Below are 72,089 nucleotides of genomic sequence, written 5' to 3'. Positions count from 1 at the left end.
AGCGATGCTCGAGAAACAACCAAGGATCCCCCAAACTATTCACAAATATCTTACCACAGTACTGCTGAGATCTTTCGCAACTTCCTTCATCTTTGCCTTCCAATGATTTCTTTCTTCCCCGACTTTAGCGATTCAACTATAATTCCACATTGAGGTGTCTCTTTACCTGCAAGCTTATTCACACTCTAACCAAAACTCTCGGGTTAAAGTGTTTGCACTCAATGATCAAAGCATGCAAAGTCAGCTCATAGGTTTGTATAACATTTATCTTCATCTCATACGCACACGACACACACTTTTTGAGGTCTTTCAAGGTTGTAACGGGGCTAAGGGAAAAGGTGGGATGAACAAACAAACGGGAGAACTAGTGGTTTTTGGCTTAGAATCAGAGTCATTACTTCGCTCACTGTGTTATTTTACTGTTCACATTCACAAGTGTCGGACACCGTTTCTTAAGATCCTTGAATGACTGCTCGTGTATTTCTTTGAGCATCTCTTTTCTTTCACATCTTTATTTTCAGATCAGATTCTCTTATAGGTAAGTGTTTTTTTACTTATCATTTCTTTTTCTCTTTTTTTTTTCTTTTGGTTCTTCTCTTTTTTTTCTGCACTTACCTACTCTTCTGTTTTCGGTGTACCGACCCCAAACTTAAATTGTTTCACAGATCAAAAAGTAACTACTCTTATCTAAGCAGGATAAGGAAGTGTTTGGTTTATTGTTGAACTCATGTATGTAATCAAACAAACAAAAGGCTGTATGGCTCGAACGGGGTTAACAAGGGATAAGCGTGAAAAGGTTATCTTGAAAGGCTTAGGTGTAAACCAAACAAGTGCCTCAGTGTGTAAACATGTGCATTCGAAATTCCAACAAATACTTACACAAACCAAAAGTGACGATGACATACCTGACAAACTCTCATGATGATTTTGTATTTGGCTTCTTATAATCCTCACCATGTTTGGTCAAGCTCACAGGGTCCAAAAACATTTCTTGTATGGTACAACTTTATCGCCTCATCGGGTCTACAAGTCTATCGTCTGGTCCAAAGCTTGAAAGTGTGTCCGATCATTAAGTTCAACAGTACCAATTCTTTGGGGGTTCCTTTCATCACTGCGAGGTGCAATTTGGTTCACTATCACAGATTCTCATCACTTGCCCTGCTAACAATTTCAGCATCCTGCACTGACATGTCATACCTAACACACAAACTATCATAAAGTACTGGAAAAAAAAGAGATACGAAATCAAAATAAAAAGAAAATACTAAAAGCGACAAATAAAACTCCCCCCACACCTGAACTAAACATTGTCCGCAATGTTTTGGTGCAAGCGTGAGAGGGACATACCGAACCTACTGAGGAGGGGGGTGGAAACTGCAACATCAGACGTTGCATCATCTCGTGCATATCAGTGATCATAATTCCTTGACAGATCTGCTCCTCGCCTTGCCGGGTTTGCTCAGTTCGAAGATGCCCAATTTCAGATTGGACCCATTCCCATTGTTTCGGAGCCATAGAAGATGATGCTGAACCATAGGTGTTAAACTGAGAGGGCGCCTGTGGGAACTGATGCTGAGTCGGGTCTTCGCCGTCTCCTTGATCACCTGCATCAAAATAAGCATCTTGGTCGTCTCCTTCAGGAGCGACATTAGTGTAGAGCCAGTTAGCACGATTAGCAGTGCTGGCATTTGCCGGGCTAGGTAATTCAAACAAGAATCGACTTCTACTTGTCAACCAATAGCCACCATCAGAAATAGTAATCATGTATTGATGGATGAGTGATTCCATATCAATCTTAGTTTTACCTTCAATAGGAGTGTCAGTGTCCAATAATTCTTTATACCCAAAATGAACCGCAATTTGGGTGATAAGACCACCTATAGAAATTCCACCAGACGAAGCACGACCCACTTTGCCCAAAAAATCAGCCACGAATGCGGCAGAATTAAGCACATCATGATGCAACATTGCATAGAGGAAAAAGAGTTCCCTCATGGTCGCAACTCCATGGCTATCACCCTTGCCAAACACAGTATACGCAAGCCCTTTCTGGGCATACCGAATACATGGATTCTGAATCCATGATGACTTAGCGCTTGCGGCGACATAAGCTTCCAAACCTGTGATATCTCCCCAAAATTGTTGTCCCGGGAATTCATCCGGAACGGCCCCAGGTCCATAGATGGGCAAACCGAGGACACCTCCTAACTCCTCTACGGTTAGCTCATGGGCTTTGTTAAACATACGGAACTTAAGAGTACCAAAGTAGTACTTAATAGACCCATTCCACTTTCTTTCTAACTTAAACTCTATGGTGCTTAAAAACTCAAGAGTGTGGCGTTCATAAGATGGTGCCTCCATATACATAAATTCCAACATACCCACAGAATGAAATAGCCTATCAATTTTGGTTTTTATGCCTTGTTGGAATGAGCTTCCGTTTGACATGAGCCATATATATTTGGTGATGCTTAGGGTCCTCTAAAAGAATGTCATGAGGATTGGATTGGCGGACCGGGCGTTTGCGAGTGCCCGCAGTCTCAGCGACTTGCTTACCCGTGTTGGTTCTCTTTTTTGGTGGCATGATTCGTACCTACAAGAAGAAAATCAAAAACGAAAAAATTTGTGAATTAGGAGAAAAAGTTACCGTAGAGTTGGAGAGGGTGAGGAGTAGAACACTTTTTGTGAAGGGTGTGGAAGGGTTTTAATGGAGTTTTAGGTTTTGGAGAGAGATGGAGGTGGAAGAAGGTTTATGAGAAATAAAAAAAAAAAGAAAATATGGAGATATGGAGAGAGAAACGAATTTGATTGGATAGGAGTGAGGTGGGATGGGTGGGGTCCATGGGCCCATTTAAAAAAATTTGAAAATGTTTTCTCGTACCGGCAACACGGACCGTGTTACCCAACATGGCCACCCGTTTTGCCTCACTGCTCGAATGGAAAAAACATGATTGCTCCCAGTGGACGCAACATAGACCGTGTTACGCAACACGGCCACCCGTGTTGCTCCACTGTTTCTTCACCCCCTTTTTTTATCAAATATCTTGCACGGGGAAACACGGCCCGTGTTACACAACACGGCCACCCGTGTTGCACCCCTGGTTCAACTTCACAAAATTGTGTTTTTTTTCCACTTTCCTTGTCTTTCCACACTTCGTATCCACCACTGGAACTAGCTTTACCTGAAAAAAACTGAAACCACACACAAAAGAAAACAAAAAGAATAAATTAGGGAAAATCCGTGGGTTGCCTTCCATGAAGCGCTTCGTTTAACGTCGCCTGGCTCGATGGTCGTTCATCTTATCCTGTAAGACGAACACTATCAATCAGACCACGCTCTTGTCCTTGATAGTACGGCTTCACCCGCTGTCCATTCACTTTAAATGTATCCCCATTGGTTTGATTTTTTAATTCTATTGCTCCATGAGGGAATACTTTGTGAATCAGGAATGGTCTTGACCACCGTGACTTTAACTTTCCAGGGAATAGTTTCAACCTGGAATTAAATAGCAATACCAATTGACCTTCCCGCAGTTCCTTTTTCTGAATCCTCTGATCATGCCATTTTTTTGTTTGTTCCTTATAGATCTTGGCATTCTCGTATGCTTGATTACTCCAACTCATGAAGTTGAGTCGTTCGAGCTTCGCCGGCTTTCAGAAAATCACAGTTTAGGAGTTTGGTGGCCCAAAACGCTTTGTGCTCGAGTTCGAGCGGTAGATGATATGCCTTCCCATACACCAATTGATACGGAGACATACCTATTGGTGTCTTGTACGCTGTTATGTACGCCCATAGAGCATCGTCTAACTTGACCGACCAATCTTTTCGAGAGGCACTAACAGTTTTTTCCAGAATTTGTTTTATTTGCCTGTTAGAAACCTCGACTTTCCCACTTGTTTGAGGGTGATATGGGGTGGCTATCTTGTGTTTCACATTGTATTTTCTCAACAAATTCTCCATTAATTTATTTAAGAAATGAGTACCTTCATCACTGATTAGTGCTCGGGGTACTCCAAACCTAGAGAAAATGTTATGCTTGAGGAAATTTACCACCACTTTCGCATCATTGGTGGGCAAGGCCACAGCTTCTACCCACTATGACACGTAGTCGACTGCCACCAATATATAATTCTTCCCGAAAGACGGTGGAAAAGGTCCCATAAAATCAATCCCCCATAAATCAAACAGTTCCACTTCCAACATAGCATTCTGGGGCAACTGATTTCTCTTTGAGATGTTACCTGTTCTTTGACATCTGTCGCATTCTCGAACGACATGATGAGCATCCTTGAATAAGGTCGGCCAGTATAACCCAGATTGTAAGACTTTTGCAGCAGTTCTATCACCACTAAAGTGTCCCCCATAGTCTGAGTCATGGCAAGCTTTTAGTACACCCCTTTGTTCCTCCTCTAGTACGCATCTTCTGACCAAACCATCTATTCCTTTCTTGTATAGGAATGGGTCATCCCATAAGTAGAACCTGCAATCATGTAAAAACTTTTTCTTGCGGTTAGAATCAAAATCTTCTGGGACTACCCCACCTACCAGATAGTTTGCATAGTCGGCAAACCAAGGTACACCAATAACAGCAAGGATGTGTTCATCTGTGAATTCATCCTTTATTGGACGTTTTTCTTCTGTTTCCTCATTGGGTGACATTCGAGAAAGGTGGTCTGCTACTGTGTTTTCACACCCTTTCTTGTCACGAATCTCCACATCAAACTCCTGAAGGAGTAAGATCCATCGCAGAAGTCTTGGCTTAGAGTCCTGTTTAGCAAAAAGATACTTCAAAGCAGCATGGTCAGTGTAAACAATGACTCTGGACCCCAACAGATATTGACTGAATTTATCAAATGCATAAACAACAGCTAGCAACTCTTTTTCAGTGGTTGCGTAGTTCATCTGTGCAGGGTTCAAAATGTGACTAGCATAGTAAATAACATGTAACAATTTGTCTCTACGCTGTCCTAAAACTGCCCCTACTGCAATATCACTTGCATCACACATGATCTCGAAAGGAAGAGACCAATCCGGGGCCACAACAATTGGTGCTGACACCAGTTTTTTCTTAATTGTTTCAAATGCTACGGCACACTCATTGTCAAAAGTAAAAACTTTATCCTTAACCAAAAGAGTAGTTAAGGGTTTGGCTATCTTAGAAAAGTCTCTTATGAACCTGCGGTAGAAACCCGCATGCCCTAGGAAACTTCTAATACCTTTCTCATTCATTGGTGGAGGTAGCTTTGATATTACTTCGATCTTTGCTTGGTCAACTTCTATTCCTTTGTGGGAAATTTTGTGACCCAAGACTATACCTTCACGCACCATGAAGTGACACTTCTCCCAGTTGAGAATCAAGTTGGTCTGTTTACATCTTTCTAACACAAGAGCAAGATTAGTTAAACAATTATCAAAAGACTTACCAAAAACCGAGAAGTCGTCCATGAATACTTCCATATGCTTTTCAAGCATGTCGTCAAAGATGGCTTGCATGCATCTTTGAAAAGTAGCTGGAGCATTACATAACCCGAATGACATCCTTCTATAAGCAAAAATACCAAACGGGCAAGTGAAGGCCGTCTTCTCTTGATCTTCTGGTGCGACCGCTATCTGATTGTACCCCGAATACCCATCGAGGAAACAATAGTAGTCATGACCCGCTAATCTTTCCAGCATTTGGTCTATGAAAGGTAACAGGAAGTGATCCTTTCTGGTCACCAGATTTAACCTTCTGTAATCAATGCAAACTCTCCACCCTATTACTGTCCTTGTAGGGATTAACTCATTTTTCTCATTTTTTATCACTGTAGTTCCTCCTTTTTTCGCAACTACATGAACAGGACTCACCCAAGCACTATCAGATATAGGGTAGATCATCCCAGCATCTAATAGTTTCACCACTTCTTTTCTGACAACTTCTTTCATTGTCGGATTCAACCTCCATTGAGGTTGGACTACAGGTTTGTGATCATCCTTCATGAGAATTTTGTGCATGCAAACTGTAGGACTAATACCTTTTAAGTCGTCAATCGACCATCCCATGGCACCTTTGTGCTTTTTCAAAACTTCAACAAGTCTGTTCTCTTGGATAACTTCAAGGTGTGAGTTTATGATAGCTGGACATTTGCTTTCTGTGTCTAGGAAGACATATTTGAGGTTTTCCGGTAGTTGTTTCAATTCAGCCCCCTTTTTTGGTTCATCTTTCTTTTCCTCTACTAACGGTTGCCTTAGATCTTCCCACTGATTTTGTCGAGAACTTTTAATGAAAGGTTTTGCTTCCATCATCTTCAACACTTCTATCTCTTTTTCGTCAACCTCTTCAGCTTCGTTAAAAATTGATAAACTCAACACTCTTTCTAAGGGTAATTGTTGTAACTTCAAAGCATTCTCATTGCTAACAATTTGATCAATCACCTCAATATGTTGACTAGTAGCAACATCATCCTTGTATTTCATGGTGTTTCGCACATCAATTTTTAACTCTTCATCGTACACCTTTAAGGTCATCGTGCCTTCTTCTATGTCTATCAAACATCTCCCGGTCTCTAAGAATGGTCTCCCCAAAATGATCGGAATTTCTTCATCCTCTAGCATCTCTAAAATTACAAAATCCACTGGAAACACAAACTTGTCAATTTTGACGAGCACATCTTCTACTATCCCGTAAGGTCTTTTTACGGAATGATCTGCAAATAGGAGTGTCATTCTTGTATCTTGAACTTTACCAATTCCCAATCTCTTGTAGATGGACAGCGGCATAAGGCTTACACTTTCTCCTAAATCAATAAGAGCCTTTTTAAATGATCTATCCCCAATGGTACAAGGAATAGTTACAGAGCCTCGGTCCTTCTTTTTCACCGGAATCTTCATACCCTGCAAAATAGCACTACAAGTTTCAGTTAGAATAATTGGGTCATGATCGGTGGTCCTTTTCTTGGAGATGATGTCTTTCATGAACTTGGCATATGTAGGCATTTGTTCTAATGCCTCCAGGAATGGAATGTTTAACTCAAGTTTCTTAAACATCTCCAGGAATTTTTCAAAATTTTTCTCATGCTCCCCCTTCTTCTTATTTCTTGTTGGAAAAGGTAATTTAATTGCCGGTTTTTGTTCACTAGTCTTCCCTTTAGTTGTTGGTTCCAACACACCTAAGTCTTCCGCTTCTACCTCATTCTCTTTTATTTCTACATCCACTTCAAGCAATGGCTCTTCTTCTTCAGCACTCTCCTCCACAACTTCTTTCGCTTTACCACTTCTAGTTACTATAGCGCTCACATTATTATGGTCTTTGGGATTCGTAACCGTGGCACTAGGTAGAGCACCAGGTTGCTGAGGACTTGCCAATTGTTGTGCTATTTGACTCATCTGAATTTCAAGATTTTTAATTGATGCTCCCGTATTCCGAAAATTACTTCTTGTTTCTTCTTGAAATTGGGAGCATTGAGCAGCCATTTTTTCAATGGCGATCTCCCAATCTACTTTTCTTGGCCCTTGTTACTGGAATTATTGTTGAGGTTGCTGATAAGGTTGTTGATACGGTTGTTGTTGTGGTGGCCGATATTGCTGTTGTTGTTGTGGAAGACTTTGATAAGGAACAACCCCTTGTTTTGGAACATTCCCTTGTTGATCTTTCCAGGAGAAATTCGGATGATTCTTCCACCCTGGATTGTAAGTATTGGAGTAAGGGTTGTTCTGTTTCAAAAAGTTGATTTCTTCCACCTGCTGAGCTGTTACCACACAATGCACGGCAAAGTGAGGTCCTCCACATATTTCACAATTCACTGCTTGAATCGGTTGAGCCGGCTGAACTTGAGCCACCTTTTGTTTCTCAAGAGCCATTTGTTTTAATCTACGCTCAACTTCAGCTGCGATCTGATCTTCCATCTTAACAACTTGATTTGACAACTTCAAATCAACTAGCCCTTCTGGTTGATTTACACTACGGTCATACAACTCTAAGTGTTCATTTGCTGCAATAGCATCAATGATCTTCTTTATCTCAGTGGCTGTTTTAAAATTCGTTGAACCACCAGCAGCTGTGTCAATTAGTTGTTTAGTCTTAAGCTTAAGACCATTCACAAAATTCTGCATTTGTTCGATTGCATCCATGTTATGAGTAGGACATGCAACCAACAACCGCTTGAGCCTTTTATATGCATCTCCAAATGATTCTCCTTCCTTCTGTTTGAAATTGACTATATCATATCTTTTGCGGATATACACAGAAGCTGGAAAATATTCATTCAGAAATGTTGTCTCCATTTGTTGCCAAGTTGTGATACTTCCAGCAGGTAAAGAGTAAAACCACTCTTCAGCATCGTCTGACAATGTAAATGGAAACATCACCAATTTCTTGGCTTCTTCAGAATGCCCCTCTATCTTTAGTGACGTTGTCATAGTAAGAAACCTTTGTAAATGCTTATTTGCATCTTCATTGATTCTTCCAGAGAATGGTTCCTTTTCTAGTTGTGGTATTGTTGCCGGGTGTAACTGAAAGTGGGCAACATTGACCGGTTGGTTAACAATTGTCATCCGGCCAAGAGGTGCATTTTCTCTCCCATAATCACCTAAAAGCCTTTCCACAGGAGGTGGGTCTTCGGCCATAGTTTCAAGTTCAGAATCTGAATGCTCAGAATGGATTGAATTAGTCTCCTCTGTTTCAGGATCCGAAACTATCAGCGTTTCTTCTTTTGCTTCCAGTTCTTTTTGTTTAGCTTCTCGACGTCTTGCTCGGAATAATCTTTCTGGTTCTGCGTCAAAAAGAAGTTCAGCTGAGGCCTTACCTCGCATACAAAGATTAGATGAATATTAGTACGAGCAGTTCAAATAACAGAAAATAAAATTTTGGTTGCAGAGCAACAAAAATTCAATTGAATTATTATTTAACTTATACTTGGCAGTCCCCGGCAATGGCGCCAAAAACTTGATCGGAAAAATAGCAAGTGTACTATTTTTACGAAGTAGTAATAAAAGGGTAAAAACCAAGTATCGATCTCGAGGACTGCGTTGGAATATAAGTTTTATAATTATTCAATTAAACAAAAAGACAACTGGGGTTTTTGATTTAGTTATAATTTCTAAACGTAGAATAAAAATAGCAGAATGTAAATTTAAGCTTTTTCACTAATATGAGTAAATGCCAAGGCAAGGTGTGTGATTTGCTCTGTAACAACCCTGAATCCTTATTTAAGATCTCTTCAACAAGTTCATGATATTCAATTACTAAATCTTTAAAGTGTTTGCCCCTAAATCCTTATTGGGCAAACCTTTGGTTTTTCATCTATAAATCCTAAGTCCTTAGAGAAATCAGATAAAACCAAGCTTTTTCTATCAAGAGTTCTTAGTGACCATAGGGTATCCCTAGTCCTAGGTGATATCTACTATGGTTCAATTGAATACAAACCTTAACAATTGCGTTCCGGAAAATTGTTAATCATATAATAATCTTTATTGGTCAGATAAAGAAAGCATTAAACGCGGTATAAAATTGAATTGAATAACATAAACATGAAATCGATCAAATTAAAGTATCAAAATCACTACAAACCAAATCAGGGACACCCCTAGCATTGGGGGGGTTTAGCTACTCATATTGTTCAAAAGAAATTCAAAAGTACCAAAGTTAAACATTACAGATAATTGAGGAATTTTTGATCTTCAATTGCTCTTGCTCATGAATGATCTCCGTTCTTCAATAATCTCATATGTTGCTCTGACTCAGATTCAATTTCTCCCTTCTGTAAAAGATGCCTCTTCTCTTCTTAATCATTCACTATATATTGCAAACCCTTATTTTTAAGTCGGAAAGTACCAAAACGCCCTCCGGGCTCACTTTTTGAGTAAAAATCATAAAATCATGAAAATCAGCGTAACACGCCAACACGGGTACCCGTGTTGGTCCTCTGGATCCTTTTAAAAATGATTGTGCACTCAGTAGCAGCAACACGGGTCGTGTTAGGCAACACGGGTGCCCGTGTTGCACCACTGCTTCTTCACTTTTGTTTCTTGCTTGCCTGCCTAGCAACACGGGTCGTGTTACTCAACACGGGCGCCCGTGTTGCACCACTGATTCTCTCCTTTCTTCTTTGTCTTGCTCCTTACTTCCGACATTTCTTGCACTGGGTAGAGTGAACAATCTCCTAGATCTGAAGCATCATTAAACAACCAAACCAAAGCATAAAATGGGAAAATAAACTCGAAAACAAATGAAAGGATAAAACATGCCAACACACTCATACATACTTAAACCAATTTAAAAAGACTAAAATATGACACTGAGCAGTGCGAAATACCTGGATTATCATCAGGAAAGTGACAAAAACATCATGAGATTCATGACCGATCAGTTACAGATTGATTGCGATTTACCGGATGATTGATGAACTTTTAGTGAGAGGATGAAATACGCAACCCATACTTGCTCCACAAGCGCCCTTGAAAGTTAATCTAACCAAAGAGAATTGTTGGACGCAACTTGATAATACTAGACCGAGAATAGAATTATGGAGACCCGGACCAAAGAAGAAGCAACATTACAAGATAAGTACTGTGGATCCTGTAAATTTTTCCCAACATGGTGAGCATACAAAAATCCAGAAATATATTATCATGAAAGTTCAGTCAGGTATGACTTTATCACTCTGAATTTGTGTACGTTCTGCTCACATGGCACTACATGATGACACACTAAGGCACGTTGTTTCTATTTCTCCCTGAGCCTTTCTAGTCATCTCATGTTTATTTTTATCCATTGTTAACCCCTGTTGAGCCTGTATCCCTTGTTTGTTTTTAACCGCATCTGTTAACCCATGGCCAAACACTTCCTACCCTGCTCAACATAACTGTTGTAATGTTGTTGTTAAATCTGTGCAAAATTGTAAGTTTGGGGTAGTACACCTAAAAGAAGAGCGAGTGCGAAAAGAAAAAAATAGATAAAAAATGAAAGAAAAATGTTGAGACACAAAATATGCCTTAAGGAAAGGGAGAAATCAGAAATAAGCACTCGCCTAAGCAACGAGACGTGTTGATTAATGAAACACTCAAAGGAACAATTAAGTGAAGCAAAAGAGTCAAAAGAAGTGTGTGGTTAAATCCTCCTGGTGATAAAAGAAACACAAAAACAAGAACAACAACACGAATGTTGAGCCTAAAACCATCGTGTATCCTTTTCCTTGTTTATCTCACTGTACCTAAGCCCCGTTACAACCCGAAGACCTCAAAAAGTATGTGCAAAATGTTTGTGTATGGAAAGTAGAGTTTATTCAAAATTTAAAAGTTGGTATTGCATATGATTGACTTGTGAGTGAATTGCCTTTTCAACCCCGAGAGATTTAGTGAGAAGTGTGAAAAAGCTTACAGGTGAAGAAGTACTTTGATGTGGAAGTGAAGCGGGCAGTTCGATTCGTGAAACTGGAACACTTGACTGGAAAGGTAGAAATTGAGTTGCGAAAGACATTGGTTGTATTGTGGTAAGAATAAATCCAGGGGTGACCTCTTTGTTATCTCATGCATCACTTGAGGACAAACAATGAGCTAAGTTTGGAGTTTTGATCGGTCACAAATTCTATTTAGTTTCCATCAATTATTCGTTAAAAATCCGTCAACTTGGTAACACTTTGGTTTGTCTTTTCATCATCACGTTTAAGTTATTTCATCTTTCGCAAGTTTATCTTTGTATGGTTATAATTTGAATTCGATGTCAATTAGGTGCTTTTGATATCTTGGTTTGGAAGTTATTTGTGATTTCATATGCAAGTGAAGAGCTCCAAAGAATTAGCACAAAGGCGAAAGATGGAAAAATTGCCGCAAGCGTACAAGGGGCAGAAGCTGACACGGGTTCCAGTGTCAGCAAAAATGCAACAAAGGCGCGTTTGGAACAAAGAGGAAGAAGCTGACACGGGTGCCTGTGTCACGCGACACGACCGTGTCAGCAAAATAGCAACAAAGGCGCGTTTGGAGACAAGGGGCAGAAGTCGACACGGGTTCCCGTGTCATGCGACACGACACTGTCAGCAAATGCGCTAAGAATTTTGGCTTTTTGAGTTTTTGAATATTCTGGTTCATTAAGGGTATTTTGGACATCTTGAATCGTTGAGGAATGCCCAAACACTATTTATACCTAGTTTTTGAAAACATTTGGGACATCTCTGATCGTACAAAAGAATTACAGAAGAAGGAATAGGGCTCTCAAGGGTTTCGGAGAACGGAGATTTTCAAGAGCAATCGCGGTTGAAGATCGAAGCAATCCTCTTTTCTTGTAATGTCTAATCTTCTTATTGTATTTTTGTTGAATGTTATGAGCGGCTAAACTCCCCAATGCTAGGGGTGTCCCTGAATTGCAATTATAACGAACCAAATTTCCCTTATTTTATGATATCATTGTTTGTGTGAACCTATTTGATTGTGCAAAGTGCTTAATGTTTTTTCTATCGGACAAATAGATTTTGATTTACGGTTGGGGTTTAGGTTAGACAAATCACCTCATCGCTTTTTGTACAATAATATTACGGTAGATATTACTTAGGAATGAGGATTCACCGTAACCTTAACATTCTTATTAAATTACAGATTGCTTGATATCATCTTGTATGGCTAAGGAATTAGGATACAAGATGAATATCAAAGGTTTTCTGCTAAGGAATTAGGGAAAATTATTCTTGATATTCGGTAATAGATCTTTCTAATTAATGTTAAATAAGGATTAAAGGTTGTTGCAAGGCAATTCATACACCTTGTCTTAGCATGCTTTCTCATATTGTTTAAAATAAAATTTAAATTTTACTCTTTTGTTTTAATTCATTCTTACTTATCATTATTTCTAAACAATCACCAAACCCCCATGTTATTTTGTTCAATTGAATCATTATAAGAATAAAGAACTTATATTTCCTACGCAGTCCTCGAGATCGATTTTGGGGATAAACCCCTATTATTACTACATTGTTGAAAATAGTACACTTGCTAATTTTCCGATTAAGATGCATCTCCAAATTTACCCTTAGGAAAACGTCGGAGTTGCCTCTCCGAAGTCACCTTTTGTCCTTAAAAAGACAAACAACCCCCACGTTTCTTAAAGAAATTGGTTTGGAGATACATCTCCGAATTTGTTTCCTATATAATTTATCCAGCATCAATTTTCAAGTATTGTGGTGTTTTTAATGCAAACTAATTTCAATTCGATTAAAAATGGTGTTATTTGTTTCAACGATTAATAAAAGCGAATATTATAGAACCACGTAAAATTTTAATGAAACCAAATATTATAAAAACCGAATATATTAGTACAACCATTGCTCTCAAAGTCGATTAAAATTAAACAAAATACAATCAAAATACTCTACTGCGTATTCCTAATCCTAACACTCTAGTTCCTCCTCTTCCTACGGTAAGCCACGGCACTCCGTGCCTCAAAAAGAATGGACTCTGCTAGGGCGACTGCTTCATCTCTACCTCTCGCAAACACTCTGGATTCGATGCCCTAACGTATAAGCCACATAATATTCTGATTGAGTGGAAACACATCAACGACATGGTCGTCCAATGTCTGCTGATCTTCTAGGAGCTCCTCATGAGCAGGCCTAGGTGGACGTCTAGGATCGTCTTTTGTCATGTAACCCTCAACATCACTCCACTGAGATGTGGCCTCATGAGTCTAATACTCCACCGGTACCATATGATTCTCAAAATCTGCGAGAATGTTATCCAGGTCTCTGCGGACAATACAAATAGAAGAAGTATCCTAAAAGGGTGACTTGGGAATATTCTGCACGTACCCAAACTACTGCATGCACCATTCGGGAAGATACATGCACATGATATTGGTCCTACATGCAAACCATCCAGAGTATAAGGAAATGGGGTCGAATGGAGCTATGTCCCGGTGAGCACCGTATGGCCACCATTTTGCGTCGTCATGCTGGGTGCGATCAATATACATATGGTACGACAAGATATGATCATTCCCTCTGCTAGGGACAAACCGGCAAGCAAATGGCCAATCATGAGTATAGTCCAGGGAACGTTTAAACATGTGGATGCGGTGATAGTGAGTCAGGATCCATTCCTGAAAACCAATAAGGAAAAAAAGTATCAGTAACAAGTGTAAAAAGAAAAAACTAGTTTATAACTTAATAGTGGAATTTGAAAATTACCGTAAGCAGGGTGCATGAACCCATTGTTTACTGTGAAAATTGGTAACCAATCTTTGGTCTCTAAAAAATGGTTTACTCACAGTATCAACCAGTGAATCCTAGGACATGTGCTTTTGTGTTTAGAATATGTTCTTCGGGGTTAAGAACACTTCGACAACGTTCATTGTCTTGAATATTGTTTGTTTAATCTAAGTTAACTTAAAGTAACTTTGCAGAACTTGTAAAGAAATGCAGTAAAAGCAATTGAAAATAAATGGCAAGAAGCTAACGAATTCTGGAAATGTAAAGGTAAATTGCAAACTGAATAAAGTGTGGTGTTTATACGTACATTTCTCAATAACTCTTTCTCAATAACGCAAATACTTTGAGTATTTGTGAGATTTTGTACAAACGAATGAACACACTGGATTCCTAACACTAAGACTCCTATATATACTAAATTGAAATAACCGTCTTCAACGGCCTTTCTTCCAAAACACGACACATTTTGCTCGACATGTCTTTCTTTCACCCCTGAGGCTCCACACGTCCTCTTTCGAAATTGGATAAGGACGAAATTTAGTTATTCTCTATTCAAATTAAAATTTTGCGTCGAATGCCATATCATGTTCTTCAAACTCATATAAAACTTAGAAAATATTTCTAAGTCCCATCTAATATTTCCCTCTTGTGTAGGGGTGACTTCGACTAGACTTTTCCAATATACTTTTCTCGTTGAAAAGCTCTTAACATCACTGAACATATTTCTAAATTCCTCGTTACGCTAAGATAACCCATGCATCGAAAACTTCTTGCTAACACTCGTCATTTGTTTTATCGTCCATTTGCAAGCTTCGTTCAGGTTGTGGTACAGGTAAACCAAGCACACTGCCCCCAATCCGCGAATGAACTCCAAGTCGATGAAATATTTTAGGTAGGCCACATCCACGTAAGTAGCACTTTTGTCCACAAACATGGACGTGCCAAACAAGAACATGAAGTAGCACCTCAGGGAACCCTCCCTATGGTAGTTAACCCAAAATTCATCGGCGTCCGGGTGTCCAGATGTCTCCAAGTTTTTTCATACAATTCCTCCAAATAAGAAAACTTGGCAAGTGCATCCCTGGTGCTTCTACACTGCTGAAAGACATCATCATATTCAGCTCCCAACAATGTTACCATCATATCAATGGTCACAGTCTTGCTGATCTTAGAATGATTAAGAAACCTTCCTCTGATGAGAAGGTGTGGGAGGCATGCTACATCATCTAGTGTAGTAGTCATCTCACCAATATGGAGGTAGAAAGACAACGTCTTACTATGCCATCTCTTAGCAAATGTAGTCTGCATGCCACTAATGATGTTTGTGTACCCGGATGCCCAAAGACATGCAAACCCGGAGACATCCGGGTACACAAAAGGAAGTTTGTGTACCCATAATCTCCAAACACGAACACTAACCTGTTTGAACTATGTAATGCATTAAAACTAACCTATTTGAGCTAATACATAAATCAAAAATCAAAATAAGATAAATGAGAAACTTACTCAAAAATGTGTTGGTGAGAGATTAAAGTGCTCTGATGTTGAACGCGGTAGATAGAAGGAATTGGGAATGGTAAGAAACAAGTAAATGTAGTTTCAAAACTTGATCTTGAATGGGAACGTGAAATGGGTATATTGAGGTAGAGAGAAAATGTATTTTTTGAAAATGAAGAATGAGAAGAAGGAAGGGTTCTAACGCGAGCTTTAAATATGTCCACCTAATTCGGAGATGCATCTCCAAACTTTTTTTTTATTTAAAAAAGGTATATCTTCGAACATATCCTTAAAATAACTTCGGTTGTACATCTCCAAATTTTATTGAGGAAAAAAATATTTTTAGTGCGTCCGAAAATACATCTCTAAAAACATGAGGTGTTTTGAAAATTTCGTGCAGGTGTGCTACGGTTTTCAACCAATCTCAAGAAAGAAAACTTAAAATTGATGGTAGTTTCAAGATAAAATTGAATATTTACTCGATGACAATTAACCCTACTTCAAATATAAAACTTAAAACAAACAAAGTAACAATGATACAGAAACGAAATAGTTTATACTTCATCCTCTAAACATAAAATCTCATAGAATAAATCACAAGAATTGAAAAATTTGTTAACTTTTTATAATTTCATAGAATCATAAGCACCTTTTAAGTGGGTAATCAGTATGTAATTTTGCAAATGTTATTTGTGTCTTGAAGTCTGCCTTAAACCTAGGGGTGATCGTATCCGAACCAATCCAAAAGTAAAACCGCAAATCGAACCAATCCAAACCGAAAACCGCAAAAACCGCATTTGGTTTGGATGAATTTGGATGATTTTTGCACTGAACCGCGCGGTTCGGTTCGGTTTGCGGTTTTCATTTTACAAAACCGAACCAAACCGAACCGAACCGCATAATTAACTTAAGTTTTAAATTTCTATAATTAATTTAATATATTTCCATATCCAATTGCACTTGCAGTATTGCACATGACTCACGTGACTCACTTCCTAGTTCCTATTCAACTTTATTCTCTCACTTACGTTAGGGTTTTTCTTTATCCCTCACTCTCACTCTCCGCCGTTTCAGCTTCATCTTCTCACGCTCGCTCTCCGCCGTTTCAGCTTCATCGTCTCCCTCTCGGTCTCGCCATCTCACTCAGTCTCGCGGTCTCAACTCTCAAGTCTCATCGTCTCCCTCTTGGTTTCTCGGCTCCATCTCACTCAATTTCGTTTCTGCATCAACAAAGGTGAAAGTGTGAAACTCTATTTTTTTTTTCAATTTTCTTTCTGAAAGATTGTGTACATTTCCTCTGCAAAATTTTTCTATTTTTGTTTCTACAATTTCCTTGTATATCTCATCAGCCCAGTTATTTATTTTTTTGTTTCTGCAATTTTTTCCTTCAGATATTAGATATGACTATTATTGATAAGGAAAAGGAAGTGAGTTCTGATGTTGGATCTCATGCTGGTGCTTCCAATTCCATATCGATGACGGAAAATCAGGTACTGAATATGATTTTTATTTGGCATTACGTATTTTAGATTTTGTGGGTGTTGAATCTAATTTTGTGTATGTTTTTAATATTGCTGTAATCATGCTCCCTCACTCTCGCTCTAATCATGCTGGTGCTTCCATATGTTTTTAATTTTGCTGTCTTTCCCAAAAGCATATTGTGAAAGTTTTGTAATGTGCACCAGAAAGATAGAAATTCAAGATAGAAATGAATTAGTAGTAACATTTAATTATTAATTAATTAATAGTTATAGTATGAAAGTTAATGATAATTGTTAGAGTCAATTTTAGAGACTAAGTTACAGTAAGGTAATGATAATTGTTTGCAGTGTTTATGTATCTTTTTCTTCTTTGCGAGTGGATTTCTTCTACTGCACCGATTTGTTTTGTTAGGAAAGATTGTATCTCTGCCATTCATGAATGAATCTATACAAAATTATTCACCTGGCTTGTTATGATTATTTATTTTTTTATTCACCTGCTATTATGATTATTTATTTAGTGGTGATGCTAATACTTACTCAGAAGTGGAAGTATTGGAATTTGTTACATCTTCAGAAGTGGATGATAAATTTGAGATGGACATGGATCAAGATCCAAATTTGAGTAAAAATGAAGTGGATTTGTATCTCACAGAGCCTAGGGAGAAGAAAAATCCTGATTTTGACATTTTAAATTGGTGGAAGGTGAATTCTACCAAATACCCTACCCTTGGTCTAATAGCTAGAGATATATTGGCTATGCCAATATCAACTGTTGCTTCAGAGTCTGCTTTTAGCAGGGGTAGAGTTCTTTAATTTGTGCACAAAATTGGTTAAGATCTTCACCTTTGTCAGTTGATATTGAGGAGCATTTGGAAGATTTAGAGAAGCTCGAAGAAGGTATATATGTATATAATTGATTCTATTTTATTCAAATTTAATTGTTTGTTATGTCTAATTTTTGTTATATTTGATACATTCTTAGAATTAGCTCCCATTCCACAATTGAATGAGGGACTTTCTGATATTGAATCTGATTAGTAGATGTGCTTCAAAAGGAAATGAAATGGTATGTTTGATTTTTCAAATTTTTAAATCTTTTTATTCTTAAGTCAATTAATCTGACACAATTTTCTCAATTATGATATGTAGATGGAGTCATGGAGATGGAGACATTGTTACTTTGGTGTAATATGATATGTAGATGGAGTCATGGAGATGGAGACATTGTTACTTTGGTGTAATATGATATGTAGATGGAGTCATGGAGATGGGGATGGAGACAATGTAATTTTTTTTGGTATTTTGATATAGACAATGTTAGTGTTGGAGACAATGTAATTTCTTTTAGTATTTTGATATAGACAGTGTTACTGTTAGTGTTACAGTTACAGTGTAATGTAATTGATATAGTCTGATACTTTGATACTTCTTTTGGTATTGAGAAAAGTGGTAAGAGGGGATGTATGTTTTTATTTAATGAACTTGTACTTAAGTAGCTAAATTGTACTACTTGTGTGCTTAAGATTCTGGTTGAACAATGGACCATTGTTTATTTATTATTATATTTTCAGTTCATTCGGTATTATGTGGACATACTTTTGTGTGGTATAAAATCATATATTATTTTGATATTGAATTATTTTTCTTTTTCCTTTTATTTCATTTCAGTACATTTTCATTTTATCGTGTAAACCGCAGCCACCGAACCGATCCTAACCGCATTGGTTTGGGTTGGTTTGGTTTGGATCAATTTTTAAAAACCAACCGAACCAAACCGAACCGCATGGATTTTTATCTCGCGGTTAGGATGACTTTTACGCTCAAAACCGAACCAAACCGCACCGCGAACACCCCTACTTAAACCTAATGAACCACCGGAGTCTATCTCACCTAAAAAAATTTAATCAAAAACTATAATAGAGAACACTATTTTACTATCATACTATTGTCATGTATTGATGCAGTAACTCTCATCGTAAATATATAGCTTACCACAGTAGACTTAGCAAGACGCAAGACTGACCAACTTCCACCCATTGATGCATAAAAACTTTACAAGGATAAAACTAAGGTGTTGCTGAACCTTAGGCCAAAACTTATTTTGATCAAGGCATAACAAAATAATTGGCCAAGTGTCAAATGCTGTTAAAGCAATGACTTTAAATTTAAATCAACTACATTTTTATGTTCAGAAGAAAATGGGCAATTTATTTTCCCCTGAAGCATAAGAAATTATTCTTCTCTTGAGTGGTGAAATATGGTTTGCTCCATTGAAGGCTGCAGCTCGTAGAAAATTAAAAGGCCCAAAATCAATAGAGTAAGCTTTTTGGAAGCCGTCGAGTAACGCCATCATCGCAATGTTCGCTGGTTTCCTATCGGCTTCATACTTCTTTAACAAATTTACCTACAGACCAACATTAAGAGAGTTTATGCAAACAGTTTATGACATTGTCCATAAGTTGTTTTAAGCTTATTTCCATAAGCTCTTAAAGATACCTTATAAAACATATTATGATTTATATGAAGATATTTTAACTTTTTCCTTATCTTATGTTATAGAAATAACTTATACATAGTCATTAGTAATTTATATTAAGTTGTTTATCCAAACAGGGTTTTAAATCTTGTGAACAACATGAAATAAACATCAAAGACATAACATACCTCTCCAATATCAGATCCCAAAGCAATACCCTCTGCAATAACTTTGGAAAGAGAAAATGCATCACCAAAACCTAAATTAACTCCTTGACCGGCAAGGGGATGGATAGTGTGGGCCGCATCTCCTATTAGAACAACGCGTTTTGATGCATAGGAATTGGCATGCCGTAAAGACAGAGGAAACACCATCCTTTCAGATGCCAATCTTATTGCTTTTGGAGGAATTTCAAAGGATTCATTAGCTGATAAAGTTGCATCCATTTTAAGCCAAGAAAACATGTCTCGAGTTCCTAATGAGCTTGACGCCGGATGAGGTCCATATCCATCATCAAGAGCAGAATTCACATCCTTCAAAAACATTTCCTCGGTGATTGATTTGCGATCGTTTGACTCAGTTGGACTCATGGTCCAAACAATGTTGCTAAAATTATCACCCATAGGAAGAAGTGCAATTGGGCCGTTAGGTAGAAACCGTTGCCACGCACAATGATTAGCAGAAGTATGCTCTACAGTACAGATGATTGCATTCTGAGAGTAATTCCACCCAGTTGTTTTGAATCCTGCTAATTCCCTAACGCGGGATTTTCCTCCATCGGCCCCAACCTTCACAACAAATATCTATGAGATTAGACTTCAATTGTAGTATATTAAATTATAATGATCAGACAGTTGCTAATGGAACTTCAAATATGAACTCATCATCCGCTACTTGTAGCACCGCAACATAAATTACAGAACAGGTAAGCAAACTTTCCCTTACCACCAACTTGGCATATATGCTACTGCCATCACTAAGTTGCAGCTTTGAAGTATGACCTTGAGCAGACGGTAGTTCTTTGGATGGTATACTCTTCTCCACAGTAGACATAGAGTTTGCATTCAACGTCATTGAAGTTAACCTCGTCGGATAGAATGTTGTCTTGAAACCAGAATCCTGTCAAGAAGTTTGAAATTCTCAATGAAATGTAAGAGTCGTGCCTTGGAATAAAAAATTCTACTCATTGAAAAACATAATAAGCAACGTTTTTATCGAGAAACCATCAAAGCAGACCAAAGATAGAGCAAAATTTAGTGGTATAATGATGCTGACATTAAAACATAAAAGTGAAACAGTACAATTGCATAAAATTTCTAGAATAGCTAGGGGCAAGACAGTATTGCATCTCAATTACATTTTACCACTAGTGCTAGCTAGCTTATCTTAGCACACAGTAACAAAATTAGTGAAAGAGTATGAAAAAAATGAGACTTCCTAATTAATTGAGTCCATTCTTATCACATGAATGAGACTAAAATTGGTACTAAATTGCTTAAGAGATATTCTTTTAAAAAAAAAAAAAAGGAATGGAAAAATCATTAAAAGTGTCACTAATGACCATTTTACAACTGTCTCCGAGAGGGATTTTATTTCTCTTCAGAATTAGAGTTCATTTTGCTTCCTTTTTTGCACCATATATAACAATATAAATTCAAAGTCAATATAACTAATTCATATTTCTTCTCATACAGAGTTGTATCACAATCAACCATATACTCCATATCACATACTAACAAGGTGAATTATACCTTTACGCGTGACAATAAGGCACTATGAAGCACTTTATTCTCTGCTACACACCTGGTTTATCAATTTTAAGCAATTAGTAATGTGATAACCATTTTTAAAGAAATTTTCTTAACCACAGCATGTCTACACTTACCCTAGAAAGTCTTTATTTACATCTCCTGCATCGTATCTAGCATACCCAAAACCAGTATAATCCCAGACCTGAAGAAAGATACAAAAGAATGCAATTTTGAATAATGGCACAAACAATTTAGTCAGAATAAAAAAGCTTTCTTAGGGCTCAAGGAGAGTCTACTAAATTGAAGCAAGAAATACATGAAAAGCACTTATTTAAAAGAACTTTTGTGCTTAAATTGGGGAAATAAATAATATTACAACCAACAAGAACAACCAAACATTTATTCCATCAGATTGAGTTGGCTCTATGGATCAATTGACACCGTTGGACTCAAATTTGAGAGCTTGATCAGAGCTTGATCACATTTTGAAACATCAATTTTTTTTTTTGTGAAACATTGTTCTTTTTTTACAAGTTAATCTAAGAATTTTATGTTGGAAGATGTCTTGTTGTGATAGAAAATAGAGAGAGAGATTTTCATTCATCTAACAACTTTCTGTTATTTTCTCCAAAGTTAGTTACACAATAGAGAGATTGGTTGTTTATATACTACAACCTGTAACCTGCTATAGCAGGTTAGAACAAGTGACACAAAGGCACACTATTACTAACAATAGGCTATTACAACAGGGGGCTGAGTACCAATATGTAATTCCTTGAGAAGGGTCTGAATCCATAGTAAGTCTGCTGTAGCCAAAGCCAATGACCTGTATTCTGATTCCGTGCTAGAACGAGCTACAACCTGCTGTTTCTTGGACCACCATGTAATAAGATTGTTACCAAAGAACACAGCAGCACCAAATGTGCTTCTCCTGCCCTCAGGATCAGATGCCCAGTCAGCATCACAAAAGACTCTCAAGGAGGGAGGAGAGGAAGGAGAAAGAGGGGAAAGAAGTAAACCATGACCCAGGGTACCTTTTAGGTATCTTAGAATCCGTTTCACAGCCACCCAATGAGTTTCTAAAGATGTGCCATAAATTGGCACACCTTGTTAACAGCAAAGGCTAATTCAGGTCTGGTAATGGTAGTGTTGGAATTATAAAATATTGGATTTATAAATTTGTATTTAGGAGTCAATACATGTACCTAGGAGTCTATGCCTAGAAAATTACATACATGTATCTAGGAACTAGCAACATCCTTGAAAATCTTATCTTGTATTTACTCTCTAGTGTGTATATAATCAAATTACTTGAGTGCATTAGAAACTCAAGCATTTTACCAAATATTCAATTCTCTACATGGTATCAAGAGCTCTCGATCTTGAGAGACTTGCTTCCGCATAAATCCTAGCCGTCTTCATTTCGGTAAATCCTAAGTCACCTTCATCGTGACAATTTTTCCGCCTTCATTGCAGCCTTGTTACCCTTCATTGCAATTTTTTTTCTGCCTTCATTGCAGCCTTGTTACCCTTCATTGCAGCCTTGTTACACTGTCCGAAACACCTCACTCAAACCCCTCTTTATTTCTTTCATCTGTCAACCCTTCATTGCTGTCTTGTAGGCCCCTCTTGAGGAATATTTCATCTTCTTGTTATTTTTATTTTTAGCTTGCTTCTAATGGCTAAAAAAAATTATGCTGATTACTCTTTATCATTCACCGAGGATGAGGTGAATCATTTAAAGGTTATACTTGACTCTGTCAGTAAGCCTTTTGGTATTTGTTCTCGACCGACGACCGGCTTGAGCGTATGCTCTCAATCCTTTAGTGTTTGCGATAAAATCCCTAAGAATGCTTGGATTTTGGACTCTGGTGCCACCGACCATATGACATTCAATCCCAGTTGGATTTCATCTTACACCTCCTCTGAGAAGAACCGTTATGTTACGGTTGCTAATGGTTCTTATGCTCGTATTGATGGCTCTGGGAGTGTTAACTTGCAACCTTCACTTCAATTACAGGATGTGCTACATGTTCCCACACTCTCTCACAACCTAATATCTGTTCGTAAACTCACCCGTGATCAGAACTGTAAAGTAATATTTTTCACTTCTTATTGTGTTTTTCAGGATCTTACCACGGGGAAGACAATTGGAGTTGCTAAGGAAAAGGGAGGGTTGTACTACCTATCTAATGAACCAAATTGTTCGAAGGTGTTGGCTTCCTACTTGCAGACTGAGTCTTCAGTGTCCTCTTCTCATTCCGCCGCACAAATTTGGCTTCAGCACAAACGTCTTGGTCATCCACCATTCTCTTTAGTTAAGTCTATGTTTCCTTCTTTATTTTTACATCATTCAGTTGAGTCTTTTAAATGTGACGTTTGTGAGTTAGCTAAACATCATCGTGTCTCTTTTACTCCTAGTTCCAATAGAAGTGTTGAACCTTTTGATCTCATACATTCTGATGTATGGGGACCAGCACCTATTTCTAATATTTCGGGTGCTAAATGGTTTGTATCATTTATTGATGATTGTACTCGAGCAACTTGGATTTTCTTGATGAAGGATAAATCAGAAACACCGGAATTGTTTATTAGTTTTTTAAATATGGTACAAACACAATTTGGCAAGGGGATTAAAAGAATCCGCTCTGACAATGGCAAAGAGTATGCCAATCACATCCTTTCAAATTTTACCAGTCAACGGGGAATAGTTCATGAATTTACATGTGTCGACACCCCACAACAAAATGGTGTTGCAGAAAGAAAGAATCGTCATTTACTTGAAGTTGCTCGAGCCATTCTCTTCCAAATGGCAGTTCCCAATTCATATTGGGGAGAAGCCGTTTTGACAGCTGCCTACTTGATTAATCGAGTTCCATCTCGCATGTTAGGTAATGTCAGTCCTGTTCAGTTTATGACTTCACGGTTTCCTTCTGTTTCTATTTTGCAGAGTCTCGAGTCTCGAGTATTTGATTGTGTTGCCTTTGTCCATATCCATAAACAACACCGAAGTAAGTTGGACCCCCGTGCAGCCAGATGCATCTTTGTTGGCTATCCCCCAAACAAGAGAGGATACAAATGCTATCATCCTCCTAGTCGTAAGTACTTTGTCTCTAAAGATGTCACGTTTCATGAGAATTTAGCCTACTTCTCTCGTCCTCAGCTTCAGGGGGAGAGCATTCAGAATGTAGAATCTGATTCCGAATTTTTAGTCCTACCAGAGTTGCCCATGACTCCTCTCATAAGTCCTATTACCAGTCCTACAATTGAGTCTCCCGAGTCGGCTGTGAATCCTGTGTCAAGTCCTATTACTGATCCTCCTATTATTGATCCTGCTTCTCCAAATACAGAATCTGAGTCGCCTGCTTCTATTTTTGTCCCTCCTTTGTCGTCTGTTTTGCAGGAACCATCATCTTCTATACCAACAAAAACTAAGGCTGGTGAGCCAACCTTGGTGTATCAAAGAAGAAGTAAGCCCGACCTGCTCCAAACACAACTCCAATTGCCAGAACCGGAGGTAAGTGTTGAAACTCATAATCCTATTAGTGATTCCCATAGCTCTGACACTTGCGACACTAATACAGATGATTTGCCTATTGCTTTAAGGAAAGGGAAAAGGTCATGTGCCAAATACCCTATATCTCAATTTGTCTCCACTAAAAATCTTTCCTTGCAGCATCAAAGTTTTATTTCTGCAGTTGACTCTGTGGTCATCCCATCATCTGTTCAAGAGGCATTGAAAGATAGAAATTGGGTCCAAGCCATGGATGAGGAAATGAAAGCTCTTGAAAAAAATGGAACTTGGGAGATTGTTGATAGACGGGAAGGCAAGAAACCCGTTGGTTGCAGGTGGATCTATACAGTCAAACACAAATCAGATGGTACTCTTGATCGTTACAAAGCCAGACTAGTAGCAAAAGGATACACACAAACATATGGCATAGATTATGAGGAAACCTTTGCTCCAGTTGCGAAAATGAACACTGTTCGAATCTTATTATCTCTTGCTGCTCACTATGGATGGGAATTACAACAATTTGATGTCAAAAATGCATTCTTGCAAGGAAACTTAGAAGAAGAGGTGTACATGGAAATCCCGCCGGGATTTGGCCCTTCATGTGGATCCAACAAGGTGTGTCGATTGAGGAAAGCCTTATATGGGCTAAAACAATCTCCTAGAGCATGGTTTGAAAGATTCACAAAAGCAATGGTGTACTTAGGCTACAAGCAGAGTCAAGGAGATCACACTTTTTTCTTTAAGCACTCGCATGAAGGAAAACTGACTATCCTTCTTGTTTATGTTGATGATATTATTATTACAGGAGATGATCAGGCAGAGAAACAATTGCTAAAGGAAAAACTATCGGCAGAATTCGAGATGAAGGACCTTGGACAACTCAAGTATTTTTTGGGAATTGAGGTTGCTTACTCAAACCAAGGCATTTTCATATCTCAAAGGAAGTATATACTCGATCTCTTGCAGGAAACTGGGAAACTAGGATGCAAACCTTCAAGTGTTCCCATAGAGCAAAACCACAAGTTGAGCCTTGAAGAAGAAAGTGCCAATGTTGACAGAGTCCAATATCAGAGGTTGGTAGGGAAGTTGATTTACCTGGCACACACTAGGCCTGACTTGGCTTATGCAGTCAGTGTAGTGAGTTAATTTATGCATGACCCGAGAATGCGACACTTACAATCTGTTGATCGCATCTTGCAATACCTCAAGGCTACTCCAGGAAGAGGACTATTGTTCAAAAGAGGTGGAAGTTTAACTATAGAAGCCTACACCGATGCTGACTATGCAGGATCAATTAGTGATAGAAGATCCACTTCGGGTTTTTGCACCCTCTTGTGTGGGAACCTTGTCACATGGAGAAGTAAGAAACAAAATGTAGTGGCTCGATCAAGCGCTGAGGCAGAATTTCGAGCTTTGGCTCAAGGAATTTGTGAGTTACTTTGGATGAGGATCATTCTAAATGATCTGAAAATACAATGTGAAGGGCCTATGAAGTTGTTCTGTGACAACAAGTCAACAATCAGTATTGCTCATAATCCTGTTCAGCATGACAGGACCAAACACATTGAGATTGACCGCCATTTCATCAAGGAAAAACTAGACAGTGGTTTAATAGCTACATCCTACATTCCTTCTAAGCATCAACTAGCAGATGTGTTAACAAAAGGCTTGCCACCTGATCGTTTCAATCAATTGACTTGCAAGCTGGGAATGATTGATATCCATTCACCAGCTTGAGGGGGAGTGTTGGAATTATAAAATATTGGATTTATAAATTTGTATTTAGGAGTCAATACATGTACCTAGGAGTCTATGCCTAGAAAATTACATACATGTATCTAGGAACTAGCAACATCCTTGAAAATCTTATCTTGTATTTACTCTCTAGTGTGTATATAATCAAATTACTTGAGTGCATTAGAAACTCAAGCATTTTACCAAATATTCAATTCTCTACAGGTAGCATATTGGAGAGCACCAACAACTGATCTATAGAAGAAAGGATCAAACAAAGCAGGAGAACCAGTCTTGAGCAATTTACAAGTAGACTGCATAGGAGTGGACACTACAAAGGCCTCAAGCATATTTGTTCTCTGCAGTAAATCTGATGGGTCTTAAAGCACAAAATAGTAAAGAAATGGATAAAACAGTATGATAAGAATAAAGAGGCTGCAATTGTATTACTATAAGATCCACAATTACAGGAAAATAGGGAAAGAAGAAATGGAAAAAACAAACTGGTAGTGGCTACCAATTCCCAAGCACGGAGTGCTCCCAAATCACCAAAAGTGACCCCACCAAATCCTAACTGAATTCCTTCCTGATTATTCCCTTCCAGCTGTAGCTATATATAGCCACTCTCATGCACTTAATTCATTCACAGCCACGTCATCATCTTTAATTCCTGTTGTCCTTTTCCTCGTGTAAACTCTCCACACCCTTGGCCTAGGTCCCACTTCACTAATCACATTTCTATCAACTCCCGCCTCCTTAGACAATGCCTTGTCCTCAAGGCAGAATTCAGGAAACTGACCACGCAAAAATTCGTTATCCTCCCATGTCACATCCTCTAAAGCTTTGTTTTTCCATTGTATCAAGGACTGCTGAACTTCATTACCTCCCTGCACTGTGACTCTTGAACCCAGCACCTTATCAGGATATACATCATTCTCCTCGGTCACCTCCAAATCTTTTGGTAACTCTCCCTGTACCTGATAGTTCCCAACAGCTTTCTTGAGTAATGAAACATGAAAAACTGGGTGAATCTTAGATGTTGCTGGCAGTTTCAACCTGTAAGCCACTTCACCAATCTTTTCCGCCACTTGGAATGGTCCATAAAATCTTGCAGCGAGTTTCTGATGAATCCTTTTCACCACAGACTGTTGTCTATGAGGTTTGAGTTTCAGAAAAACCCATTCATCAACTTCAAAACACAAATCCCTCCTCTTCATGTTTGCATACCTTGACATTTGTTCCTGCGCTTTGAGCAAATGAAGTTTGAGTTGGTTTACGGCCTCATCTCTTTCACTCAATTCCAATGCCACGGCAGCCACTTTCGTCTCATTAGACAGAAACCTCAACAATGCAGGAGGTTGTCTCCCATATACCACCTCGAACGGAGTCTTCCCAATTGATACATGGAAGGTCGTGTTGTACCAATACTCAGCCCAAGAAACCCACACTGACCAAGTCTTTGGATGGTCAGAAGCAAAGCACCGCAAATAACTCTCCAAGCACCTGTTAACCACTTCCGTTTGACCATCTGTTTCCGGATGATATGCTGAACTCATTTTCAGCTTAGTACCCTGCAATTTGAACAGTTCCATCCAGAAATGACTTATAAATAAACGGTCTCTATCACTGATTATCGAGCTAGGAATTCCATGAAGTCTCACCATTTCTTTAACAAAAAGTTCAGCAATAGATTTTGCAGTATATGGATGCTTAAGTAAAACAAAATGATTATACTTAGATAGTCTATCCACAACCACTAGCACAGCCTCATAACCTTTAGACTTAGGCAGCCCCGTGATAAAGTCTAAGGACAAATCCTCCCACACACCATTAGGAATAGGCAGAGGTTGTAGCAAACCACCCGGAGTAGTAGCACTATACTTTTGTCTCTGACAAACTTCACAAGATCTAACATAATTCCTTACACTCTTCTGCATCCCCACCCAATATAAGGAATCTGCCAGTCTTCGATATGTTCTTAGAAAACCTGAGTGCCCTCCAGCAGGAGTATTATGAAATTCTTCCAATAACCAAGGAATAGAGGGTGATTCGGGGGAAATCACTAGCCTACCATGATACAATAAAACTCCTTGTTTCACCTGGAATCCAGGTCTAACATCAGGAGACTCCTGCACTTCCTTCATCAGCTTTTGAATATACGGATCCCTAGTTATTTCATCCAAAAGTTTCTGTCTATCAGCCCACAACGGAAACGAAATGATAGAATTCATTTCTATCTCACCATGACATCTAGACAAAGCATCCGCAGCTCTATTTTCCAGACCCGGCTTGTACTTGACTTCAAATTGATAACCTAGCAGTTTGGCCAACCAACACTGCTGATCTGGAGATGAGATTCTCTGCTGTAAAAAATGCTTCAAACTTTTATGATCAGTGTGCACAATAAATTTTCTGCCCAATAGATAATGCCTCCAATGTTGAATACAAAGTACCAGGGCCATTAATTCCTTCTCATAGACAGATTTGGCCAAATTCCCATCAGATAAGGCTTTACTGAAGAAAGCAATAGGTTGCTTCTGCTGCATAAGAACAGCACCTATACCTCTGCCAGCTGCATCACACTCGACTTCAAAAGGTAAATCAAAGTTTGGAAGAATTAGCACCGGCGGAGAAGTCATGATCCTCTTCATCTCTTCAAAAGCCTGGACAGCTTCTATGCCCCAAGAAAAATTGTCTTTCTTCGTTAATTCTGTGAGCGGTTTTGCTATTTTACCATAATCTTTGATAAATTTTCTGTAATATCCTGTGAGTCCCAAAAAAACCCGTACTCCCTTCACATTCTTTGGGATAGGCCATGCAAGGATACACTTCACCTTTTCCGGATCCACTGCGACACCTTCTCCAGAAATGATATGGCCAAGATAATCAATTTGAGCACAGCCAAACCTACACTTTGCTTGATTTGCCACAAAACAATGCTGAACTAAAATAGCCAAAACCATCTTCAAATGCTTTTGGTGTTCCTTGATATCCCTACTGTAAATCAAAATATCATAAAAAAATACCAAGACAAACTTTCTCAAATATGGCCGAAAGATGTCGTTCATGGTAGCTTGGAACGTAGCTGGGGCATTCATAAGTCCGAACGGCATTACTAAATATTCATAGTGGCCATTATGTGTACGAAATGCCGTTTTAGGAATATCATCCTCATGCACTCTAATCTGATGGTATCCCGATTTTAGATCAATTTTAGAGAACATAGTAGCTCCATATAGTTCATCTAACAGCTCATCAACTATAGAAATTGGATACTTATCTGGTATTGTAGCTTTATTTAAAGCCCTGTAATCTACACACATTCTCCAACTCTTGTCTTTCTTCTTGACTAATATCACAGGACTTGAGAATGAACTCATACTCGGTCGAATAACCCCAGCTTTCAACAGTTCTGACACTTGCTTCTCAATTTCTTCTTTTTGGTGGTGAGGATACCTGTAGGGTCTGACATTAATGGCACCATGATCAGGATAAAGCTTAATCCGATGCACTTGACTCCTCTCAGGGGGTAGCTGAATGCTGTCTCCAAACACTTCTTGGAATTCTTCAAGTATAGGATTTAAGCCTTTGGGAACCACTGATTTGGTTGCTTCCATCGACCGTAAATGAACCCACCACCAGCCCAGCTCAGTTCTACTATGAATGTCCGCAAGATATGAGTTCAAATAACATTGTCTGACTACCTTATTGCCTTGACCTTGCAATTTCACCAACTCATTTTCGTAAGAAAATTGCATAGTCATAGCCTTCCAATCCATAATCACCTTCCCAAGAGTGCTTAGCCAAGCAACTCCTAACACCATATCCATTCCCCCTAGCTCCAACACCAACGCATCCACCATTACTTCAATCCCTCCTATCTTCATATTGATCCCTTTACACACTCCAGTTGTTAGCACCTTGTGACCATCACCAAGCTTGATACTCTTAGCTGCTGTAGGTGTGATGACAAGACCCAACGCAGAAGTTACTTTGGGAGAGATGAAATTGTGGCTCGCACCACTATCAATCAACACCAATAAATCTACATTCTGTATCTTTCCTTCAACCTTCATGGTGTGAGATTCACCCATGCTTCCCAATACCCCCATCAATTTACATTCCACCTCCACTTCTTCTTCACTCCCCACCGTCACATCCTCCATACTCACAATCTCTCCTTCTTCTGTCATTGTTTCACCTTCTCCTAGGATTAGAACCCTAAGAGCTCTTTCAGGACATTTATGTAACGTAGGGTGGTATTTTCCCCCACACTTGAAGCATAAACCCTTTGCTCTCCTCTCTTCGAATTCATCATTGTTGATGCTTCGGATTCCCTTCCATCTTTCCGCCGTGCCAGAACGCGAACCTCCATCACTTTTTCGCGCTGAAGAAATCAAAGAGGAAGTGGAATTTGTGTTGGATCCAATTGAACCCGTTTTCTGACTCGGGTTTGACCCACCCGACTGAAATGAACGAGTAACATCTTTGGGTTGAGGCCCACCTTTACTCCTTAGTAACCCGGCCCAATCCCTTTGGCCCACACGCTCGTACCCTCCTTTTTTTCACGTCACGACGCTCTCCATCGTCGTCTTCCTCCTTCAATTCTTCTTCAACATCTTTCGCAATTCTCATCATCTCCATCCTATTGCGAGGATTCAGGGTACGCACTCTTCTCCGAATTTGGGGTTTCAATCCACTCATAAAATATCCCAGGTATTGTTCTTCCGAAAGTCTTCCAACTTGTGAAGACAACAGCTCAAAAGCTTCAACGAATTCCTCCACACTCCCCTTCTGTCTCAGCGTCGAGAGTTCCTCAAACGGATTCTCCAAGCGACGCCCTCCATAACGAGCAATTAACGCTCGCTTCAGCTTCTCCCATGACAACTCATCCTCTGTCTCCATCAACAGGTTGAACCAGTGAATGGTTGAACCTTCCATACTCAAGCGAGCCAACTTCACACGCATATCATTAGATGTGTTCTGAACATCGAAGTAAATTTCGGCTCGTGTAATCCAAGCCACAGGATCATCACCATCAAACAGAGGCAACTTCACCTTCTTTCCAGCGAGACGAGATTCACTCTGTGTAGAGTAACCCACAGAAGTTTCCCCTTCAAGAGTGTCTCCTTTCTTGCCAATCTGTTTGCTTAGTTCCGCTAGAACCACGCTTTGTTGATGCATCTGCTGAGCGTGTTGCTGCATCTGCAGAGAGAGCTCTTGCAGCGTTGTTGTCACATTCCCCATCTGTGTCTCCAAAGCATCAACTCGGTCACCCATCTTAGGCTTCCTTGGCATCTACAATCGTCTTCGTGGTGTGAGTTCGATCCGGTAGGTCGGACCAATTGATGGGTCTTAAAGCACAAAATAGTAAAGAAATGGATAAAACAGTATGATAAGAATAAAGAGGCTGCAATTGTATTACTATAAGATCCACAATTACAGGAAAATAGGGAAAGAAGAAATGGAAAAAACAAACTGGTAGTGGCTACCAATTCCCAAGCACGGAGTGCTCCCAAATCACCAAAAGTGACCCCACCAAATCCTAACTGAATTCCTTCCTGATTATTCCCTTCCAGCTGTAGCTATATATAGCCACTCTCATGCACTTAATTCATTCACAGCCACGCCATCATCTTTAATTCTTGTTGTCCTTTTCCTCGTGTAAACTCTCCACACCCTTGGCCTAGGTCCCACTTCACTAATCACATTTCTATCAAAATCCCTGACATATTTTGACTGAGTGAGAAGCAGAGCTCCATTGGCTGCTCTCTTGACTTCAATGCCAAGAAAGTAATCAAGATCACCCAGAAATTTGAGGGAAAATTCAGCATTCAGCTGAGTCACAAAAGACTGAATCAAGGATTCAGAGCTGCCTGTGATGATAATATCATCAACACACACCAACAGATACACAATATGCCCTTTAGCCAGATAAGTGAATAATGAAGGATCACATTTACTAGGCTGAAACTGAAGTTTGATCAAAGCAGCCTGCAGTCTCTCAAACCATTGCTTAGGTGCTTGCTTGAGCCCATAGATAGCTTTGTGCAGTCTGCAGACTTGAGTAGCATCAGAACTGACAAAACCTTGGGGCTGCTGCATATAAACCTCCTCATGGAGCACTCCATTGAGAAAAGCATTGTTCACATCAAGTTGCTTGAGAGGCCACTTGTGAGTGATTGCCACAGTGAGGATAAGTCTGACTGTAACAGGCTTCACAACAGGGGAAAAAGTCTCAGTGAAGTCAAAGCCATGCCTCTGATGGAAACCTTTAGCCACCAGCCTGGCTTTGAACTTGTTGACAGTTCCATCAGGGTTTTCTTTGACCCTGAAAACCCACTTACATCCGATAGCCTATTTGTTGGGAGGGAGAGACACTAAGGACCAATTTCCATTAGCCAAAAGAGCATCAAATCCAGCTTTCATAGCTGAATGCCAATGAGGAGTAGATAAGGCTTGTTTAATGTTTTTAGGTTCAGTGTGAGTAAGGAGCACTCTAGGCTCCAATCTTGGTTGAGCAAACCCAGATTTAGCCCTGGTATGCATAGGGTGCTGATTCTGTGGCCTGACAGCAACAGGGACAGCTTTTGGAGGAATGCTAGGAGAACTGGAAGCAGAACTAGACTGAGTGGAAGAACTACTACTAGAAGCCTGACCAGAAGTGTTTAAAGATAAAGAATTAGAGATGGAGGGAGAAGTAACAGAGGGTGAGGAAGAACTAAAAGGAAGAGGAGAAAGTGTAACAGATTTGGGTTTGGATGTAGAAACAGGAGGAGAAGAAAAGAGTTCAAGAGAGGGAAATTTAGACTCATTAAAAATAACATCCTTGGAGATGTACATCCTCCCAGTGGGGGATAAACACCTATACCCCTTGTGTGAAGTAGAGTAACCCAGAAATAAGCACTCATGTGATCTGAAATCAAGCTTATGAGTGGTATAGGGTCTCAAGAGAGGGAAACATGAGCAACCAAACGCCTTCAAAAACTGATAGTCAGGTGACATATGAAATAACAAGGTATAAGGCACCTGAAATTGAATAGAAGCTGAGGGTAACCTGTTTATAAGGTACACAGCTGTGGCAAAAGCATAGTCCCAGTATGCAAGAGGAAGAGATGCTTGACTGAGCAAAGTCAGTCCTAGGTCTACTATGTGCCTGTGCTTGCGTTCAACAACACCATTCTGATGGTGTGTGTGAGGGCAGATCACTCTGTGAACAATGCCTAATTCAGTAAGAAACTTTGTAAAAGGTCTGAACTCACCACCCCAGTCTGATTGAACAGCCTTGATAGGGAAGCCAAGTTGCAGTTCAACCAAGTTTTTGAACTGTTTAAAGATAACAAAGGCTTCAGCCTTGGATTTGAGCAAATAGATCCAAGTGAACTTGGAATAGGCATCAACAAATGACATATAATATTTGTTACCAAGTGTAGAAGGGCCAGGTGAGGGTCCCCATAAATCATTGTAAATAAGTTGAAGAGGTGCAGTGTAAGTGGTTTGTGAGGTGGGTGCATGAAGTCTGTGAGCTTTTCCCATACAGTAGGCAGTACAAAACAGAGAATGATCTTTATTAGCAAAGGGAATGTTACAACTTTGTAGAACAAGCTTTAAAGCATGAGTGTTTGGATGACCTAACCTAAGATGCCACACATTAGGCAAATTAGGATCTACTCTAGTATAGTGAGCACTAGGTACATCAACAAGTTTAGTAGCAACAGAAGTGGAAGAAGACTTAGCAGGATTGTCCATGAGAAGATGAGGAAACTCATACAATCCATCACTGCCAACAGCACCTTCAAGAAGAGTTTGATGATGACCCTGTGATTTTACAAAGCACTTATCAGCTGTGAACACAAAATAGACATCATTGTCTCTAGCAAACTTTCTAACACTCATAAGATTCTTTGTGATGGAGGGAACCAGAAGCAAATTATTAAGTGTAAGGTGAGTGTGTGGCTGAGTTGGTGATATAAAGGATGAAGAGCCAGCAAAAGTGATATCCAAACCTTGTCCATTCCCTATGAAGATCTGTTCATGACCTTCAAAAGGAGTAAGCTGTTGCAGGTTTTGAGCCTCACTAGTGACATGGAAGGAGGCACCAGAGTCAGGAATCCAGCTGGCAGAAGAAGCAGGGACAGACCGAGCCACATAAGCACTAGGAGTTAACATGATAGGGGCTGCCAATTTAGTGGCAGCAGGAGCAGCTGGCCTAACCCACACATGAGGTTGGAATTGTTGCCAAGGAGTGGAGGGAAAGTAAGCACCAGCACCTTGAGGTTGTTGAAACCTTGTCGACCACCAGCAACAGCACCATGAAACTGCTGATTAAACCTGTGCCAACAATTGAGAGCTGTATGACCAAATTTGGAGCACACTTGACACTGAACAGGTGTAGTAGCATTGCGACCACCTCTGCCTCTGCCAGATCTACCACCACCACGACCAAAACGACCACCTCTGAAGCTAGAGTACTCAGGATCAGCAGAAGGAGTGACCTGAGAAGCAGAGGAAGCTGAGTTTGCAGCATTATTAGAGTCACTAGGAGTGGTGGATTCAGGAGTAGTGTGTGTCAAATTCAAAGAGGCAATATCAGGAGTAGTAGTCTTCTTAAACTTAGCTAAACGCAGTTCATGTGCAATAAGAAGGATCTCAACTTCATCCAAATCCATAATACCAAAGTTACTTTCAACAACAGACACAACAGGAGCAAATTCAGAGGGCAAACCTTTGAGCGTGACGGCGCGTAGCTCAACACGCAACTGACGTGCACGAGCACGAGTCTGTTTCTGAAAGTATTGAAACAGACGATCCCAAAGCTCATAAGCATGAGTGCATCCTAGCACTCGCGAGAGAATTTCGCTCGATAGCGTGGATTGAAGCCACGAGAGAAGCATCTGGTCTTTCTGAAGCCAGATCGTGTATTCAGGATTCTCAGATCCAGAGATTCCCGCCGCATCATCCAGAAACTGATGCGGAATCTTAGAACAAACGCCGTGAGACCGTGAGCATTGATGAACGACTCAACTTGTTGACGCCACAAGTGGAAGTTCTTCTCGTCAAGCTTTTGCGAGATCTTGGGAGAGAAATTGAGACGACGGTGATCATCGGACGGAGACACCATCGGTGACGCCGGCGGCGTAACACCTTGATCGGCGCTAGAATGAAAAGCGGAAGACGAAGCAGAAGACACCATGGCCGTGGATCATACGTCTACTGATACCATGATAGAAAATAGAGAGAGAGATTTTCATTCATCTAACAACTTTCTGTTATTTTCTCCAAAGTTAGTTACACAATAGAGAGATTGGTTGTTTATATACTACAACCTGTAACCTGCTATAGCAGGTTAGAACAAGTGACACAAAGACACACGTGCCAGTCACACTATTACTAACAATAGGCTATTGCATCTAATATGTTGAAACTTTAGGGTTTAGACTTTTGATTAGGTAAAAGAAATAGATGGCTAAGAGTGGGACTGTAAAAGAAATTTTAAAAGGAATGTGTCAATATACACGATAATTAGGTAAATAGTAATACCATTGGTGCAAACTCGAGCCGAAAAAAATAACACTAATAAGGGTGACAATAGGTCACGCTGTTTTCTAGGGGCCTATGGCCTAGCGCATATTAGGCCTAACCTGACTAAGATCTACTTACCAAAGGGGAAAAATATAGCGGAATAGAAACCGCTCCGGGCTGGAATCCACTCTGTCCCTACTATCTGCTATTTACCCTATAGTGTTATGCATCGGTAAGGCTCTTCCCATAGCGGCCGGCCTCCGCTCAGCTCTGCTATAGCGGGATAGCACCGCAGGCCGCTATTGACCGGTATATGCAGGATCGCAAGTTAGCACGTAAACCGTATGATCTTACGTTCCAATAACATGCTGGCGTGCTGCGATTCAGGTGGGATCGTATGCACTAAACTCGGCAAACTCGTATTAGGTCGCATTAAAACTTTAATTTAAAAAAAATTTAAATAGGAATTTGGAGACATATGTTGTCAGCATATCATTTCTTTCTCTTAAAAAAAAAACAGCGTATCATTTCTTCTCTTCTAAACAAACGTTACATTAATACCAACAAAAAAAGTTACAATTACCATCAATTAAAACCCTTTTATTTCACCAGAAAATCTCATTCTCTATCATTATTATTAGGGGTGGCAAAATGGATGGATTGGATGGATTTGGATTGGATTGTTAATGGATGGATCAAAACGATCCATTAATCCATTAACAATCCACTAAACTTTCTTTTAAAAAATCCAATCCAATCCATCCACCAAGGGATATAATCCATCCAATCCATCCATTAAGTATTTTTAATGGATGGATATCCATCCATCCGTAAAATTAACTTCGATATTTTTTTAAAAAAAATTCAATTAATTTTACGAAAACAATTTTTTTATGAAACTTTTTTTAAAATTTTTAAATTATAAATATTTATATCGGTATCTAATTCTAATCAACCAACGTCTTAATTAACTTAACTTTTTAATTAACTTTCTAATTTTAACCAACTAACTTCTCCATAAACTATTCTATTGAAAAGAAAATTAAAATGTAATGCATATACCAATTAAACAAATTTAACGTGAATGTTTAATTAAATAAATTCAATGCGTAACAATTAAGCAATTTTAATGTTAATACTAAACAAAGTCATTTAAGTATCAGCATCATTAATTTTGTTTAGGAGAAAACAAACCACCCTATGCATATTAAATTAAATCTACATGTAGTTTACTGTAGTATGTAAATAAAAAAAACAAATTGTTGAATATATATGTCCTGATCCGTTCATTTTTTTAACATTAACATAGGAAAGAAAAACAAATGGCTGTGAATATTGTGAGAAACAAAAATGTTAAGGAATTGTTTAATTTTAGATATTGTGAGAAACAAAAATGTTAAGGAATTGTTTAATTTTAGATTTTTCATGTTTTTTAGTAAAAAGTTAATTTAATAAATAGTAGTAATAAACTAAAATCCAATGGATTTATAAAGTGAGATGGATGGATTGAATCCATCCATGTAGTTTTATGGATGGATTGGACTAATCCATTAAATTTGCTTTTTGTTTAATGGATGGATTGGATGGATAAATTATTGGATGGATTGGATGGATATTCTCTTAATGGATTTTATTGCCACCCCTAATTATTATTCTTCCTTATATTTCACTATAAAATATCATTCTCTATCATTATTATTCTTCCTTATTACTGTTAGAAACATAAACGCTTCCTTGTTCTAAACACTACATACAAGTTCCTCTTACAAGCTTCCTCATCCCCTGTTTTTCTATTATTTTCATCCCTCTATTTTTCACCTCTTTATATTCTATTTAATGCAGATGATTGTTATAAGTAAGATCCGGCATGGAAGCATGCTTTACCTATTCTGAAGGTGCAAGTGCAACTATTGTGGGGAAGAGTTTAGCGGAGAAGTTTATCGAATCAAACATCATTTGGCCAGAACTAGTAAGGATGTCGCAATGGTCTAACACACATCCTCTCTCATTTCCTTTTTCCGCATGTTGTTTATAGTGGCCTGAGAAGTCACTCCTACTCCACGTTTCTTAAACATATTTGTGGTGTTCGCAATCTCTTCTTAGCTTTTACTCTTTGCAAGGAAGCTGGATAATCCACCAACAGAATTAGGCTCTTCAATGTCATATAAATTTGACTTCTGAATCAACTTAGTTTGTAATTCCACAACAACAATCATTATTCCCTTCTTAACTCCATCCGGAAGCTTTGCAAGGTTTGACATCCTTAGTTGTTTCGGCCAAATGATGTTTGATTCGACAAACTCCTCCGCTAAACTCTTCCCCCACAATAGTTGCACTTCCAACTTCTTGTGTTCGGACTAGGTAAAGCATGTTTCCATGCCAGTTCAGACTTATTTGCGAGAACATTTTTTGGAAAAGTTTTGTTGGTTATCGCACATATTGATGTACTTCAATTATTTCTACCATCTTTTTCTACTATCGATGTTACCCCGACAAACAACAATAACAACAAGCCTTTGGGGTCAGCTACATGGATCAACTTTCGCCACAATGTTCTATGCAGGACCATGTTGCTATCCAAATCACTATTCACGAGATTTTTCTTAATAAGTCAGTTATTGTTTTTCTACATCTTCCTCTACCTCTAGGTGTTTGACTTCTCTCCATCTAATTTACTGTCCTTACCACAGAATCAACATGTCTTCTCTCTACAGATCCAAACCACCTAAGTCTATTTTCCACCATTTTTTCTACTATAGGTGCTACCCACTCTCTAATATTTTCATTTGTAATCTTATCTCGTCTAGTCTTACCACTCATCCAACGCAACATCTTCATCTCTACTACACTTAGTTTATTTTCGAATTGGTTCTTTACAACCCAACATTTGGTCTCGTACAACATCATTGGTCTTACTGCTATTTGATTAAATTTTCCATTCAGATTGAGTGGTACTCTCGTATCACATAGAACACATAGCCCTCATCCATTTCATCCACGTATTAACAAGGATAAATAAATTATTAGACTTCATTTTTCAAAATATAGGCCGAGAACCTATTCCCTGATCAAAATCCTAACTATACTCAAATAATTCTGTTGCGGGAAATCGTACAATTGATTTATACTCTTATGATTGTAAATATCTATAAATTTTGCATATAAACTGAGAGAATAGCATTTATGTGTGATAGGTTTGGCAAAGTGTATGTGAGAAAAAGACAAAAGGGGAAGGAGAGAGAGAACAGAATCTAGTATAGATTTTGCTGCACATGGTATTACAGCTGTCCTAACAGCTGGCAGCCAATAAGTGGAGAATGATTCCTAGTACTGACTATATAATGATTGGTCTATCAATCATTTAGGGCAGGCAGAATTTGAGTAGTACACTCTACCCTAGGAGAGATAAGGCCTCTATAAGTGCCTACTTTTATTCCTTTCCATTTTCTGCTATTTTCTTCTGTTAGCAAGCTAGATCTGACTGATTGTATGCTAGATCCCATTTGAACTCTAGCCCTTCTATTTCTAATAATCAGTCTTTAGCTTCTCTACTATTTCATTACTTCTGTTGCACTAAGATACTAAATTGAACCTATCAATTTGGTATCTAGAGCCTTGGTTCTCTTCCAGCTGCACTGTGAATGGTTGTAACGCGTAGCATCATGGAGAATCGCGTGGATACCATAGAACAGAGAATGACCCATTTCGAAGGAACCATAGAACAAATTAGACAGATGGTGACGGAGCAACAAGAACGTCCTCAGGTGACGGTTGAGCAGATACGTCAGTTGATCCAGGAGCGGCCGGATCGACACGAAGGATCCGATAGCGAGGGAAGCATAGGGAGTGCTTGGTCACGTGATTCACGTCACAGAAACAGGCGTCACGGAGGTGGAAATGGATTGCGAGGTGGGGGGAGTAGAAGGAGGCTGGAGATCCCAATTTTTAAGGGAGAAGATGCGTATGGTTGGCTAGTACGCGTTGAGAGGTATTTTCAAATGAACGGGATACGAACACGTGATAAGTTGGATGCTGTGATGCTCGCTTTGGAGGATAAAGCATTAAATTGGTATCAATGGTGGGAAGAACAAGCTCCTTTGAGGACTTGGGAAGAATTCAAGGTAGCAGTCATGAAGCGTTTCCAACCGGGACTGTTGCATAACCCGATGGGACCATTGCTAAGTTTGAGACAGAAAGGAACGGTTGTGGAGTACATGGAGAAATTTGAGATGTTAGTAGCACCATTACGAAGGGAGGAGAGGGTTATGTTGGACTCAATATTCATGAATGGTCTCAAAGAAGAAATTCAAGCTGAACTGAAGCTGTATGAAAGCCAAAACCTTGCTGAATTGATGGATAGGGCCTTGTTAATAGAGGACAAAAATGAAGTGGTTCATAAGAAAGGGAGCTCATGGAGGGACAAGGGAGGACCTTTAAGGATCAGAGAAATACAAGGGAAGAAGGTTGAATCCGGCTGAATTAGAGGAAAGAAGCAAGAAAGGCTTATGTTTCAAATGTGGGGAAAGATGGAGCAGAGAGCATGTGTGCAAGTTTAAACACTTGAGTTTAAAACTCTGTGAAGATAGCAGTGATGAAGAAGTAGGAGGCATTGGCATTCAGACTGAAGAAGTGGAGGAAGGGGAGTCTAAATTCAAGACCTTGCAGCTATCTTTGCAAAGTCAGCAGGGATTTACTTCCAACAAATCTTTTAAGGTTTGGGCCACTGTGCAAGGACAGAAAATGATCACTTTAATTGACTCAGGAGCTACCAGCAACTTTGTAGATGCAAGGCTGGTAAAATTGATGGGTTTAGAACTGAAGGAAACACCTCCTTATGTCATAAAGGTAGGGAATGGAGAAAAAATCAGATATCAAGGGATTTGTGAAGGGTTGAGTTTCAACTTGCAAGGAGTTGAGTTCAATCAACATTTTTTCTTGATGGATTTAGGGGGGACTGATTTAGTTTTGGGAATGGATTGGCTGGCCAGTTTGGGAGACATTGAAGCCAAGTTTGGTAATCTGTGTTTGACATGGGAACACCAGGGTCAGAAGCATAGTATCCATGGAGATCCTGCTTTGAGCACTAGACAAACTTCCATGAAAGCTCTGGTCAAAGCTTTGGATAATGAAGGCATGGGATACATGGTTCAGGCTGTTCAGAATGAGTCCAAGTCAGGAGAGCTAGGAGAGTGGGAGCCTGTTCTAAGGGAATTTGCTGAAGTGTTTAATCTACCAACAGGACTTCCTCCTAAGAGAGGACATGATCATGCTATTGTGCTGAAACCTGGAGCTGCTATACCAAATCTGAGACCATACAGATATCCATTCTACCAGAAGAATGAGATAGAAAAGATAGTGGGGGAGATGTTGCAAGCAGGGATCATCAGACATAGCACCAGTCCATTTTCCAGCCCTGTTTTACTGGTCAAGAAGAAGGATGGTGGATGGAGGTTCTGTACTGACTATAGGGCATTAAACAAGGTAACTGTACCTAACAAATTCCCAATTCCTGTGATTGAAGAACTGCTGGATGAGTTGGGTGGGGCTGTTATCTTCTCTAAGCTGGATTTGAAGTCAGGATACCATCAGATCAGAATGAGGGATGAGGATGTGATCAAAACTGCTTTTAGGACTCATGAAGGGCATTATGAGTACTTAGTAATGCCCTTTGGATTGTCCAATGCTCCCTCAACCTTCCAATCACTAATGAATGAAGTTCTAAGGCCTTATTTGAGGAAGTTCTGCCTAGTCTTTTTTGATGACATACTAATTTATAGCAGGGATAAGGAGGAACATAAGTTACATCTCACAGTGATTTTGAAGGTGTTGCTGAAAAATAATCTCTTTGCAAACCATAAGAAATGTTCTTTTGGTCAGGAAGAGATAGAGTACTTAGGGCATATAATTTCTGGGCAAGGAGTATCTGCAGACCCCAAGAAGGTTGAAGATATGGTGAAATGGCCTGTTCCTCAGAAGTTAAAAGGCTTGAGAGGATTTCTGGGGATCACTGGTTATTATAGGAAGTTTGTTCAGAATTATGGAAAAATAGCTTGGCCCCTAACCCAATTACTCAAGAAGGATGGTTTCATATGGAGTTCTGAAGCACAGAGGGCTTTTGAAGAGTTAAAATTAGCAATGACCACTGTCCCTGTTTTAGCTATGCCAGATTTTGAGAAGGAATTTATTGTGGAGACTGATGCATCTGGAAAAGGGATAGGAGCAGTGTTAATGCAAGGAGGCAGGCCTGTGTCTTACATGAGTCAAACTCTGTCTGACAAGGCTCAGAATAAATCTGTGTATGAAAGAGAATTGATGGCAATTGTGTTAGCCGTTCAGAAATGGAGACCCTATCTCCTAGGAAGACATTTCAAGATCCACACTGACCAAAAAAGCTTGAAACATATTACTGAACGGAGAATTATGGGAGAGGAGCAACAGAAGTGGTTATCAAAGTTGCTAGGGTATGACTTTGAGGTGAAATACAAGCCAGGGAAGGATAATAGTGCAGCAGACTCCCTATCTAGACAAATGCAGTATGGACATATCACCACAATTCAGAGTGAGGTATGGGAAGGATTAGAAGAGGAAGTGCAGAGAGACACCAAGTTAAAGGCAATCATTCAAGGGTTGCTGACTGATCCACAAAGCCAGAAGGGGTTCCAAATGAAGGGAGGTAGACTGTATCATGAGGGCAGAATAGTAATACCCAAGAATTCTCCTAGAATTGCTTGGATACTTAGTGAATTCCATGATACAGCTATAGGAGGGCACTCAGGATATTTGAGAACATACAAGAGGATAGCTGGAGTAGTGTACTGGGAAGGAATGAGGAAGAAGATCCAGGAGTATGTTCAAACTTGTGAGGTGTGCCAAAGGAACAAATACCAGACTTTGTCACCTGGGGGATTGCTTCAGCCCTTACCAATTCCTTCACAAACATGGAGTGATATCTCCATGGATTTTATTGGAGGATTGCCTAGAGCTCAAGGCATTGACACAGTTATGGTAGTGGTGGATAGGTTAACTAAATATGCTCACTTCATTCCTATTAGCCACCCCTATACAGCCAAAGGCATTGCTGAGGTCTTTATTAAAGAAGTGGTGAAGTTACATGGATTTCCCACTTCCATTGTGTCTGATAGGGACAAGGTATTTTTGAGCCATTTTTGGGCTGAGTTATTCAAACAGGCTGGTACCAAACTGAAGTATAGCAGTGCCTACCACCCTCAATCAGATGGCCAAACTGAGGTGGTAAACAGATGCTTAGAGACCTATCTCAGGTGTGTTACAGGGCTGAAACCTAAGCATTGGCCCAAATGGCTACCTTGGGCAGAGTATTGGTACAATACCAATTACCATGCATCTCTCAGGATCACTCCTTTTGAAGCCTTGTATGGGAGGGTTCCTCCAGTGTTGATAAGAGGAGACACGCCTTCATCCTTGGTAGATGAGGTCAACAAACTTACTGCTGAGAGAAATTTGATGATTAAGGAGTTGAAGGACCAGTTATGCAGAGCCCAAGATGTGATGAGGGGACAGGCCAATAAACATAGAAGAGAAGTGGTGTATGAGGTAGGAGATATGGTGTATTTGAAAATACAACCCTACAAAATGAAGAAGTTAGCAAGGAGATTGAATCAGAAGTTAAGTCCCAGGTACTATGGGCCTTATGAGGTGATTCAAAAGATTGGGGCTGTGGCATACAAGCTGAAACTTCCTGAGGATACTAAGGTGCATCCTGTGTTCCATGCATCTTTACTTAAGAAGGCAGTGACACCTTCTGTGAAACCACAGCCACTGCCTGAATGCTTGAATGAAGAGTGGCAGATGGAACCTGAGCCTGACAAAGTAGTTAGTGAGAGGAGAAATGAGCAAGGAGAAAAAGAGGTTCTGGTGAAGTGGAAGAACCTCCCTGAATTTGAAAACTCATGGGAGTTGGTTGAGAAAATGCAGGCTGAATTCCCTAATTTTATCCTTGAGGACAAGGATAGTTTTGAAGGGGGGAGAGTTGATAGGTTTGGCAAAGTGTATGTGAGAAAAAGACAAAAGGGGAAGGAGAGAGAGAACAGAATCTAGTATAGATTTTGCTGCACATGGTATTACAGCTGTCCTAACAGCTGGCAGCCAATAAGTGGAGAATGATTCCTAGTACTGACTATATAATGATTGGTCTATCAATCATTTAGGGCAGGCAGAATTTGAGTAGTACACTCTACCCTAGGAGAGATAAGGCCTCTATAAGTGCCTACTTTTATTCCTTTCCATTTTCTGCTATTTTCTTCTGTTAGCAAGCTAGATCTGATTGATTGTATGCTAGATCCCATTTGAACTCTAGCCCTTCTATTTCTAATAATCAGTCTTTAGCTTCTCTACTATTTCATTACTTCTGTTGCACTAAGATACTAAATTGAACCTATCAATGTGTCACAAAACATTCAATTCAATTTCCATATATTACTCCCAACATCTTTGCACTTCGAGAACTCATCCATCATTGAAAATTTATATAGTTTAAAACTTAATCACTATAATGAATGAGAAAGAAAAAGTACCTGCATTTTTTTAAAATAAGCATGTCTGTTTTGCTCAACATATTTCCAAGCACCGGCATCTGGAAATAGAGCAGGCATCAAGAGGACTTAAAATTCAATTTTAGCAAAACGTCATTATTTTGAAGCAAATACACTAATCAACCAGGGTCTAATTACCGCTTGATATTTTCATTTTATGCCAAGTAAACCAGTAAATGGAAAATACAGGCCATGCAAAAAAAACTGGGCTACTCTTTTGGTCATGAATTATGATAGCTTGATAGTGATATAGACTTGAGAGAAGTGATAGATTGTCCAATGCAGGAGACAGTATTGTGTGAGTGACTTGAATAATCCAAAGTTTAGCGGTAGACAAAGTAGAAATAGTACCAAACCAGAAGTAAGATACACACAGCTAGCATTCTGTATTTTCCATTAAATTTCTTGAGCATAGAAGATTCACATATGGATACAGTTTTGTACAAATAAGACAGGAGGACTGTTATGCACTTAATTTTGATGATGAAGAACAATTCAATTTAGATATCTAGGGAACCAGGAATACAATGCTTAAATTTCTAAATCAAATCAAGATTTGGCACATCTATGATTTGTGTATTAAAGTTCAATGTTTTGTTTCATGGCTAATTTAACTTGACGTTTGATAACTATTTAGATGCATGAGTTATGATTGTAAATGTCACTTTAGTCTTTCATACATATTAGTTGTTTCATTTGTATTTTGCTGTCATTTAGAATTAGATATTATATATAATAATATAAAATATAAAAAAAAAAAAAAAAAAAAAAGCTCTATTTTTCAAAAGAGTAACAGTTATGTTATTTTATGTTCTATTCTCCATGGAAAAACTATTTACAAAATTCTAATAGTGCCTTAATCACTATTAACATGTTCCCTTATTCCTTAAGCAGCTTTCCAAATTTCACTACACAGATTTGGCAAGGGAAATAATTTTATTGAATCATACTGTTTGTACAAATCTTAGGTGTGTACTTGACCAGTGGAATGCACTCCTACCAACGTGACAGTGTCAATCATCTCATTAACTTCATATGGAAAAGAACAATATTTGTTGTTTCTAGGTGTTTTATTCATTGTAGTTTTAGGAAAGTCACCATATGGCATGTAAGAGGATTTGATGGCCATGCCTCTTGAGTTATTTTATAAAAATGTCACTTAAACATCAATTTGAGAGAGCTAATTTTTTAAATGGTTAACGCATTTCAATGAGTGGTTAATGGGTATATAAAGATTGGACAACTCATTAACCATCAACTCAACTTAATTAACAACAATCTCAGGTGTTACACTACATGTAGATTTGAACACTTGAAAACCAAAGTTAGTCACGTTTAAATTCATGGTTAATGAAATTCAGTAGATGATCAATGAGTTGCAACACTTAATATACTAGCTATTAACCAAATCCAACAATTTATTGACCATGTGTGTGAACTGGGTTAACCATTTAGAAAAATTGCAAAAGAAAAGAGAATGTGAAATTAACCCCACAACGATAGTAAAAAAAACAAACCTTAAAAACTGGATACCTTGGAGAAATGATATAGAAGCAGGAGTCACTGTACTGACTCTAGGATCAGGAGGGTCTTCTCTTTGGATGCTTAAGCCACTAGCCAGAGCTGGATTGCTGTCAATAATTGCCACACTCAACTGCTTTGTCATTGGCATGCTAGCTGGAAAAATAAGATGATTGGACAGATTTGTTGCTTTAATAACTTTTTACATCATAAGTAATACTCCTACGCATCATAATCATAAAGGTTGAATGAATGAACATTGAAACATTTGATTACTTCTAACATGGTTAAAAGTTTAAACCAACTACAAGCTCATTTTGCTTAGCATAATCTTTCAACGATGGGAGAACGGTATCAAAATGCCTTTCTCTTAATAATAATGAAACACATTCTCAAATATTTCATGGTTTCAGAATGTGAAACTATTCAATGGTTTGTATACCCAAGAAAGGTGGTAACTAGGTGCAGATTAACAAGGTTAAACTTTGATGACGATGTGATTATTTCAGGATATTAGGCAAATCATACCTAGCTAAAACAATATATTCCAATGACTTATGTAGATGATGGCATGATACAACATATTGCAGTCTAGAAAAAATATGACTCCGACATACACCCATTGCAAGAAGATACCTAAGAAACAAGCTAAAGACATGCCAACCATGCCTCCTCCAACAATAGCAATATCATATTCTGGAATAACTTCACTAATAATTGGCTTCTTCTCATGCTCCTGCATATTTTCAAGAATGCAAATTATACAGCCATTAAAATAGTATGGAAGAAGAAATGACGATAGACAAGGATTATGAAGAAGCTAACCACCAAGAAACATCACAATAATCCCTTTAACCAATGTTGTATGAAACTAACACACGTAGAACTATAAACCAGAACTCAAAACTACGTCACAAGACTACAATCCCCCACAAACCAACTGAAGGTTTTGTTTTCTTCTATATTTCCCAGTCTTTCTCCCTCAACCCCTATAGTTATAGTTTCACAACAGTATTAATTAATTTAATATAAAACAAAATTTTACATACTTTAAATCCCATTTTGTTATCTTGGAAAAACTCAATTTTGTATTCTATAGTAAACTAAAATACTAGATACTAGAGCTATTCATAAGAATAATAAAAAACTCAAATCTCAACAAGATTGGCAAACAGTTTTAGAAAATTACAACTTGAAAATGACCATCGTCAAGAAACTTTGTCACGACGCCAAAAAAGTGTCTATAGGACTTGTTGTTCATTATTGTTTCCTAAAATGAACGGAGCGGAATGGAATGGAGCGGAATGAAGATCTCATTCCATCGTTTGTATTTTAGGACGGAACAAGGTAAGATTTTCATTCTACCCAAATCGGAGGGGAGGAAATATGGTGGTAAGTAGTGAAATAGAATGGAATCCATACCACCACATTCAACTCCGCTCCATCCAATTTTAACTTATCTAAACAATGGAACAACACTTCATTCCATCTCATACCACTCCATTCCATCCAATTTCATCAATCCAAACATACCCTAACAGTAAAAATAGGGGTACATCTTTCAAATATACCTACAAAGTAGGACTCCTCAATCTTCCAAACAAGAAACTCAAGGAGGCGTGTCATCAAAGTTCCAAATTTCAATCTTAAAGTATATTCCATTTCAAATGGTCAGTTAAGAAAAACAAGAAGCAACCCTAGCGATCAAATTATATCGTTAAACTTTACAATTTCTAGAATCTAAACTCTCAAGTTCTTATCATAGTTCTAAATTGCGATCTACAACCCCAATTTCCACTGCAATATCAATGTTACAGGTCACTGAGATATCTGTAAAACCTTGATATTGCAATCGAATTTGCAGCTCAATCGATCGTGTTTCCCACAATTTAGAACCATGGTTCTCATTGCATTCTCCAACTTACTCTGACAAACTCATTGAAGTCATTTTGAGACAAAATCATATGTCCCCTTTTGAATTTCAATTTCTACACTAAAATCTGTACATCAGTACATTTAATTTTTCATGTAAACCTCCAAAATATAAAAAACAGAAATTAATAATATGAAACCTAGTTATAGTTATTTGCTTACATTGGAAGGTACAAGATCAGTGGAACCAGCAACTTTAACAACCTCAGAACAAAAAAACTTCCTTGGAATTCTCCGTGCACATACATTTAAAATAGTCTTCTTTATCACCCTATTATATCAAAATTTCCATTTTGAACCCAATAAGAGGGAGAGTGGGTTAATGAATTTGGGGCAAGAAGATGAAGAAGAAGAAGAAGAAGAAGAAGAATGGGAATCGTGAAAAAGTGGAAGAAGAACATACCTGTTCATTGTGTAAAAAGAGTAAGGTTAAAAATGCGATTGTTGTTGATGATTGATTCCAAACCATGCGAGCTAATTGTGCCTGTGATGTGTTCGTCGAATGTCCTGTGATGTGTTCGCCGAATGTCCGTTTGTTTTATTTTATTTTGATCGAAATCAAATTAATTTCTTCTGTAATTAAAAATAAAATATAAATTATAAATTAAAAACTATATTTATAAATTATTTTTTCTGCAGTTTAATTTTATTTTTGATAATCAGACTGGTTATTAATCTAATTTGTATTTGTATCTAACGATGAAATGTTTGGGTTCTGAGACTGTGCTCCGTATAAATTGCTTATTAAAAAATAATAATCATTTTTAAATGAAATACTTTCATATTTATCTTTTAATTATTATTAAAATCTCGAATGAGTTACTTAAATGATAAGTGTTTAATATAACTTCTTATACTAGAACAAACTCAACTTTTTTCTTTGATTTTTTAATGTTTCGCATATAGAAACACTTTTAGATAGAAACTATCATAACACATTTTTATAAATATTTGATCACAATTACTTTAAAGAAATGCAATATTTTTATAAATGAGGTCTTATAGAAATAAAAGTTAAACGAATAAAAAGCTGCGTTGCTATTCCTTTTTGGATGGCAAAGTCAATTCTCTTAAAAATTACATTCATAAATCTAGAAGATACAACATTGTTATTCATAAGTCTTTGATTTTCTGTAAAAGATCAACCGCTTCTCATGCTAGAAAATAAAAAATGTCAAAAGTAAATGATAAGAATGTGTGTTTTATCGAAACATTATTTTTTATGTTTAACCACTTTATTTGAAGTAGCTTTGAGAGCTGCATGTCTCACAATAACCCCCGGTCATCATTCTTACTAGTGGAGAAACTCTAGTCAAGTCCACATAACCATGTTTTTCACCTACCCAACCATACACCAAAACATTTGTTGGTCTAAGTTTGATCGTCCCTCAAGTAGATCAAGTAAGAAATTTACAGGTGTCTCTTTCTTCACAAATACTCACAATTTTTTATTAATTAAAAAATAAAAATAACATTTTTTTATCTCCTTCACTATTACCACCACTCCATAATTCTAATTAAAAAACTAAATTAAATGGGACAACTTCTCTACCCATCCTAAAAAGTTGGGTAATGTACATTCCACCAATCACATTACATCATTTAGTTTTATCTCATTTAATTAATTATTAAATAATATACTTTTTGGTTGTTTCCAAGACATTTTACTTTGAAGGTAACTTTACCCAACTTTTTGAGTTGGGTAGATAAAAATTCACCTAAATTAAAATTTTGATTTAAAATAACAACTCCTTATTAATTTTAAAAAAAAATAAAGATACAAATGCATTATATGCAAAAATTTCTCTTGCATATAACTCCCTCTCTCACACATTGACTCTACTCATACTTCATCACTCCTGCTACAAGAGGAGCATTCGGTTAATTTATCCTTTCAATTGAATTTTTTTAAAATATTATTGATACTTTGTATAGTGTATCTTTAATTTTCCTTTGGAGTGGTGCTAGAAGTAGCTGGGTTTATTCAAGCTTGTTTTTATATTGTTGCATCAAGAGGTGACTCAGATGTTGTTAGAGAGTTGTTGAACAAGTGGCCAGATCTTACTCAACTTATTGACGAGAATGCCCATTCAGCATTGCATCATGCTTGTAATAAAGGACACAGATAGATTGTATTGATCATACTAAAACGCAATTCAAATCTTGCTTTGCTGTATAACAACAATGGTTATACACCATTGCATCTTGCATTGATGAATGGGAAAGTCTCGGTCCTCAACGATTTTGTGTTGGGAAGTTCTGCTTCATTTCAGTGTCTCACAAGAGAAAAAGAGACAGTGTTTCATTTAGCTGTGAGATATGGATGCTATGATGCTTTGGTTTTCTTGGTGCAAATTGCCAACGAGACAAATCCTTTGCACTATCAACATAGATATGGCAACACTGTCTTACATCTTGCTGTTTCAGGCTGTCACCATAAGATGGCAGATTTCTTGATCAACAAGACACAGTTGGATATTAACACTAGGAATAGTGAAGGGATCACAACACTTGACATTCTTGATCAGGCTATGGACTTACTTGTTTTTTTTTTTTTTTTACAAAAAGGGATTTGATAGTATCTAGAAGCATTCATCCTAACAATTATTTTGTTACAACCTTAAGGACAAGGTTGTTCTTCAAGGGTTGAATAATGATAGGAGGTGCAATTAGATATTTTAATTAGTAATATAACTATGTTAGTTGTTATTTTATTTTGAATGTTGTTGGATTGAGCTTTTACTACTATTTGGGCCTTTAAGTTTATTACACATTAGAAGTATTATATATTGTAGTCTCATTGAGACATTAGAAAGGAATAAAATGAAAAGTGTCTTTAATTTTATCTTTTCTATCTTCTACTTTCTTAGTATAGAAATTTATTGCATTTTTTATAGTTTGTTACGGTTCTAGTTTTATCTTCCTAATTTGTTAGGGTTCTAGTTTTATCTTTTTTAGAATTTATTGCATTTTTTATAGTATATATATAAACAATTTTTTTTTCAATTTGTGCTTATAACAAGTTGTATACGGGGTAAAAGTGTAACCAAAGAAAATTTAAATATATTTTTGATATTTCAATTAAAATGCATTTTATAACCCTTATAGGGGATCTACCAGAGCACTTTTTTGGAAGCGCTTTTCTAGAAAAAGCGCTCTTATAGGGGGGGCTACCAGAGCGCTTTTAAAAGCGCTTTCGTTACCTACGCCAGCGCTGGCTTTGGCAGCGCTTTAAAGCGCTCTTAAAGCCCAAAAAAAGCGCTCTTATAGGGCTTCCGTGTTGTAGTGATAATACATTCATTATATTCAATCTTTTATTTGTTTTACTTAATAATTGATACCACATATTATTTAACTGATTTAATGTTTTTATAATTTTTTTTAGTAAGCAAAGAATTGTATTTAATTGAGTATTAGGGGGTACTCAACTTAAATACAATAGAGAAAGAGAGATAGTCACTAAGACCTCTACAAAATTAGCAGATAGTATCTAAATAGATCCCTACATCTATCATCTCATTTGCTATCCAAAGACCTCAAATATTTAGCACTTACCCAATTTCAAGAAAGTCTTTTTCTACTATTTAAGCCTTTAAGTTTATTATCCATTAGAAGTATTATATATTGTAGTCTCATCGAGACATTAGAGAGAAATGAAATGAAAAGTGTCTTTAATTTTATCTTTTCTATCTTCTAGTTTCTTAGTGTAGAAGTTTATTGCATTTTTTATAGTTTGTTAGGGTTTTAGTTTTATCTTCCTATCAGTATATATATAAACAATTTTTTTTCAATTTGTGCTTATAACAAGTTGTATACGGGGTAAAAGTGTAACCAAAGAAAATTTAAATATATTTTTGATATTTCATTTATAATGCAATTTATAACCCTTTTTCTATAAATTATAATACATTCATTATATTCAATCTTTTATTTATTTTACTTAATATTTGATACCACATATTATTTAACTTAGATTTAATGTTTTTATAAATTTTTTTAGTAAGCAAAGAATTGTATTTAATTGAGTATTAGGGAGTACTCAACCTAAATACAATAGAGAAAGAGAGATAGGCACTAAGACATCTACAAAATTAGCAGATACAGCTAAATAGATCTCTACATCTATCATCCCATTTGCTATCCAAAGACCTCAAATATTTAGCACCTACCAAATTCCAAACAAGTTTTTTTGCTAGCAGAACAATATCAGCACAACTAAAGCAACTCCCTATGAAAAGAATATCATTTCTTGAGAGCCAAATAGCCCAAACAACTAACAACCACAGAAGAATATGCAAATTTTTCTTTACCTTCCCTGCCAAACAGTCATGAAACTCAATCAAATGAGACAGGACATCCGTTTATGGAAGCAAATAATTAATGTTCATCCATTCCATCATAATTGACCAAACTTTCGCAACAACTGGACATAAAAAAAATAAATGGACTAAATCCTCAGCTTAACCAAAATAGAGAGGACACACCAAATTATGAACACCTCCTGAAACACCTCGACGAGCTAATTCATCCATTGTTGGAAGCCTCCTCAAAAAAAGTCTCCAAGCGAAAAAATGGATGTTACTAGGGACCGGAGCAAACCATGACAGATTTAAAGCAGTTGATAAATTTGATTCTAGCAAAGAAGATGGAAATACCTCAACGGATATAGATTTATATGCAGCTTTAACCGAAAAATCGAAAGGTTCCCGCCACCACAAAATGTAACACCCCAAATCTACCCAATAATTTATACAGAAAATCAGAGTATTTTTAAAAAAACTCATACGATGAAATAGGATGTCACATTCGTCATTTAATTCACTTACGGCAATTACGCCTCCACATAGATACATAACACTTAAACGAAAGCGGACAAATCATAACATTAATTTAATCCTCAAAAATACCTCATCAAATAATTTACTTCGCAGCGGAATCATCAAACTTCCTAAATATTTAAATCAAGTCGTAGCATCTTTGCACGGTAACTTTAAGTTACAATTTAAATCAAAACTAAATAAAATTCAGCAATTAAAGCAATAATAAAAACAATCGTTTTATCCCCCCGAGTGCTACGTATCAGAGCGACAACCGACTCAACTCGCGACAGCTAATCCTTCACTCACTAGCATCACCTGCACGTTACCAGTATAAAGGCAACGGCGAAAACAAGCAAAGGGTGAGATATCAAACAATATAAATAAAGTCATGATAAAGAGTATATTACGGTTCAAGTCATAATATATATCTCACGTCTCAATTTCAATCACAAACAATTCAAAAATCAAAATCACATAATCACGCACAACATCGCAATAAAGCAAATGGATGAGACACGACTAATGCATCATGCATGTGGTACCCAGGGCTTCAGCCCCCATCGCCAATTGCCAGGTAAAAGAGGCATCAAAAGCAGGCATAAGCCTTCGTCGCTGTTTTGCCAATCCAGGCCGTCGCTACATACATGCAATTCATGAGACACTATGACATGCAACAAACCACAATCAATCACAAAACAACGTCGCATAAGGCATTCGCCTACATCGCCAAAATATATCAATCATCATTGATGATTTCTCGTCACTTTAATTTCCTGCAACATGTTGAAGTCCGCAATATTTCAAAATACGCAACAAGTCAAAACATCACTAAAACGTCGTTAATTTATGATTACCGAATCAATTTCGGACTCGCCTAAAGTATATTGACACTGCCAATTATCTAATCTCAGTTATAAACTAACTTTGTAATTTAGTTTTACTAAGTCTTAAACTTAACAAATTATATCTGCTAATTCTTAAGAATAACTCTGTTACTGAAAGAACTCTAAAAAATTCTACAATAGTCCCAACAACTCCAAAGTGCCCAAAAATACTCTACTGACAACTTTTATATACAAGGGTAACTCTTATGAGCCTAATTAGCTAATGGTCTGACTCAAGTAATAATAAAACAACTCTAAAGAGTCAAATACCTTCAATTTTAATCTTTACGGCTCATCAGATTTAACTCTAAACATCTCATAAGCGACTCTGACAACCCTATTGACAACTCTAACAGAATTGAAATTCACTTGACCAAATAATTTAAATATTATCTCTTACTCAAAACTCTTAAAAATATTATATCAAATATATTATATTATTACTATTATTATTATAATTATTATTATTCTTATTATTATTATAATAATAATATATAAAAGTAAACTTAAATTCTATGTTGAGATATTGATACAGACTTATCAATATCCTAGAAAACATGATTCCAATTTGCTAATAAGAAGTGCTGCTATAGTATTTAACAATTTGATATTCTCAATTATAAACTATGATATATCCAACTGATATACTGCCGCTACATGGTATATGGCCGCTACATGCCAATATAGTTTTGATGCCTATAAATATAATAGTTGCTACAGTATGTGTATATATCATCAGATTTGTGTTAACTTCACATGTATTAACGAATTATATCAATTGGCAGCGAAGCAAAGTGACTATACATGAGTGAACACGGTAACAATACAGACATATATAACATCGCTACATGAATGACGAACGAAAAAGTGACACTATAGACAGACTATCATACCAATATCAGTATAGAATTATATGTATCAAATCAGATAAAATTACCAAAACATTAATTTCCGAAACAACAATTTTATACATACGATAATTTCATACAACCAATCCCCACATACAATCCATCATGTTCCTATTTATAGAGCAAGAATCCCACCCTTACCTTTGGATCGAAGGTTGCTCTAAATCGTCCCGATCAAAATCCCCAAAAATTCCTCTGCTAGGCAAATCTCACGTGCACTGGTTTCTCCCAATTCTCTGCTAACTGCTTCCTCTTCTAAAGTTATGCCGTTACTGACTGTTTCTAAACCTAAGATATTACCTCACTAATCCTACTTTGGGCTAAACTAATTCACATGGGCAACACAACATTTAGCCCAATTAATTTTTATTTTATTAAACTCCCTATTTACTTATCACCTCATATATTACAGTCTAATTTAATTTTCTCTGAAAATTCCCAAAATAATACCTGACACTCTAATAATATTTCTAATACTAAATATATTAAAAATCTCGATTAATTGTCAATCCGCTATCCCGAACTAATACCGACTAAATCGTCCAAAAATACAAAAATTTCACTAAATACTCCAAACGTCTAAAGTAAGCGAATAATCGAATTTCCGGGCGTTACAACTCTCCCCCACTTAAAAGATTTTCTTCCTCGAAAATTCATCCGATACCACCGTCCTTAACTTCGTTCTAGTTTCCGACTCTCCGATTCCCAAATTGTGCTTGACAACACTCTAACTACTATTCCTTCGAAACGACCAAACTCAACAAGGTTTAAATCTAACATACTAATCATTCAACACAATTAGGAACATTGAAACAACTAGCAGCACCAATAATCAACGATAGTAATTAAAGTATTACTACTGAAATACGCACCTCTGGTATTCCTGTCCTCATTAGCTGTTTGAGTTCCAGCTAAAGCGAATACTTTTCCACTTCCTGGTTCCCTTTTTGGTTTCTGACACTTGCTACTAATATGCCCTTCTTCACCACAGTTGAAACAAATAACTTCCTTATGTCTACAATCAGTAGTTACGTGTCCTGTCTTACCACAACGGAAACATCTTTTCTCCCCAGCAGTACATACATCACTCTTGTGGCCAGGTTCTCCACATTTGAAGCAAATCACGCTAGCAGGAGCTCCTCCCCCACTAGTTCTCTTGCCATTAGCCACTTCTGCTTTTCCCTTTCCAACTGGAGCATCATAAGGTGTGCCACGGTTCTGCTTACCTCTCCTATCCTTGACAAGCTTGCAATGTGCATTATGATCTTCTTCATAAATCCTGCAACTATCAACCAAATTAGGAAAGATACGAATCTTCTGATACCCAACAGCTTTCTTGATCTCAGAGCGTAATCCGTTCTCAAACTTAATGCACTTTGAAAACTCAGCACCCGCCCCATCATAATACGGGTAGAACTTAGCCAACTCAGTGAACTTTGCAGCATACTCTGTCACTGACATATTCCCCTGTTTCAGCTCAAGGAACTCAATCTCTTTCTTTCCCCGAACATCTTCAGGATAATACTTCCTCAGAAACTCTCTGCGGAACACATCCCAAGTGATCTCTTCACCCGCCACCTCCAATCTCTGACGAGTCTCTAGCCACCAGTCATCAGCTTCGACTGCCAACATATGAGTTCCATACCGAACCTTCTGCGCCTGAGTGCAGTCCATCACACGGAAGATTCTCTCAATCTCCTTCAACCACTCCAATGCGCCGTCGGGGTCATGCTTGCCTTTGAAGACCGGCGGATTCTCCCTCTGAAAAGTCGCCAAACTGCGGGATCCAGCATTCTCATTAACATTTGGCTGATTTGCCAAAGCCTGAGTCATAGCCTCCAAAGCGGCAGCAATCGCAGCATCGTTTCTCCCAGCCATCTTAACTTAGCACTGCAACAGAAATAACAGTCAGATAAAAGTAATTAACAATACTCGATTGTTAACTAACTACGACTCGACACTGGCCGTACAGACCGACCTGCTCTGATACCACTAATGTAACACCCCAAATCTACCCGATAATTTATACAGAAAATCAGAGTATTTTTAAAAAAACTCATACGATGAAATAGGATGTCACATTCGTCATTTAATTCACTTACGGCAATTACGCCTCCACATAGATACATAACACTTAAACGAAAGCGGACAAATCATAACATTAATTTAATCCTCAAAAATACCTCATCAAATAATTTACTTCGCAGCGGAATCATCAAACTTCCTAAATATTTAAATCAAGTCGTAGCATCTTTGCACGGTAACTTTAAGTTACAATTTAAATCAAAACTAAATAAAATTCAGCAATTAAAACAATAATAAAAACAATCGTTTTATCCCCCCGAGTGCTACGTATCAGAGCGACAACCGACTCAACTCGCGACAGCTAATCCTTCACTCACTAGCATCACCTGCACGTTACCAGTATAAAGGCAACGGCGAAAACAAGCAAAGGGTGAGATATCAAACAATATAAATAAAGTCATGATAAAGAGTATATTACGGTTCAAGTCATAATATATATCTCACGTCTCAATTTCAATCACAAACAATTCAAAAATCAAAATCACATAATCACGCACAACATCGCAATAAAGCAAATGGATGAGACACGACTAATGCATCATGCATGTGGTACCCAGGGCTTCAGCCCCCATCGCCAATTGCCAGGTAAAAGAGGCATCAAAAGCAGGCATAAGCCTTCGTCGCTGTTTTGCCAATCCAGGCCGTCGCTACATACATGCAATTCATGAGACACTATGACATGCAACAAACCACAATCAATCACAAAACAACGTCGCATAAGGCATTCGCCTACATCGCCAAAATATATCAATCATCATTGATGATTTCTCGTCACTTTAATTTCCTGCAACATCATAAAGTCCGCAATATTTCAAAATACGCAACAAGTCAAAACATCACTAAAACGTCGTTAATTTATGATTACCGAATCAATTTCGGACTCGCCTAAAGTATATTGACACTGCCAATTATCTAATCTCAGTTATAAACTAACTTTGTAATTTAGTTTTACTAAGTCTTAAACTTAACAAATTATATCTGCTAATTCTTAAGAATAACTCTGTTACTGAAAGAACTCTAAAAAATTCTACAATAGTCCCAACAACTCCAAAGTGCCCAAAAATACTCTACTGACAACTTTTATATACAAGGGTAACTCTTATGAGCCTAATTAGCTAATGGTCTGACTCAAGTAATAATAAAACAACTCTAAAGGGTCAAATACCTTCAATTTTAATCTTTACGGCTCATCAGATTTAACTCTAAACATCTCATAAGCGACTCTGACAACCCTATTGACAACTCTAACAGAATTGAAATTCACTTGACCAAATAATTTAAATATTATCTCTTACTCAAAACTCTTAAAAATATTATATCAAATATATTATATTATTACTATTATTATTATAATTATTATTATTCTTATTATTATTATAATAATAATATATAAAAGTAAACTTAAATTCTATGTTGAGATATTGATACAGACTTATCAATATCCTAGAAAACATGATTCCAATTTGCTAATAAGAAGTGCTGCTATAGTATTTAACAATTTGATATTCTCAATTATAAACTATGATATATCCAACTGATATACTGCCGCTACATGGTATATGGCCGCTACATGCCAATATAGTTTTGATGCCTATAAATATAATAGTTGCTACAGTATGTGTATATATCATCAGATTTGTGTTAACTTCACATGTATTAACGAATTATATCAATTGGCAGCGAAGCAAAGTGACTATACATGAGTGAACACGGTAACAATACAGACATATATAACATCGCTACATGAATGACGAACGAAAAAGTGACACTATAGACAGACTATCATACCAATATCAGTATAGAATTATATGTATCAAATCAGATAAAATTACCAAAACATTAATTTCCGAAACAACAATTTTATACATACGATAATTTCATACAACCAATCCCCACATACAATCCATCATGTTCCTATTTATAGAGCAAGAATCCCACCCTTACCTTTGGATCGAAGGTTGCTCTAAATCGTCCCGATCAAAATCCCCAAAAATTCCTCTGCTAGGCAAATCTCACGTGCACTGGTTTCTCCCAATTCTCTGCTAACTGCTTCCTCTTCTAAAGTTATGCCGTTACTGACTGTTTCTAAACCTAAGATATTACCTCACTAATCCTACTTTGGGCTAAACTAATTCACATGGGCAACACAACATTTAGCCCAATTAATTTTTATTTTATTAAACTCCCTATTTACTTATCACCTCATATATTACAGTCTAATTTAATTTTCTCTGAAAATTCCCAAAATAATACCTGACACTCTAATAATATTTCTAATACTAAATATATTAAAAATCTCGATTAATTGTTAATCCGCTATCCCGAACTAATACCGACTAAATCGTCCAAAAATACAAAAATTTCACTAAATACTCCAAACGTCTAAAGTAAGCGAATAATCGAATTTCCGGGCGTTACAACTCTCCCCCACTTAAAAGATTTTCTTCCTCGAAAATTCATCCGATACCACCGTCCTTAACTTCGTTCTAGTTTCCGACTCTCCGATTCCCAAATTGTGCTTGACAACACTCTAACTACTATTCCTTCGAAACGACCAAACTCAACAAGGTTTAAATCTAACATACTAATCATTCAACACAATTAGGAACATTGAAACAACTAGCAGCACCAATAATCAACGATAGTAATTAAAGTATTACTACTGAAATACGCACCTCTGGTATTCCTGTCCTCATTAGCTGTTTGAGTTCCAGCTAAAGCGAATACTTTTCCACTTCCTGGTTCCCTTTTTGGTTTCTGACACTTGCTACTAATATGCCCTTCTTCACCACAGTTGAAACAAATAACTTCCTTATGTCTACAATCAGTAGTTACGTGTCCTGTCTTACCACAACGGAAACATCTTTTCTCCCCAGCAGTACATACATCACTCTTGTGGCCAGGTTCTCCACATTTGAAGCAAATCACGCTAGCAGGAGCTCCTCCCCCACTAGTTCTCTTGCCATTAGCCACTTCTGCTTTTCCCTTTCCAACTGGAGCATCATAAGGTGTGCCACGGTTCTGCTTACCTCTCCTATCCTTGACAAGCTTGCAATGTGCATTATGATCTTCTTCATAAATCCTGCAACTATCAACCAAATTAGGAAAGATACGAATCTTCTGATACCCAACAGCTTTCTTGATCTCAGAGCGTAATCCGTTCTCAAACTTAATGCACTTTGAAAACTCAGCACCCGCCCCATCATAATACGGGTAGAACTTAGCCAACTCAGTGAACTTTGCAGCATACTCTGTCACTGACATATTCCCCTGTTTCAGCTCAAGGAACTCAATCTCTTTCTTTCCCCGAACATCTTCAGGATAATACTTCCTCAGAAACTCTCTGCGGAACACATCCCAAGTGATCTCTTCACCCGCCACCTCCAATCTCTGACGAGTCTCTAGCCACCAGTCATCAGCTTCGACTGCCAACATATGAGTTCCATACCGAACCTTCTGCGCCTGAGTGCAGTCCATCACACGGAAGATTCTCTCAATCTCCTTCAACCACTCCAATGCGCCGTCGGGGTCATGCTTGCCTTTGAAGACCGGCGGATTCTCCCTCTGAAAAGTCGCCAAACTGCGGGATCCAGCATTCTCATTAACATTTGGCTGATTTGCCAAAGCCTGAGTCATAGCCTCCAAAGCGGCAGCAATCGCAGCATCGTTTCTCCCAGCCATCTTAACTTAGCACTGCAACAGAAATAACAGTCAGATAAAAGTAATTAACAATACTCGATTGTTAACTAACTACGACTCGACACTGGCCGTACAGACCGACCTGCTCTGATACCACTAATGTAACACCCCAAATCTACCCGATAATTTATACAGAAAATCAGAGTATTTTTAAAAAAACTCATACGATGAAATAGGATGTCACATTCGTCATTTAATTCACTTACGGCAATTACGCCTCCACATAGATACATAACACTTAAACGAAAGCGGACAAATCATAACATTAATTTAATCCTCAAAAATACCTCATCAAATAATTTACTTCGCAGCGGAATCATCAAACTTCCTAAATATTTAAATCAAGTCGTAGCATCTTTGCACGGTAACTTTAAGTTACAATTTAAATCAAAACTAAATAAAATTCAGCAATTAAAACAATAATAAAAACAATCGTTTTATCCCCCCGAGTGCTACGTATCAGAGCGACAACCGACTCAACTCGCGACAGCTAATCCTTCACTCACTAGCATCACCTGCACGTTACCAGTATAAAGGCAACGGCGAAAACAAGCAAAGGGTGAGATATCAAACAATATAAATAAAGTCATGATAAAGAGTATATTACGGTTCAAGTCATAATATATATCTCACGTCTCAATTTCAATCACAAACAATTCAAAAATCAAAATCACATAATCACGCACAACATCGCAATAAAGCAAATGGATGAGACACGACTAATGCATCATGCATGTGGTACCCAGGGCTTCAGCCCCCATCGCCAATTGCCAGGTAAAAGAGGCATCAAAAGCAGGCATAAGCCTTCGTCGCTGTTTTGCCAATCCAGGCCGTCGCTACATACATGCAATTCATGAGACACTATGACATGCAACAAACCACAATCAATCACAAAACAACGTCGCATAAGGCATTCGCCTACATCGCCAAAATATATCAATCATCATTGATGATTTCTCGTCACTTTAATTTCCTGCAACATCATAAAGTCCGCAATATTTCAAAATACGCAACAAGTCAAAACATCACTAAAACGTCGTTAATTTATGATTACCGAATCAATTTCGGACTCGCCTAAAGTATATTGACACTGCCAATTATCTAATCTCAGTTATAAACTAACTTTGTAATTTAGTTTTACTAAGTCTTAAACTTAACAAATTATATCTGCTAATTCTTAAGAATAACTCTGTTACTGAAAGAACTCTAAAAAATTCTACAATAGTCCCAACAACTCCAAAGTGCCCAAAAATACTCTACTGACAACTTTTATATACAAGGGTAACTCTTATGAGCCTAATTAGCTAATGGTCTGACTCAAGTAATAATAAAACAACTCTAAAGGGTCAAATACCTTCAATTTTAATCTTTACGGCTCATCAGATTTAACTCTAAACATCTCATAAGCGACTCTGACAACCCTATTGACAACTCTAACAGAATTGAAATTCACTTGACCAAATAATTTAAATATTATCTCTTACTCAAAACTCTTAAAAATATTATATCAAATATATTATATTATTACTATTATTATTATAATTATTATTATTCTTATTATTATTATAATAATAATATATAAAAGTAAACTTAAATTCTATGTTGAGATATTGATACAGACTTATCAATATCCTAGAAAACATGATTCCAATTTGCTAATAAGAAGTGCTGCTATAGTATTTAACAATTTGATATTCTCAATTATAAACTATGATATATCCAACTGATATACTGCCGCTACATGGTATATGGCCGCTACATGCCAATATAGTTTTGATGCCTATAAATATAATAGTTGCTACAGTATGTGTATATATCATCAGATTTGTGTTAACTTCACATGTATTAACGAATTATATCAATTGGCAGCGAAGCAAAGTGACTATACATGAGTGAACACGGTAACAATACAGACATATATAACATCGCTACATGAATGACGAACGAAAAAGTGACACTATAGACAGACTATCATACCAATATCAGTATAGAATTATATGTATCAAATCAGATAAAATTACCAAAACATTAATTTCCGAAACAACAATTTTATACATACGATAATTTCATACAACCAATCCCCACATACAATCCATCATGTTCCTATTTATAGAGCAAGAATCCCACCCTTACCTTTGGATCGAAGGTTGCTCTAAATCGTCCCGATCAAAATCCCCAAAAATTCCTCTGCTAGGCAAATCTCACGTGCACTGGTTTCTCCCAATTCTCTGCTAACTGCTTCCTCTTCTAAAGTTATGCCGTTACTGACTGTTTCTAAACCTAAGATATTACCTCACTAATCCTACTTTGGGCTAAACTAATTCACATGGGCAACACAACATTTAGCCCAATTAATTTTTATTTTATTAAACTCCCTATTTACTTATCACCTCATATATTACAGTCTAATTTAATTTTCTCTGAAAATTCCCAAAATAATACCTGACACTCTAATAATATTTCTAATACTAAATATATTAAAAATCTCGATTAATTGTTAATCCGCTATCCCGAACTAATACCGACTAAATCGTCCAAAAATACAAAAATTTCACTAAATACTCCAAACGTCTAAAGTAAGCGAATAATCGAATTTCCGGGCGTTACAACTCTCCCCCACTTAAAAGATTTTCTTCCTCGAAAATTCATCCGATACCACCGTCCTTAACTTCGTTCTAGTTTCCGACTCTCCGATTCCCAAATTGTGCTTGACAACACTCTAACTACTATTCCTTCGAAACGACCAAACTCAACAAGGTTTAAATCTAACATACTAATCATTCAACACAATTAGGAACATTGAAACAACTAGCAGCACCAATAATCAACGATAGTAATTAAAGTATTACTACTGAAATACGCACCTCTGGTATTCCTGTCCTCATTAGCTGTTTGAGTTCCAGCTAAAGCGAATACTTTTCCACTTCCTGGTTCCCTTTTTGGTTTCTGACACTTGCTACTAATATGCCCTTCTTCACCACAGTTGAAACAAATAACTTCCTTATGTCTACAATCAGTAGTTACGTGTCCTGTCTTACCACAACGGAAACATCTTTTCTCCCCAGCAGTACATACATCACTCTTGTGGCCAGGTTCTCCACATTTGAAGCAAATCACGCTAGCAGGAGCTCCTCCCCCACTAGTTCTCTTGCCATTAGCCACTTCTGCTTTTCCCTTTCCAACTGGAGCATCATAAGGTGTGCCACGGTTCTGCTTACCTCTCCTATCCTTGACAAGCTTGCAATGTGCATTATGATCTTCTTCATAAATCCTGCAACTATCAACCAAATTAGGAAAGATACGAATCTTCTGATACCCAACAGCTTTCTTGATCTCAGAGCGTAATCCGTTCTCAAACTTAATGCACTTTGAAAACTCAGCACCCGCCCCATCATAATACGGGTAGAACTTAGCCAACTCAGTGAACTTTGCAGCATACTCTGTCACTGACATATTCCCCTGTTTCAGCTCAAGGAACTCAATCTCTTTCTTTCCCCGAACATCTTCAGGATAATACTTCCTCAGAAACTCTCTGCGGAACACATCCCAAGTGATCTCTTCACCCGCCACCTCCAATCTCTGACGAGTCTCTAGCCACCAGTCATCAGCTTCGACTGCCAACATATGAGTTCCATACTGAACCTTCTGCGCCTGAGTGCAGTCCATCACACGGAAGATTCTCTCAATCTCCTTCAACCACTCCAATGCGCCGTCGGGGTCATGCTTGCCTTTGAAGACCGGCGGATTCTCCCTCTGAAAAGTCGCCAAACTGCGGGATCCAGCATTCTCATTAACATTTGGCTGATTTGCCAAAGCCTGAGTCATAGCCTCCAAAGCGGCAGCAATCGCAGCATCGTTTCTCCCAGCCATCTTAACTTAGCACTGCAACAGAAATAACAGTCAGATAAAAGTAATTAACAATACTCGATTGTTAACTAACTACGACTCGACACTGGCCGTACAGACCGACCTGCTCTGATACCACTAATGTAACACCCCAAATCTACCCGATAATTTATACAGAAAATCAGAGTATTTTTAAAAAAACTCATACGATGAAATAGGATGTCACATTCGTCATTTAATTCACTTACGGCAATTACGCCTCCACATAGATACATAACACTTAAACGAAAGCGGACAAATCATAACATTAATTTAATCCTCAAAAATACCTCATCAAATAATTTACTTCGCAGCGGAATCATCAAACTTCCTAAATATTTAAATCAAGTCGTAGCATCTTTGCACGGTAACTTTAAGTTACAATTTAAATCAAAACTAAATAAAATTCAGCAATTAAAACAATAATAAAAACAATCGTTTTATCCCCCCGAGTGCTACGTATCAGAGCGACAACCGACTCAACTCGCGACAGCTAATCCTTCACTCACTAGCATCACCTGCACGTTACCAGTATAAAGGCAACGGCGAAAACAAGCAAAGGGTGAGATATCAAACAATATAAATAAAGTCATGATAAAGAGTATATTACGGTTCAAGTCATAATATATATCTCACGTCTCAATTTCAATCACAAACAATTCAAAAATCAAAATCACATAATCACGCACAACATCGCAATAAAGCAAATGGATGAGACACGACTAATGCATCATGCATGTGGTACCCAGGGCTTCAGCCCCCATCGCCAATTGCCAGGTAAAAGAGGCATCAAAAGCAGGCATAAGCCTTCGTCGCTGTTTTGCCAATCCAGGCCGTCGCTACATACATGCAATTCATGAGACACTATGACATGCAACAAACCACAATCAATCACAAAACAACGTCGCATAAGGCATTCGCCTACATCGCCAAAATATATCAATCATCATTGATGATTTCTCGTCACTTTAATTTCCTGCAACATCATAAAGTCCGCAATATTTCAAAATACGCAACAAGTCAAAACATCACTAAAACGTCGTTAATTTATGATTACCGAATCAATTTCGGACTCGCCTAAAGTATATTGACACTGCCAATTATCTAATCTCAGTTATAAACTAACTTTGTAATTTAGTTTTACTAAGTCTTAAACTTAACAAATTATATCTGCTAATTCTTAAGAATAACTCTGTTACTGAAAGAACTCTAAAAAATTCTACAATAGTCCCAACAACTCCAAAGTGCCCAAAAATACTCTACTGACAACTTTTATATACAAGGGTAACTCTTATGAGCCTAATTAGCTAATGGTCTGACTCAAGTAATAATAAAACAACTCTAAAGGGTCAAATACCTTCAATTTTAATCTTTACGGCTCATCAGATTTAACTCTAAACATCTCATAAGCGACTCTGACAACCCTATTGACAACTCTAACAGAATTGAAATTCACTTGACCAAATAATTTAAATATTATCTCTTACTCAAAACTCTTAAAAATATTATATCAAATATATTATATTATTACTATTATTATTATAATTATTATTATTCTTATTATTATTATAATAATAATATATAAAAGTAAACTTAAATTCTATGTTGAGATATTGATACAGACTTATCAATATCCTAGAAAACATGATTCCAATTTGCTAATAAGAAGTGCTGCTATAGTATTTAACAATTTGATATTCTCAATTATAAACTATGATATATCCAACTGATATACTGCCGCTACATGGTATATGGCCGCTACATGCCAATATAGTTTTGATGCCTATAAATATAATAGTTGCTACAGTATGTGTATATATCATCAGATTTGTGTTAACTTCACATGTATTAACGAATTATATCAATTGGCAGCGAAGCAAAGTGACTATACATGAGTGAACACGGTAACAATACAGACATATATAACATCGCTACATGAATGACGAACGAAAAAGTGACACTATAGACAGACTATCATACCAATATCAGTATAGAATTATATGTATCAAATCAGATAAAATTACCAAAACATTAATTTCCGAAACAACAATTTTATACATACGATAATTTCATACAACCAATCCCCACATACAATCCATCATGTTCCTATTTATAGAGCAAGAATCCCACCCTTACCTTTGGATCGAAGGTTGCTCTAAATCGTCCCGATCAAAATCCCCAAAAATTCCTCTGCTAGGCAAATCTCACGTGCACTGGTTTCTCCCAATTCTCTGCTAACTGCTTCCTCTTCTAAAGTTATGCCGTTACTGACTGTTTCTAAACCTAAGATATTACCTCACTAATCCTACTTTGGGCTAAACTAATTCACATGGGCAACACAACATTTAGCCCAATTAATTTTTATTTTATTAAACTCCCTATTTACTTATCACCTCATATATTACAGTCTAATTTACTTTTCTCTGAAAATTCCCAAAATAATACCTGACACTCTAATAATATTTCTAATACTAAATATATTAAAAATCTCGATTAATTGTCAATCCGCTATCCCGAACTAATACCGACTAAATCGTCCAAAAATACAAAAATTTCACTAAATACTCCAAACGTCTAAAGTAAGCGAATAATCGAATTTCCGGGCGTTACACAAAACAAAATCTTCAATGAAAGGGACATGTGAAACTTGTTCCAAAATATTGTGCAGTTCCTGTACCTGATCACACACATCTACAGACATAAATGCATAATTGATTCCAAAATTCCAAGACGAAACACCTAACGACCACGAAACTGCATTGTTAACCATCAACCTTTGGTCACTGACCAACTCAAGAATTGATGGGGAAACGTACTTAAGAGGTTGGGGACCAAACCAATTAAATCTCCAAAAATATATATTTGATCCTGAACCAAGCTTATAAGAAATTTCTCTTTGAAACCAAGGCTCTTCCATACCCGAAGTTGCCACGATGCTCCGAATATCCCGCCACCAAATAGATAATTTTCTAGTTGCAAAAGGTTTAGTTGGGTCAAGCAACAGACTTTTGATGTCTCCATACTTAAAGGCTAAGAGTTGTGACCATTGAAAATTTCGCCTATCCATAATTCTCCAAGCCCATTTGCTGAGTAAAGCAACATTGAAGGACCCACAGTGTTTAATTCTCGTCCCACCTTCCGCTTTTGATTTATAAATTGATGACCATGACAACTAATTGATCTGCCTCTTGTTTTATTCTCCTTTCCATAAAAAAGCTCTCTGAATTTTGATTAACTCGAGAATCATCACCTTGGGAGCTTTGTAAAAGGAGAATAAATACAATGGAATGTAATTAAGAACCACATTAAGAAGAACAATACGCCCTCCATAAGAAATAAACTTGCTTTTCCAACTTGCTAAGCGACTGGAAACTTTGTCTATAATTGTCGACCAAGAACTGCACATTCTTAAATTATTACCAATGGGTATACCTAGAAAATTGAAGGGGAGATAAGCTGTTGAACAAGAGAGAAAGTCTGATGCCGCCTCCGAAAAATTTGGCTCTAAATTGAAGCCCATAATCTTGATTTTGTGGAAGTTTATTCTTAAATTAGAAGCCACTTCAAAACCATGAAGAATAACTTTTAAAGTCCAAACATTTTCCCAATCAGCTTGACACTACTACAAAAATGATTCTAATGTCGAACGCGAAATGCATTTTATCTCAACAAAAGAATCGAGGTAACGAATGGCGTCATGAAAAGTAAAGCCTTATTACCTCGGTTTTTAAAACACTGAGGTAAAGGTTTATTATGGCATGGGTTCGAACCCCCGTTTCTGCACTTTTATTATTTACAAAAACTAGCGCCTTTTTATCTCGTTTTATCATAAAAACCGAGGGGTCATTGGGTTTTCTAATTAATCTCGTTATAGTGTTTACTATAATATTACATTTTTTAATAAAACTCGTTACAGTGTTTACAAAGAATATTACATTAATTGTCAGTGAAGTTCATATGTTGGATCTTCAATTCCTTGATATTCTGGGAAACTCTTTCATGTACGGATCTTGCGTGTATTTGATTAGGGTGAAAAAAAGGGTAAGATAATTAAAATCAAAAATCAAAAATACTTTTGGTACAAATAAAAATTTAATAGAGCAAACCTTGAATCTAGTTGATTTTATGCTCTTGCAATCCATCGAAGAAAACTTTTCCAAGTTTCCTTAGGTTTCATTTATATTTCCAAAATCGTAAGAGAACTTATATAATGGATGTCCCTTAGGTTTCACGCGAATCACTAATGGTGGATTCTTGAGCGTTGATAACCTTTAAATGGACGACAAAGATTTGTTTAAGGCTGTTGATTGAAAATAGTGAAAAAAAACACTTAACTATCATCTTGATTTTTAAAAGAACCGAAGGGCTAGAGTAAAATATTTTTTTTACAAAAAAGGTTACATTGTTTACCAAGAATATTAAAAATATATTGTATGAAACAAATCTTCATAGAATATCAAATTGTTTACCCAGAATATTAAAATTACAGCATGTGCAGGTCCCATACAATATTTGTTACATATAATGTATTTTTAATATTCTGGGTAAACAATGCAACCATTTTTGTAAAAAAAAAATTATTTTACTCTAACCCCTCAGTTTTAACACAAAACCAAGGGGTTAGAGTATTTTTTTAATGATTACAATGTTTACCCATAATATCAAAATACATTGTATGCAATAAATCTTCGCAGAATGTCAAGATTGTTTACCCAGAATATCAATATTGTTTACCCAGAATATTAAAACTACAACATGTGCAGGTCCCATAAAAGACGCTAGAGATCTGCACTTGAATGTCAGACCTGCATTCACCAAGATTGATTGTTGATGCTATCATTATCACTTTTTTTACCAGCGTATACAATTTTCATGCTTAGAATGCATCCAACTTCTAATTAGGTCTTTGTTACAAAAATTGGAAAATGTTTATTCACCACTTTCAATCCATCAGTAAAGGCTTTTAGGAATAAATTATAGTTGTTCAAAACCTTCAACAACAACAACGAAAACATCAACACCATTGTTTGAGATAGATTGCAAAAGCTGTAAAAATATTGTGTTCAAGGTAGAAGAACATTTTTTTCCAGTTTTGCAATCCATCCTAAAAAAATGATGCAATCGAAGGTCGGGCGGCTACAAATAAGATAACATTAGGGTAAAATATGTTCAGCAAGTGTTTTATAGTAAAATTTGATTATTTTATCCCTCAGGTTACCAAAGAAACTGAATGGTTAAATCATTTTTTACAGTTGATAACAAATAAAAACATAAAGTGCATCAGTTAGGATTCGAAGCATGTCCTGAATGGTATATAACCACGGTTTTTATAAAGACCGAGGCAACAAGTTGTTATATATATATATATATATATATATATATATATATATATATATATATATATATATATATATATATATATATATGGTGCGCCTTGGAATAAAATCTCGATTTTTTCCTGGATGACGTGAAAGATTCTTCATGAAAAGCATTATTTGTTGTAGTGAGACCAAATATAATAGTATCATCAGAGAATTGTTGAATGTCAAAACTCAGATTTTCAGCTACCGTGAAAGGATGATACAAAAATTGAGAAATAGCATATTTGAAAAGCCATGCAAGCCCCTCTGCAGCAATAATGAACAAAAATAGGGAAAGATGATCCCCTTGTCGAAGGCCTATAGATGCTCGAAAATTCTTTGTTGGGCTTCCGTTGAAGAGAACCGAAAAAGAGCTAGAACACACACACACACAGGACTGCATTCATTTGATCCACCTCTCTCCAAAATTCATCTGCTTCAGAACTGAAAACAAATAATCCCAAGAGACGGAATCGTAAGCCTTTTCAAAATCGACTTTGAAAAGGAACAATTGTTTCTTGTTTCTTTGAGCAAAAGATACCAGTTCATTAACCACTAATACCCCATCTAGCATATGTTGGTTTGGGATGAAAGCAAATTGGGAATCAGATATAAGTTTACCAATGAAAATTTTTAATCTCCAGAAGTTTGGATATAATACGGCAAACACTTTCCACAAGGAAAATCGATATGAATTTATCAAGAATCAAAGGAGAAGACCTTTTTGGAATGAACCCAAGAAAAGAAGAAACTACCGCCTTTGAGTTATAACCTGCAAACACTAAATCATTAACACAATCAAATAACTCACATGATGTCCCAATATGCTTTATAGAAGTCCATTAGGAAACTGTCAGGACCGGGACTTTTATCCCTGGCAAAATTCCAAATGACTTCTCTTATATCAAGGATAGAAAAAGGACCTTCCAGAGTTAAATTATCTTCCATAGACAACTTATTAAAACTAATTCCGTCCATCCTAGGTCTCGCTTGAATTGGCTCTTGAAACCTGTCATTAAAGTGATCAAATACTGATGCTCTGATCCCCTCAACATATTCAACTATGAAGTCTTCTACACGTAAAGTTGAGATACAATTTTACCTTTGTCTCGTCTTCAAAAAGGAATGAAATAAATTTGAATTACAATCACCTTTTTTTAACAAAGTGCATCTAGATTTTTGTCGGATCATCGATTTTCTGCGGTGCAATTGTTCCCACACAATAGATTGGGCATTGGACCTTTTTCTAGAAAGCAAACTAAGACAGGTTCAAAGTTACCTACCATAGAATCATCTAAGGCTTTAAGATCCAAAACTGCTTCCTCATAGCCCAAATCTTGTCTTCCAAATACTTCACGATTTTGCAATTCCAACCTGACTTTAAGTCTCTTAAGCTTTCCATAAAAAATCTCAAGCTTGTTGCCTTGTATTGGGTAAGAATTAAAACTGTCTTGGATGAACGAAATGAAGCTGGGATGACCTAACCAAGCAAAAAAAATTTAAAAGGCCTTGGCCCCCAATTTAAGACACTACCCGTAAGCCAAATTGGAGCGTGATCCAACACTTCACAATTTCCTACTGTTTTTCATTATTGTTTCCTAAAATGAACGGATCAGAATGAAATAGAGCAAAATTGAGCAGAGCAAAATGAAGACTCCACTCCGTCGTTTGTATATTTTAGGAAGGAATATGGTAAGATTTTCATTCCGCCAAAATCATAGGGGAAGAAATATGGAGGTAAGTGGTATAATGGAATGAAATCCATACCACCACATTCTGCTCCAGTCCATCCAATTTTAACTTATCCAAACAATGAAATTACACTTTATTCCATCTCATACTACTCCACTCCATCCAATTCCATCAATCCAAACATACCCTAACAATAGAAATATGGGTACATCTTTCATATATACCTACAAAGCAAGGCTCCTCAACCTGCCAAACAAGAAATTCAAGTAGGTGTGTCATCAATGTTGAAAATTTTAATCTTATAGAATACTCCAATCCAAATGGCTAGTTAAGAAAAACAATAAGCAAACCCAATGATCAAATTATATAGTTAAACGTTACAGATTCTAGAATCTAAAATCTCAAGTTTTCATCATAGTTCTTAATTGCAGTCTACAACCCTAATCTCTCATTAAAGTATTGCATTTGGGACCTCCTCCAAATTATGTACCCAGAATGAATACTATAGTTACCATTTTGCTCCTCCTTCCAAATCAAACTATCTTCTTCGAAATCCTCCAACAACAGGACCGGCAACATA

At 37.4% G+C, this 72,089-nt stretch overlaps 5 protein-coding genes and 2 long non-coding RNA genes across 8 annotated transcripts; 1 reads left to right on the top strand and 6 right to left on the bottom strand.

The window, feature by feature from the left end:
* Positions 1 to 4,096: 4,096 nt before the first annotated feature.
* On the bottom strand, positions 4,097 to 8,605 carry LOC131628322 (uncharacterized). Its single transcript, XM_058899169.1, has 9 exons — positions 8,513 to 8,605; positions 7,736 to 8,086; positions 6,989 to 7,366; positions 6,497 to 6,874; positions 5,529 to 6,445; positions 4,985 to 5,177; positions 4,820 to 4,903; positions 4,572 to 4,711; positions 4,097 to 4,481 (listed from the first exon to the last, which is right to left on the bottom strand). The coding sequence occupies exons 1-9, from the start codon at positions 8,603 to 8,605 to the stop codon at positions 4,097 to 4,099; spliced, it is 2,919 nt and encodes a 972-aa protein (XP_058755152.1).
* Positions 8,606 to 16,301: 7,696 nt separating this feature from the next.
* LOC131628325 (uncharacterized) lies at positions 16,302 to 48,713 on the bottom strand. Of its 2 annotated transcripts, XR_009291748.1 has the most exons (11): positions 48,580 to 48,713; positions 48,339 to 48,447; positions 46,881 to 46,980; positions 46,257 to 46,400; positions 44,706 to 44,764; positions 21,515 to 21,582; positions 21,381 to 21,432; positions 20,575 to 20,748; positions 19,818 to 20,417; positions 19,017 to 19,557; positions 16,302 to 16,384 (listed from the first exon to the last, which is right to left on the bottom strand). XR_009291748.1 is itself a non-coding variant. In XM_058899172.1 (10 exons), exons 1-10 carry the CDS (start codon positions 48,585 to 48,587, stop codon positions 19,342 to 19,344), a joined length of 1,530 nt encoding a protein of 509 aa, XP_058755155.1. In that variant the 5' UTR covers positions 48,588 to 48,713; the 3' UTR covers positions 18,619 to 19,341. The 2 variants fall into 2 exon arrangements, 1 of the variants encoding a protein (XP_058755155.1); XM_058899172.1 differs by lacking the exon at positions 16,302 to 16,384 and having other exon boundaries at positions 18,619 to 19,557.
* LOC131628326 (uncharacterized) lies at positions 17,503 to 18,644 on the top strand. The gene is made up of 3 exons (XR_009291749.1): positions 17,503 to 18,050; positions 18,136 to 18,219; positions 18,355 to 18,644. It is a non-coding gene; the product is annotated as an uncharacterized LOC131628326 (long non-coding RNA).
* Positions 48,714 to 55,604: 6,891 nt separating the features above from the next.
* On the bottom strand, positions 55,605 to 59,925 carry LOC131628321 (uncharacterized). Its single transcript, XM_058899168.1, has 2 exons — positions 59,549 to 59,925; positions 55,605 to 56,678 (listed from the first exon to the last, which is right to left on the bottom strand). Exon 2 carries the CDS (start codon positions 56,664 to 56,666, stop codon positions 55,605 to 55,607), a length of 1,062 nt encoding a protein of 353 aa, XP_058755151.1. The 5' UTR covers positions 56,667 to 56,678; positions 59,549 to 59,925.
* On the bottom strand, positions 59,493 to 63,813 carry LOC131628320 (uncharacterized). Its single transcript, XM_058899167.1, has 2 exons — positions 63,437 to 63,813; positions 59,493 to 60,566 (listed from the first exon to the last, which is right to left on the bottom strand). The coding sequence occupies exon 2, from the start codon at positions 60,552 to 60,554 to the stop codon at positions 59,493 to 59,495; it is 1,062 nt and encodes a 353-aa protein (XP_058755150.1). The 5' UTR covers positions 60,555 to 60,566; positions 63,437 to 63,813.
* On the bottom strand, positions 63,381 to 64,442 carry LOC131628319 (uncharacterized). Its single transcript, XM_058899165.1, has 2 exons — positions 64,143 to 64,442; positions 63,381 to 64,031 (listed from the first exon to the last, which is right to left on the bottom strand). The coding sequence occupies exons 1-2, from the start codon at positions 64,440 to 64,442 to the stop codon at positions 63,381 to 63,383; spliced, it is 951 nt and encodes a 316-aa protein (XP_058755148.1).
* A 334-nt stretch (positions 64,443 to 64,776) lies between these two features.
* Positions 64,777 to 66,720, bottom strand: LOC131628315 (uncharacterized). Its single transcript, XR_009291747.1, has 2 exons — positions 66,594 to 66,720; positions 64,777 to 64,975 (listed from the first exon to the last, which is right to left on the bottom strand). It is a non-coding gene; the product is annotated as an uncharacterized LOC131628315 (long non-coding RNA).
* Positions 66,721 to 72,089: the final 5,369 nt, after the last annotated feature.

Source organism: Vicia villosa, unplaced genomic scaffold (genome assembly GCF_029867415.1).
Source record: "Vicia villosa cultivar HV-30 ecotype Madison, WI unplaced genomic scaffold, Vvil1.0 ctg.000442F_1_1_1, whole genome shotgun sequence".
NCBI classification, from domain to species: Eukaryota; Viridiplantae; Streptophyta; class Magnoliopsida; order Fabales; family Fabaceae; genus Vicia; species Vicia villosa.
The sequence above is the reverse complement of the archived record's forward strand: the minus strand, read 5'-3'. Positions and strand labels throughout refer to the sequence as shown.

Bases quoted from the DNA above. Each gene is read 5' to 3' on its own strand.
- LOC131628319 (XM_058899165.1), bottom strand. From the start codon at position 64,442: ATGGCTGGGAGAAACGATGCTGCGATTGCTGCCGCTTTGGAGGCTATG. The intron at 64,032-64,142 runs GTGGCGGGTGAA...GAGCTGAAACAG, and splicing joins AGACTCGTCAGAGATTGGAG to GGGAATATGTCAGTGACAGA.
- LOC131628325 (XM_058899172.1), bottom strand. The intron at 46,401-46,880 runs GTATCTTCTTGC...TTATTTTTCCAG, and splicing joins GTCTTTAGCTTGTTTCTTAG to CTAGCATGCCAATGACAAAG. The intron at 19,558-19,817 runs GTATGTTATGTC...GTTGGTCTGTAG, and splicing joins TGGGATCTGATATTGGAGAG to GTAAATTTGTTAAAGAAGTA.
- LOC131628322 (XM_058899169.1), bottom strand. From the start codon at position 8,605: ATGGCCGAAGACCCACCTCCTGTGGAAAGGCTTTTAGGTGATTATGGG. The intron at 6,446-6,496 runs GTGTACGATGAA...ATGAAATACAAG, and splicing joins AAGGCACGATGACCTTAAAG to GATGATGTTGCTACTAGTCA. The intron at 4,904-4,984 runs GTAGGGGCAGTT...AACCCTGCACAG, and splicing joins GTGATGCAAGTGATATTGCA to ATGAACTACGCAACCACTGA.
- LOC131628320 (XM_058899167.1), bottom strand. From the start codon at position 60,554: ATGGCTGGGAGAAACGATGCTGCGATTGCTGCCGCTTTGGAGGCTATG.
- LOC131628321 (XM_058899168.1), bottom strand. From the start codon at position 56,666: ATGGCTGGGAGAAACGATGCTGCGATTGCTGCCGCTTTGGAGGCTATG.